Genomic DNA, 68304 nt, shown 5'->3' on the forward strand with positions numbered 1-68304 from the left:
TAACCGGAAAATGCAATGAGTGAGAATGTTTTCCAGCTATCAGTTTCCAAGGTTTATCGTACTTTTATGAAAGGTACACATTTGGGTTTGTGGGAAATTCACTTTGTTCTACACAGGAAATGCTCATGTTCCTCTGGTAACCTAGCTGTTTTTGTCACTGATAAAACCACAAATACAAATCTAAAACAGGTGATCATTATGTGTTTTCAAAAAACTACCTTATACGGAAGTGCGTACAGGCGCCGTGGCTTAGTTGGTTAAAGCGCCTGTCTAGTAAACAGGAGATCCTGGGTTCGAATCCCAGCGGTGCCTTTTGAATTTCGCAAACCGTGTTTCTTGTATAAGTTTGTACGAAATACGGAACTAGGAAAAAAGACACCAATAATGCGTTTGTTGAGAACATAAGAAATATTAGGATTTTGTGAAAAGCTGACCAGTTAAAAAATGTCTTAAGACATATGTAAAAAAAAAAAAAAAAAAAAAAAAACTGTGTCAAAGATATGGCACTGTGTGAGATCTGTGCGCTGCAACATGCGCAAGTTAAAAGAGTCGAGATAGCCTTCTAACTTTTGAAAATGTAATTGGCAGCGGTGGGATTCGAACCCACGCCTCCAGAGAGACTGGAGCCTAAATCCAGCGCCTTAGACCGCTCGGCCACGCTACCCTATGCGGCCATCTAGAAAATGGTTTACAAATAGATACAATATTCTGTTTCTGAATTTAAATCGTCTCCATAACATGACCTGATGGTGTCAGTGTCCACATATACTTTTCATTTAGGCTTAAATAGCCTACATATGAAACAAATAGAAAAAACGTATAAATAATCAAAATAATTAAGAAAACAAATCAATGTTGTTTTTATGTAAAAAAAAAAGAAGAAGAAGAAGGTGAGCATGTAGTAACTGTGTCCATATTCTTTATTCTGGCCTACACATTTGTTTTATTTAAATCTAACATTAGCTAGCCTACATATTATAAACAAGGACATGGTTTACTTTATTTTAGAAATTATACATCGCTGTGATTAAAAAAACATGAATGTAAGGGTAAATAAATGCAATTTTTTTTTAGATTTGAAAATCAAGGTGCTGGAGCTGCATGGCGGAATGGATCATATAGATCTTGATTGAAGTCATATGGGTCATAGGTTGGAACTGGAGCATTTAGGATTTCTTTGTTCCCTGTTTCCGGTTTTAACTTCTCAGCTGGGAGCGCTGGTTGCGGTGCGATTGTCTTCACTGGCCTGGGAGGACTGTCGATGAGGCAGTCAGGGTCCCAGTAGGGATCACAGTCATACTCCATTCCTTTGATAATTATTGGAGGAGGAGGAGGAGGTGGAGTGGATTTTTGTGGAGGAGGAGGAGGAGCAGACGTCACTGGCTCTGAGGCAGTTACAGGTGGAGACGGGGGCTTCTGGACAGGGCTAAGTTTACAGTTTGGGTGGTAACGTGGATCGCAAAGTACAGGTACCCCACCGGCAGGAAGGTACACAATATGTGGCTTGCATTGGGGGTCTTTTGAATTACACAGGTACATGACATCCATCTTGGAGACCGGTGGTAAGGTAGGGGGTGGAGGCTGGGTTGTGGGTGGAGGCGTCGACTTAAGTTGAAGACCGAGGGTATTCTGGTATTTGGGTGCATCAGGGCCATAAGTGAGCTCCAGATGTCGCATCTGCTGGTAAAGCATTCGAAGTTTGTCTATCTCATAGAGCTAGAAGAGAAAAATAGAAGGTTGAACCAGAGAAAATAAAGCTCTTTTGTGCATTTCAGTAGACAATACTTCTGTTTTCATTTTTGGGTGAACTGTCCCTCACCCAGCAATATACACTATAAGTAAAAACATACTTATAGTGTATATTGCTGGGTGAGGGACAGTTCACCCAAAAATGAAAATTCTGTCATCATTTAAATAACATTCAAGTCATTCCAAATCCATGAGAGTTTGGTTAACCTTTGAAAACTTAGAAGATCCAACACGGAAGATCCAAAACTTATATTAAGGTTTGGAACGATACAAGGGTGAGTAAATGATGACATAATTTTCATTTTTGGGTGAACTATCCCTTGAAGTACCGATATAACTTAAAGAATAACTCAAAACAATATTTTATCAGTTATCAGAATCATAATTTGAGGAAGAATTATTCATGTTTCATATTTTACTAAATGAATATAACATTGGACTTATTTGATTAGATTTAGACCAATTTATTTAATAGGCATCATTCATTTGATCAAGAACAGCTCTTTACAGCTAATACTACCAGTGGATTTTTTTCTAATCAATAATAAGTTATATAAAAAATTCTTACCCCCTCAGTGTGACCAATACTGCTGTAGTAACGATAGTAGGACTGAAAGTCTGGATTTTTGCGATACCAGTTGGGGTCAGTGGCTCTCCTCAGACGGGCATGTGCCAGAAAATCATGGGCTTGTTCAGAGTCAATGCTGACGGCTGGATTAGATGCTGCAAGAGAAACTAGAAATAATGCATAATTAAAATAGCTATTATGATGGAATAGCCTAGAAGACAATTTTCATATGCGAATGGTGTTGCACTGGCAAAAGTGAAGGGACTAAATGTGATTTGAGATATTTCAATCTTACCTATGTCCTTGGAGACTTTTGCTAGAGATGTGGCCTGCGACACTGCGAAAATATTTTATTTAATATATATATTTAGCTGAATATTCATTTCTTGAGGTTTTGGATATAAATAATCATACCTGGCAGAATTAACAAGCAGTGCAGAGCCCCCAAAAGGCACAGCAGATATGTCACCTGAAAACAGTTTTTTTTGTACTATTAACAATCCTTATTTTACCATACAAACATTGAAATAGATCTCCTACAACATTTCCTCAACTGATTAGTCTGATCTGTTGAAATGTACTAGTTGATGTTAATATAAAAAACATGAACTACATATGTGCACTGCTAGATTAATTGGAATACATACTAATTGCTATAACAAAATGGCATGTAAATTAAGGTTTATACATCTAAGCATTTGGTTTTGCATGTAATTGACTAACTTCTTAACTTTGAAAACTGAAAGACACACAAAATCACTCACCTTCTGTCTCATCTTTGGTCTCTGTCCAGATATGAGAATTTCAAATGGCAAAGCCTTTAAATACTGGACTCAATACCAGCAATTGCATCCTTACATTTTATTGGCTGTGGAGATCAAGAAGCTCCTCCCTCCTGTTTTACCACCCAGTTTATTTTTACACGCACTTTAAAATCATTTAAAACGTGTCACCTACTTTGTGGGCCAACAAATAAAATAAAAGCTCAACTGAAACTAAAGGTCAAAAACTTAAAAGGTAAAATGTATATTGTGTGTGTTCCCCCTTTTTATTTACAGTCTCAGTTACCAAATAGGTTTTACCAGTAAGGTTTTACAGAAACTTGTTAGAACAGATACATCTGCATTTTGTGTTGATTGATCTTATGGCATAAATCACACCATTAAGGGATCTATTATGTATATGACATGTTGTAAATCTGTTCCCTCAGGCGTGTTTTTGGTACAGGGTCGAGAAGTCATTGCTTCAGCACAACATAGTTTCAACATCTCCGCTGTCTGGTTTGAAAAATAACTCAGATGTGTGTGTTCAGGTGATGATAACATAAGCACCCCTGTCTTTAGAGACGCCACACAAAATTAAACCTTTACTCCAACAGAAACAGCTGGAGCTCTAATTTTGGACTTGAGAACAAAAAAAAAACATATCTTGAACCAAATACCTCTTGAAAATACCAAATCTTCTGAACTTTTATACTGATGATTTAAAAATTAGGTAAAAGTTTAATATGTTAATTAAGGAAAGGGGCTATAAATCACAACTATGTTTTTGCATTTCAGTTTTTTTCCCCATAATCTATTATGTTGCACATGTGGCGGCAGGAGAGAAGAAGGATCAGAACACTTGAAGGCGGAGAAAACTAGAGAGCAGTTTGCCAAACAGGTGTGATCGAAAAGAGCTGGAATCTGAGATATGCAGGAAAACAGAGGGTAGCTGATGATGATAATGATCAAATAACAGCAGGACTCAGCATCAAGCTGTTATTGCACACAGGACCTGTACGTTCAGCCTCTGGTCACTCTCATCCTCATGAGAAATAATGAAAAATGATCCCGTCAGTAAACCCTATTATTCACCCATTTTTTACATTCACCCTTCAGTGCAGTCATTCAACTATCACATGTCTGTATTTGTCAAAAGCAAGATTCAGATTTAAGTTCTGAACATTTTATCTGAAGACAAATGTAATCAACATTTACAAACACTACTGACTCAGTAGAGTAACACTATTGAGTCAGTAGTGTTTATAAATGTAGTAGGCTAGTACATTACTTGTAATAGCCTAAGTGTAATAAGTAGCCTACTACTTATTACTACTTATCAGTACTACTTATAAATGTAATAAGTACTACTTACTAAGTAGTAATGAGTAAGAACATCGAGCAAGTAAGGCACATTGCAGTGTGTTTAGTGATTTTACCTCACTGACTACTCATTCACCTATTACGCACTGTGTGCCACCTATAGACTTCAGAACCTTTCCTCTACATCAAAATACATTTATAAAAACATAAAAGAACTTAAAATCATACTTTACATTCATTTGCTGTTAATTTTGAGAGTAGCTTCAGGCGATTAGGCGTCGTTGTCGAGGAGCAGTTCATGTTCCAACTCGGTAGATGGCAATAAACGTTCCTGTCAGTCCGCGAGAGTTAACGAAGAAGAACAAACCGACTGTTTACAGTCATAAAGCTAGCAGTGATGAAACATTTGAGCAGTTAAACGGGTTAATTTGGTCCTATTTCAGAATACAAATGACGGCGGAAGAGAGAGCAGACTGATTTTTAATAATATGAAAAAGAATCGTGTGTGCTGAAGAAAATGATAAGTCAAATTTTCATCTTGTCATCAAAGGGAGATCATCTCATATATAAAGACTGTATCCTTACCACTGGCTTATTAATTTGTGAGATGTAGGCCTAATGTGTTTAACGTTACACTACAGGTCAAACGTTTGGAATAATTAAGATTTTTTAAATGTTTTCGAAAGAAGTGTTCACCAAGGCTGCATTTCAGTTGGTCTAAGCTACAGTAAAACAGTAATATTGTGAAATATTATTACAATTTAAAATATATCTATTTGAATAATATTTAAAATGTAATTTATTCCTGTGATGGAAAAGCTGAATTACTGAATTACTCCAGTCTTCAGTGTCACATGAAGAGAAACTGAGACTTCTTTCAAAAACATTAAAATAATAGAATTATTTGAATGGCAGAGTGTATCTCTCTGGCTGGTACAAAAATCACATTATATTGAAGCCCGTCCGGCCTGTAATGCTTTTAAGAGTCATATGCCAAAATCTTTAATAATTTATACATATTAGTTTTTCTTAATTCTGTGTGTCAGTTCGAGGAGAGGTCAGTAAAGACTCCATCAATGTATTCTATGAGATGGTCACAGCTCTTAGTGGGGATCAGCCTCCGGTTGTCATGGTAATGTTTGGGCATCTGATGTCTGACTAGTTGTTTTAAAAACAGAATAGCATTATTTTGACTATGTACAGTTGTTTATCTTGTTGCAGACACACAAAGATCATCATTTCATCCATGTAAGGCAGGGTGGGCTTTACTGGGTGGCGTCCACCAAGACAAACCCATCCCCCTTCACCATAATTGAGTTCCTCAACAGGTTAACAAATCTTTATTTTATCAGTTATGCCATATTATTTTTATTATTACAGCTATTTGTTACCTGTGTAGATGGCATGATGATAAGCAACTGTTTTATGTCTCTCAGATTAGCAGCTCTCACAAAGGACTACTGTGGCAGTTTGTCAGAGAAATCAGTGCGGATGAATTTTGCTCTAATTTATGAGCTGCTGGATGAGATGGTGGTAAACGTTCTCATTCTTTCTTTTTTGTTTGTACATTAAACAAATATGTCTTAAAAGCACAACAACACAATATATCCTTCCTCTATGCCTCTGATCATCAGGACTTTGGCTACATACAGACAACGTCAACTGACATACTGAAAAACTTCATCCAGACAGAAGCTGTGTCATCCAAACCCTTCAGTCTCTTTGACCTCAGTAATGTTGGTCTGGTAAGTTATTGTTGTGGTCTTTTATGGCATCTTGTTATGTTATGGCATCTTGCTATTCATTTTTTTTTTTCTCTCACATGTTTTATTTCTAAATATATTTGTGTGTTTTTTGTTTGTGTTTTTTTTTTTTTTTTTTTTTACAAATAGACTGGTCTCCATTATAATAGTTAATCTTACTTTAAAGCAGTGGTTTTCAACCTTACTTTTATTTAGGAACCAGGAGTGTCAATATATTAAATAAAATCATTAAAATCCATAGTTCAAATAACAATGTTCTTTACGATTTACACTTTTGAGTCCCAATTAATTTACATGACTTGATTCTAGGTTTTCTTTTTAATCTTTTTGTACAAATAGCCATTTCTACCCAATAAAATATTTTAGAGCTTGACAAAATGTAAAAACATTTTCGTTGATTAAAGAAAAATAAGATATACAAAAACTTAAACTCATTTTATTTCAGCTAGTTGTCAAAGCAACATTTCTCATTTTCATTTAGTTTTACTTGGAGTACTAAAATAACCTAAACTAAAATAATAATGAACAAAAACTATATAGAAATATTTTAAAAAAAACAAATACTAAATAAAATGTCATGCAACAAAATTACTAAAAGTTTAACTAAAATTAAAATGAAACTTGAAAATATGAAAATAAAACCTAATTCTAAATATGAATAAAAACTATAATAGTATCTAAATGATGCCAAAATAACACACACACAAACACACACACACACACACATATATATATATACAGTGAGGAAAATAAGTATTTGAACACCCTGCTATTTTGCAAGTTCTCCCACTTGGAAATCATGGAGGGGTCTGAAATTGTCATCGTAGGTGCATGTCCACTGTGAGAGACATAATCTAAATAAAAAGAAATCACAATATATGATTTTTTAACTATTTATTTGTATGATACAGCTGCAAATAAGTATTTGAACACCTGTCTATCAGCTAGAATTCTGATCCTCAAAGACCTGTTAGTCTGCCTTTAAAATGTCCACCTCCACTCCATTTATTATCCTAAATTAGATGCACCTGTTTGAGGTCGTTAGCTGCATAAAGACACCTGTCCACCCCATACAATCAGTAAGAATCCAACTACTAACATGGCCAAGACCAAAGAGCTGTCCAAAGACACTAGAGACAAAATTGTACACCTCCACAAGGCTGGAAAGGGCTACGGGGAAATTGCCAAGCAGCTTGGTGAAAAAAGGTCCACTGTTGGAGCAATCATTAGAAAATGGAAGAAGCTAAACATGACTGTCAATCTCCCTCGGACTGGGGCTCCATGCAAGATCTCACCTCGTGGGGTCTCAATGATCCTAAGAAAGGTGAGAAATCAGCCCAGAACTACACGGGAGGAGCTGGTCAATGACCTGAAAACAGCTGGGACCACCGTTTCCAAGGTTACTGTTGGTAATACACTAAGACGTCATGGTTTGAAATCATGCATGGCACGGAAGGTTCCCCTGCTTAAACCAGCACATGTCAAGGCCCGTCTTAAGTTTGCCAATGACCATTTGGATGATCCAGAGGAGTCATGGGAGAAAGTCATGTGGTCAGATGAGACCAACTTTTTGGTCATAATTCCACTAAACGTGTTTGGAGGAAGAAGAATGATGAGTACCATCCCAAGAACACCATCCCTACTGTGAAGCATGGGGTTGGTAGCATCATGCTTTGGGGGTGTTTTTCTGCACATGGGACAGGGCGACTGCACTGTATTAAGGAGAGGATGACCGGGGCCATGTATTGCGAGATTTTGGAGAACAACCTCCTTCCCTCAGTTAGAGCATTGAAGATGGGTCGAGGCTGGGTCTTCCAACATGACAATGACCCGAAGCACACAGCCAGGATAACCAAGGAGTGGCTCTGTAAGAAGCATATCAAGGTTCTGGCGTGGCCTAGCCAGTCTCCAGACCTAAACCCAATAGAGAATCTTTGGAGGGAGCTCAAACTCCGTGTTTCTCAGCGACAGCCCAGAAACCTGACTGATCTAGAGAAGATCTGTGTGGAGGAGTGGGCCAAAATCCCTCCTGCAGTGTGTGCAAACCTGGTGAAAAACTACAGGAAACGTTTGACCTCTGTAATTGCAAACAAAGGCTACTGTACCAAATATTAACATTGATTTTCTCAGGTGTTCAAATACTTATTTGCAGCTGTATCATACAAATAAATAGTTAAAAAATCATACATTGTGATTTCTGGATTTTTTTTTTTTTTAGATTATGTCTCTCACAGTGGACATGCACCTACGGTGACAATTTCAGACCCCTCCATGATGTCTAAGTGGGAGAACTTGCAAAATAGCAGGGTGTTCAAATACTTATTTTCCTCACTGTATATATATATAATGTTCATGACAAAAAAAAAGAAGTTATTTTTCCTTTTTGACTTTTCATTAAGAAGAAATATGATTTCAGCTTAAATCTTGATTTTTAGCTGTTTTATCATTTTAAATCTTGATTTGTCTTATTTGAATTAATGTTAAGCCACCTTGGAAGTGTGCTGAGTCCCCATAGTGGGCCCTGGCCTCTTAGTTCAGAACCACTTCTTTTTAAGGCATTGGTTATTCACCAAAATGAACCATATAACTCTTTTTAAATCTTAATAAGTAAAACATTTAAATGTTTATATTTTGTAGTTTGGGGCTGAGACGCAACAGAGTAAAGTGGCCCCTAGTGTTGCAGCGAGTCGTCCTATAATGTCCAGTCGAGGAGAGCAGGTGGGTTTTCCTTGATTCGTCAGTTTTACATGTTATCTGTGATGATCTTAGGAAATTAGTATGGAGTTTCTCTCTCTCTGGCTGCAGGGTGGAAAGAATGAGATCTTTGTGGATGTGATAGAGAGGTTGTCTGTGGTTATTGGCTCCAATGTGAGTACAACTTGAATTATGTTTTAAAATAAAACTGCTAATTACTTTCTTCACTTAAATCGCTTATCTTTTACATTTATGCTTCTTTTAAGGGAGTTCTAATGAAAGCAGATATTCAGGGAGAGATAAGAATCAAATGCTTTCTTCCAACCTGTTCAGGTGAGTTGGCTACATCTTGCGGCCCATGTTAATGCAGATTGTGAAATGATCTTCCGTTCAATGATAGTATATTTATTTTCTTCATCCTGTAGAGATGCGGATTGGACTGAATGAAGAGCTCAATATTGGAAAGTCCCAGCTGAAAGGTTGAGTATGAAACACTGATCAATACACACACCACACATATCTATCATTAATGGTGCTGGAAGTGATTTTTAAAACGCTGTTGAAAAGTGGGTCGGAATGAACACCACAACATAGTTGTAGCCAATCAGCTGTAGGGGGCGTGTCAACTCAATTCAATTCAATTTATACACTCATGATGGGTTGTAGAAAGAGAGATGGCTGAGAGACATTACAAATTAGAAAAGTCAGAGGAATATCACTGGAAAAACAAGGGTTATGATCAGGCAAGAGCTTCAGGACCCGTGTTAATATTAGAAAAGCTTTCCAGTGCTGAAGAGACCGAAGCGGGAAGGCTGGAAAACAGACACAGAGATTGCGTTGTTTCTGCTCCATACGTGAGTAAGGTTTTGCTATGTTTCTCAGAACCAAGACATGCTGTTGTTGTAATGCTAGCTATAGTAACAGGACATTTTTTAGTGTGATTGTTTGTCTAGCAACAAACTGTTGCTTGTATAGACTCTTGTACAGTACATACATTTTTGGGTCTTCCTTGTCAATCGGTATTCATCTTCGCTTTATTTTTTCCATGAAGCATTTTTTTTTGCTTCATCTCAGCTATGATAAAGAGACATCCACTTTGCATTGCATTTTGGGGGTAGTGCAATGAAGGGAAGGAAGGGTTTGTTTGGTTTGATTTCGAATATCAACAGTGTTTCGCTTACTACACCTTTAAAAGTGATTAAATCTGTTTCCTTCTATTCTTCAGGCTATAGTTCAGCTGTGCGTGTAGATGAATGCAGATTCCACCAGGCTGTTAAACTGGATGAATTTGATACTTTCAGAATATTGAAAGTTTGTCCCAGCCAAGGAGAGGTAAATTGTCGCTACACACACAGAATTGCACTTTAGTGTAATTCCTGCATGGATAGTTAGTGATGTTTTTTCCTCTTCAGCAAACAGTGATGCAGTATCAGCTGTGTGATGAGCTGCCGTGTGCACCACCATTTCAGTTATTCCCCTCTGTAGAGAAGGATTATGTCAACAGGTCTGTAAACTGATGTATATTTCATACCTAATGTATTCAATTTAAATGAATTTTAATGCAATTGCGAATTAATTTGAAGTTAATTTTAAATTAAATGACTTTAAATAAAAAATAATATAAATTTAATATTCAGTCATTTATTTTCATTGTGAGTTGGAGATTTAATTATTATTATTAAGATTTGAATTGCTCTATTTATTATAAATTAGTGACTTTGTCATATTGCATAAAAACCTCTGGAATGTGTAATTATTGCTTTAATAGATTTTCCTTTGCAGGGTGTTGATCTTTCTTAAACTTCGCTGTGATCTTCCACCTAAAAGGTTAGTCGACATGCTGCATAGTGCATATAATAAGCCATACGTTAGATGAGTGGGGAAAATGGCATAATCAATCCATCAAAATATATGAATAATAGCACACAGTTACATCACAAGTAATGTTCTTTACTTTTTTTCTGCAGTACGGCCCTTAATGTTTCCATCACCGTGCCTGTGCCTAAAGGCTCTGTAAGGTCAGATTATGCATCGCCATTATTATTAGTGTTATTCCGTTTTATGGACCATGTATAACCTCTCATGCTTCACCATCCTGTACAGCATGTCTCAGGAGCTCAGTAGTCCTGACCAGACTGCGGAACTGCAGCCGAAGAGCAAAGCCCTGCTCTGGGAGATCCCACGTTTTCCAGGAGGAGCGCAGTTGTCTGCACTGTTCAAGGTGATGTTATAATACGAATATTTGCTTGACGCAAATTGTCATCAGTCACTGATAATGCATATTCTGATCCCACAGGTGGACGTTCCTGGTCTAAGCTCTGCCTCTTTATTGGAGGTCGGCCCTGTCAGTATGTCATTCGAACTGCCCAAACAAACCTGCACGGGCCTTCAGATCCGCTTCCTCCGACTCTCTCCAACTCAGACAGGACTGTCACAACGTTGGGTTCGATATGTCACTCATTCTGACTCCTACACCATACGGATCTGACCTAACCAGATGGAACAAACATTTAATATGTACAGCACATCACTAGGCATTGAAGAAACCACTTTTTGCCTCACCCATCCACAGAAGATTATTATTATTATTATTATTTTGTTGGAAAATCAAATCATTGATAATCTATGCATAATATAAGCCCATTGGTGTATAAATATCAAATAAATGACTAAAAACTTTTAGTTTTGTTGTCATATTTTTAATTAAACTTCATGCAAAAGCAGGTATAAGAGTGTATTCATGATGATTAGAAGCTAAAAAAAAATCTAAATTATGAGATTAAATTCATAAGGCAAAATTATTAGAGTAAAAATCGGAATTAGGATGTCATATCAATGACTTTGTAAGTCAGCAATTTTGTAATTTTATTCTCATCTCATAATTATGACTTTCTCAAAATTTCTCATAACTACATAATTTCACCATTTTGTGTATTCAGTAAGACTTTTGTATCTCATAATTGACATTATATCAATTCCTATATTTTAATCTCACTTATGACTCATTATTTTGACAATTTTTTTTGTCAATTTCATATTTTTGTCATAGTTATGACCTAGTATGACTTGACTCAGAAAAGAAAACTTATTTGGCAGAAAAGGGCTTCATAGTTTCACTGTGAAAAAGTGGATGGTTTGTTTCTCTCTTCGTTTAGGCCTAAAATGCAGTCTGACATCTCATCTGTGTGCAGATCTGTCAAAATCAGTTTAAACCAGTGTGTTGTGAAACCTTTTTACTCACTTAAAAGGACTTTGTTGCACTATGCTGGAGTAAAGTTCATAAATGATCGTTCTTTCCCTTAGGATTTTGTGAAACTATGTTGGGTGGACCTCTGTCCCTCTAGGTGGGTTAGGGGGCATGCTCCCCCGCAAGAAAATGTTTTACATTTTAAGGTTTAATCCATCAATCTGGTGCACTTTGAGAGCTCAAAATTAGGACTTCAACCCATGAACTGTGCACATTGAACATAGAAAAACCATTGACTTGTACCTGGACTTTAAAGAGGGCTCAAACATCTTTTTAGTTATGAAATAGAGTCTCATGATATAGCCTTATGATATAGAGTCTACATTACATTATCACTGGTGTTTATTTATATAAGTATTCCTATGACGTAAAATACATATAGCGCCTATAAATGTACTGTTTAAATGAAAATGAAAATTTCAAAAGTATATTTTACATTATACTATAGTATAGGAAAACAATATTACAATACTTTTGTCCTAATTTCTTCACTTGCAAGAAATAAACCCTTGAGCTTTTATTTTGGAGAAAACACCAGATCACCATGCTGATCGCGTGAGCAAAGTGCGCACTAGACCTTTATGTTTAGGGAACATCATTTTTGGGAAAGGGAGAAGAGCGAGCGAGTTCGGCAAAAGGCGTCAAAAGCAACTTTAAAACACACTGTAGATATTTAGTGGTGTGCGTCTTTGTTTTTGACAAAAAGACAGGCACTAAGTGCAAATATACGCTTCGTTATCGGAAATGTAAAAAAAAAAGAAAAGGATTTTCCTTGTGTTATCAAAGCTTGGAAGTACCTCACCATTCTTACTGCTGTATATTTTAGTTTGGGAAAACATATATTGTGTGACTATACTAAATTTACCATAAGCATATAATTAATCTTTTTTTTTTTTCTCAATACAAATAAATAGATATGATTAATAAGTATAATTCAATAAGTATATTAATAGATAAATAAATAATGCATTTCTTTACTGTGATTCTGAGTCGTGTATCTACTGCTGCAACTCACGTGACCCGCCCGTAGCTCCGCCCACCGCCAGGGAGTGATTGAACACCTACAGGAGCTTCTGTTTACACTCTGTGCCATAGCTGTGTTTTCCTCTACAAATTCCCACAGCCAATTCCTCCCTCATTATGGGGGACAAGGCAGGCACCCGGTGAGTATTTTTTAAAGCCTCAGGCATAAAAAAAATATTTTGTGATCATTATTATTGTTCAAAATATGAAGCGAACAGTAGGAAAGCTAATACTAGCTGGATTGTAAATGGACGTGGTTGGATAACCTGTCTGAGCATGATGGAGAAACAGCACCTAATATGCACGTTTATTATATTAAAAATGTTCAATCTTCATAATTTTGTTAGAAATGTTTTTTAAGCATTTCCAAAGTCTTCATTAGAAGTCAGTTCATCCTTTAGCACGCATGTGGCATAGCCAGGCAGCTAACAACAGCTGCTCATGTAAGGTCTATGCAGTATTCTCAGAATTATTTCATGAAAAAACAGTATTATTAGTATTGTCAAGCATGATCGTAGTATTACTGGACTTTGCGAGCAAGCAAACAAGTTCTCCCATTATGCCATTTGTTGCTCTCCACCATTTGTTTGCTCTCTTGGTTCTTGCCATCTGCTTCACTTTAAAAGGCTACTTTCCACCTATTTGTACAAAACGATCAACTCTGATAATGTCTGTGATTATCCATGCATACATTTTTGTTTTTCTAAAGGGTATTCAAAAAGTCCAGTCCTAACTGCAAGGTAAAACCTTTCTCTATCACACTATCACAGTTTTGGTTTCCACAAGCTGTAGTTACAACCCTGTCTGTTTTCACAGCTTACAGTATACCTGGGGAAAAGAGATTTTGTGGATCATCTTGATCATGTAGACCCCGTTGGTCAGTGACTTAACATACAAAGTTGTATTTAAATGTATAAGTAAAGGTATTAAAGTTCACTGAGATAAACCATATTGTCCTTCTGCTACAGATGGTGTGATCCTGATCGAACCCGAATATCTCAAAGAAAGAAAAGGTGAGCCGGAAAGCATCTTTGGCTTTGCTGTTTGGTATGAATGTAAATTTAATTGACACTGAAATTACAATTCTGTGTAATAATAAGCCAATAATTATTTGCATGTCATGGCCGGTAACTGATAAATCGAAGATAGTAAAATTCTATATTGTTTTGTCTAAATAATAAAAACCTAAAAATTAAAATCAATAAATTTGTGCTTCAAATGAATTTTTAGCATCTCAAACATAAAGTACAGTATGACAGATGAAATTTGTTGTCTAAAGTATTCATTTAGTAGTGTTTTTAAAGATTTAAGTGAGCATTAGATGACGGCAAAGGTAATCTATATGTAAGTATAGGGAAATGAGTGTGCACAACTAAATTATATGATACTGATATATTGTGCATCCCAGCTGTTTAGTTTTCCAGTTAAGTTTGTAAAGTCAATCTCATAAAGAATGTTTTTCCATACTTATCTCGTGTTGCTTCACATCAAATGCAAATGATGTCCCACTTGTGGTTTTTCTGTAATAATCCCTAATACTTTATTCGATCCTTCTTCCAGTGTTTGTGACTTTAACCTGTGCTTTCCGGTATGGCCGCGAGGACCTTGACGTTTTAGGGCTCTCCTTCCGGAAAGACCTTTACATCTTCACTTTTCAAGCCTATCCTCCTATTCCAGAGGAATCCAAGCCCCACAGCCGTCTGCAGGAGAGACTTTTGAAGAAACTGGGCCAGAATGCTTATCCTTTCCATTTCACTGTGAGTTTCTCCCTGCCTTTAAGAACTCAGGCTATTACTGCAGTTTATATTTGTTAGAGATGTCCGAGATATATTAATAACATATTAATTTATATTATTACATGGCTTGGTTGAATTCCAATGTAGAATGTGGTCTGTTATTTCTTGATAACAGACCGCTGCGAAGTATAACACACCGTTGCCATGAAAAACAGAGCGTTGCTACGGACGCGGAACGGACTATTTTCTTTAGCGGAAGCAATACAATCGTTTTTAAATCAATAAACTCCTTTTTTAAATCAATATTTTGTGTCAAATTATTGATTTATTTTGTAGGTAACCATGTAATAAGCGTGATAATGTATCGCGAGGCGGTTGTTATAGCGAATAACAACCCCTTCAGGCTGATTCAAGACCCCTCCGCTTCGCGTCACGGTCTAGTTCAGCCTGTCGGGGTTGTTATTCGCTATAACAACCGCCTCGCTATACATTATCCCTTACTTATATTATAGATATATTATTAATTAATAATTTAATAACACTGTTAAGTGTTATACTTATTAGCAAGTATTATACATATTTTTTTACATACTGTTAAGATACATACAATCTTAGTTAATGTTAATTTTAACATCTACAAATACAATATTAGGATCAGTCGTTGTATCTGTGGTAATATTAATAATGCACTGAACTAAAATAAACATGAACATTTTTATTAACTAACATTATCAAAGGTTAATGAATGCTGTAAAAATAAATTGCTCATTGTTTGTTCATGTTAGTTAATGCATTAACTAATGTTAACAAATTAGACCTTATTGTAAAGTGTTAGTATTGGCCATTTATCAGTAATCAGCTGTAACATTAAGATAATTATGGCTTTGTTTCAGCTGGTAATTTTAATATTGGTACAGCTCTCCTAAATAGGAAGTATTTGATCAGAGGCTGTGTGAAATATATTTTTCTGTTTTCCAGATACCTCAAAACTTGCCATGTTCAGTTACCCTGCAGCCCGGGCCTGAGGACACAGGAAAGGTATTATCACTTATACACAGCTCCTTTTAACGCAACAAACTCCATCTAACACCTTCAGATTTGCCACCCAATTTTGCACACATCCTGTTTGTGTAGCTCGTTTGTGTAGGAAAAACTCTTCCTTTGTTTACCTCCGTCTTTCTCGCTCCAGGCCTGTGGGGTGGATTTTGAGATCAGGGCTTTCTGTGCCAAATCAATGGAAGACAAGAATCACAAAAGGTTTCCTTCCTTTTTTGACCCATTTTCATTTGTTTTTAATGGAAGCATTTGTTTCTCACAATTGCTCATTTGTCCCGACTTTTTTTCTTACAATTGCGAATTTACAACTCACAATAGCAAGGTATGAATTCGTACTTGCAAATTTATAACTTGTTTCCTCAGAATTAAACGTTTTTTTTATTTTTTTATTCTTAGTTTGTCTCGCAATTGTTTTTTTGTTTCATTGTGAATTCTTATCTTACATTTCAGACTTTTTGTTCACAATTGCAAGTTTATAACTCGTAATTGCAGGGTATAAATTACTTTTAATTTTTGCAATTTTTTTGGAATTCTTAGTTTACATCTCGCAATTGTTTTTTTTCTCTCTTCTGCCACGGAATAAAATAAAAAAGGTAATTGTGACTTTTTATCACAGTTGAGAGTTTATAACTCATAATTGCAAGGTATAAATTCATATTTGCGAGTTTACATCTTGAAATCCTAATTTTTTCCTCACAACTGTAAGTTTACTTCTCAGAATTTTGAGTTTACACTTCGCAATTTTGACTTTTTTCTTCAGAAGTTTGATTTTACATCTTACAGTTCTGTTTTTTCTTCTTCTGCCATTGAATAACAAAATTAAAAAGGTCAATTGCGACTTTTTATCTCACAGTTCTGACTTTTTTCCGCTTAATTGCGAGTTTATATCTTGTGGCGGAAACAAGCTTCCATAGTTTTCAGTGTAAATCATTTTAGAAAAGAAAAGTTTAGATTTTATTTGAATATTATTATTTCTTCCACAACAGGAATTCGGTGCGACTAGTGATTCGTAAAGTCCAGTACGCCCCTGAGAAACCCGGCCCACAGCCGATGGTGGAGACGACGAGGAGTTTCCTCATGTCAGACCGGTCTTTACACCTAGAGGCTTCATTAGATAAAGAGGTAACACTGTTTTACACAGATCAGTGCTAGTTAGAAATAATTAACCTGTAATTAACCTCTATCTTCTCACACAGCTGTATTATCACGGAGAACCCATCAGTGTCAACGTCCATGTTACCAATAATTCAACCAAGACTGTCAAAAGGGTTAAAATATCAGGTGAGTCACAGCCATCAGCCCATCTATGGTTTTTTTTACTTTGACATGTTTCATATCAGTCTCATCATCTATGATCTGTTTACATATTATTACTGTACTATTTGCATTTGTGTCTCTACAGTACGACAGTATGCTGATATCTGTCTCTTCAGTACAGCGCAGTACAAATGTCCAGTGGCTCATATAGAGGCAGAGTAAGCATATTTTATTTAGACTGTATAGATGTTGGTGTTTTGAAATGATTATCTGAACTTTTAGTTGTCATTTATTCAAGATTTTATGATTAAGATGTCATTGGGATAACAAATCTGCCCAAAAGTGACATGACAAAAACATGTCTGTTTGCTGACTTTCTAATGATGTGTACATGGGTAAAAATGTCTATCCGTGTTCTGCAGCGATCAAGTGGCATCCAGCTCTACATTCTGTAAAGTGTACACGCTCACACCCACTCTCAACAACAATCGAGAGAAGAGAGGGCTGGCGCTGGATGGAAAACTCAAACATGAGGACACCAACCTGGCGTCCAGTACTATGTGAGTATTACTGTACTTAACCATCTCATTTTACCCATATGCTCACTGACTGGCTACTATGAAAAAAAGGTATAAAACTTATTTATTTTTTCGTATAAAATTGTAATGTTGTAGAATTACAAACATGCAACATGTTATTAACATATACAGACATATGTGCAAACCAAATGTTCACAAAATGAAAAGTTTCCTAAATTCTAAAGTAAATGAGAGGTAAGAAATCAAGTTGGGTTATAAGTCTACTCTATACTACCATTCAAAAGATTTTAAAAATGTTATTATTATTCTCACAAGACTGTATTTATTTAATCAGAAATACAATAAAAACAGTAATATTGTGAAATATTATTACTATTTAAAATAATTTTTAATTATTTTAAAATGCATTTTGTTCCTGTGATGGCACTGAAATGTATTTTGTTCCTGAAAAATGTCACATGATCCTTCAGAAATCATTCTAATATTCTGATTTGCTGCTCAAGAAACATTTATTTTTCTCATCCGTGTAGAAAATATGCTTAATGTTTTTGTGAAAACCGTGATCCTTTTTTATTCAGGATTATTTGATTAATAGAAAGTGCTAAAGAACAGCATTTATTTGAATTTTTTGTACCATTATAAATGTCTTACTGTCACTTTTGATCAATTTAATGCATCTTTGCAGAATAAAATTTGTTCTTCAAAAAAAAAAAAAAAAATCTTTCTGACCTTAAACCTTTGAACAGTAGTGTACATGAAATCACATGACCCTATTCACTTTCTTAATGCACTTTTCTGATCTTTATACAATTCATCAGTCCGTTATTTCAAGAAAGTAGGTTTCGTGTTGACTTGAATTCTTTTTAGGATTGAGTCGACTGACTGATTCTGTTTGTGTGTTTGACTGCAGTGTGAAGGATGTGAGTAATAAGGAAGTTCTGGGTGTCCTGGTGTCCTATCGGGTCAAAGTCAAACTGGTGGTCTCTCGTGGAGGGTGAGTCATGTGTCACACCTGCTTCCTCTCTACAGTCACACACTGAGGAGCAGTTTTGATTGGTCTGTTAGTCCTCCACACAAAGACCGTCACATGTTGCTGCTGTTTTAGAAATAATAATAATAATAATCAATCAGTTTTTATCTCGCATGTAGTTGTATGATTAGTGTAGGTTGACTAGTTTATCTATAATTTTCTTGGTTTTGATATTTTCAGCGGAGGTGCTTTAATTAGCTTAAAACTCTCTTCTAGGATGCCGTGCGAGCTTTATATTCCCTCCCTGATCTCTCGCCTCTCTGTGCTGCTTCGTTCTGGTTATTGAAACATTTTGTCACTCTCCCATTGTTTTATGTATCTCTCTCTGTCTGTTTCCTTCCCCTCCATCTGTCTGTCACGTCAGGCTTTTAAGCAGCTTGCTGGAGAGGTAAATACATCCATTGTGCATTCTGATGGCTTGCTGTAGTGTCTCTAGGTTTGCCATTAAAAAGGAGATCTGCATGGTGTTCAATGTTCTGCTCAACTTGACCCTGGTGTTTCCTGTCTGATTTCGATAGTTCGAGCACTAATCTCAACACACACATGACACGCCATGAATGGATGAATCTCACTAAGAAATGTCTAGGTCATATTTTACCTTTAAATCCAAAGAACTACATGTTGTAATGTAAATAGCCTATTTTGGGCCACTGATGAACCTATATTACACTGATCCTGTGTAGAATCAATATTATTTTGTTTACTAAAATAAGCTAATTAAATTTTGTAAGGTACTTTACAAATGTTTTTAATATTTGAATCTAATATTTGTTTTATTATTATTATTTATATGATAAAACCCCTTCACATGATGATAACTGGATGAAATGTTAAGCATGGCAAATTGTGCAACTTTCCCCTTGAGGATTAGAGTATTGACATTTTCAATGGAAGTGAATGTGGCTTAATTGTCATGAAAATGTTAGAGTCCAAAAAAAACAAAATCGTTTGGGGTCGGTAAGATTTTTTAAAAATGTTTTAAAAGGTTCTTGCGCTCAAGACTGCATTTATTTGATCAAAAATACAGTAAAAGCTGTAATATTGTGACATATTAGTACCATTTAAAATGAGTGGTTTCTATTTTAATATATTTTAAAATTCAGTTTTATTCCTGTGATGGCAAAGTTGAATTTTCAGCATCATTAATCCAGTCTTCAGTGTCACATGATCCTTCAGAATATTTTTTTCATGATTTTTGAACAGCATCTAATTGAAATAGAAATATTTTGTAACACTTTATCAAATTTATGCATCCATGCTGAATAAAAGCATTTTTTTCTTTCCAAACGAGTATGTATGTATACATACATACAAGCACATTACATATTAGTTTTGATTTTGTAGTGAAATATGGCCCAGTCAGTTCTTGAGAGATTTGCTCTCTTAAGAGCTCTTCCACGCCTCAAGTATTTCAAATAATGGCTTTGTTGGTTTTGCTTTATCTCTCTTTCATTCAGGGATGTTTCCGTGGAACTGCCTTTTGTCTTAATGCATCCAAAACCTACAGACTACACCCTTTTCCAGTCAAACTCTGGTTTGTGTCAAACACAAAACACCACATTGATTGCACTGAACTAGGTTGTGTGTAACTGTCAAAGTAATAACACCTTCATTAATCATTTAATAATAATACTCTTTTTGTTTAACAGCTGCTCCAATGTTGGATCCACCGATTGACACCAACTTGATAGTGTTTGACACAAAGTAAGCAAGAATTTTTAATATCAATATCAAACTTAATGATCAGATTTCCCTCTCGTTTTAAGCTTTGTTTTTCCATGTGACTCTTTCTAGCAGCAGTTTAACCCCAGATGACGACATCGTATTTGAGGACTTTGCTCGCTTGCGGTTAAAAGGAATAATCGACAAGGAGGAGGACTGCTGAATTTTTATCATCTCATTCACCAAGAACAGAAGCGCTTCACATCAAATCTCATTTCTTGTCTCCCTAAGGGTGTAACATAGAAATAATTATTTTCATCTCATTACGATTCAAACAGTATTTGGACATTTAACTGGGGCAAAAAAGTGGAGAAAAGTAAATTACTTATTAATATACCTGTCTAAAGCTAAGGAGGGAATTCCAGGGAATTTCATACCTTTTTGAATAAGCATGTGATAATTATACTCTATTGTGCCAACTGTTATGTTATGAACAGCAAGCTAATCTGTAAAGATGGCTAAATTGCTCCATATTTATTCCTTTACAAAGACCGTCTTGATTTTCCTGTGATCTGTGTACAATAATAACCCCTGTGCATCACACCAAGATGTGCACGGGCCATGCATGTCTCTCTGTGCTGCTGTGAGGATCATATGCGATTGAGCAAATATTGTCTTTCTGCAGGTTGTAAATATATGAAAGTGCTGCTTTTAATTTGTTGGGCTGTTGCATTTGGTTAAAAAAAGAAACAGCTAATGGATGTATAGAGATTTAACATCCCTCAGGAGAAAGGAAATGTGTTGTTTTAACAGTTTTCATAATCACAGGATACACTGATTGCCATTTTCTTTTAAATCTGTTTTTTTTATTTAATTTTTTTAATAAAACAAATAAAATACAAAATGGCTGTGTTATTAAATTTGGGGTATTAAGAGTAAGCTTTATTACTAACTTTTGAATTCAGCATTTTGCTAAGAAAATGCTCTCACACTGCAAAAGATGATTTTCTTATGGTTTTCCAGCACAAAATGAAGCGAGTTTGTTTAAAGCAAGAAAAAACATCTGCCAATTGGATCAGTTTTTTTTTTTCCACTTTGAATTAAGATTATTTCTCATCCAAGACTTGATATTAAGATATTTTGCTTCTAAAGTAAATGTGTCATGATTTAAGAACGACAAAAAATGACTAAGAAATTTTTTTTTTTTTTTTGCGGTGCTTAAATGCTTACTGTAAAATTATCTCCAAGAGTGTAGGGGGGAAAAAAATCTACAGAAACATCATAAAATTCACATTCCTACTAGATGACTACGTTTGTTTCAAGAAAGAGGACGCTAAATGTTCGCCTCCGTCGGTTTGATATCTGAGCTGTTGTTAGTGTTTGCTGCTACACACGGTGGAGGAGGGCGAGACTTGCCTCGATACCGCTTCTTCAGTCGACCAGCCAAACGTTGCCACCTAGTGGACGATATAATGAATTGCAAGTCATTTATGAGTAAAAGCATTGAAGAAGCAATAACATATCACGGTATAACATTCACCTTTCTTGTGTTGCATTGTGCTTATTAATCCTCTCGGCTAACAGTTTTTTCTCCTCTAACCAGCGGTCTAGGAGGTCCTCCTCCTGGAGTTTTGTGGCAGCCATCTCCTCAGTCAGTGTGCTGTGCTCCCGTCTCAGTGCTGTCAGTTCCTTTGATTGACACTCCAGCTGATACTCGTATTCCTCCAGATCTGACTTCAGACAGGAAGCCCCCTGGGCCAACAAAACCGCTTCGGTCCTGTAACGGGCAACTCTACAGCAGGAAGACATGATAGAACCCTATTAGGACTCGTGTCTTGATGAGTTTATCATCTTTTTCAAGATGTAACTGGCTGTTTGACCTACTGTGAGTGACAGTATTGTAACTCTGCCTCCTTCAGGTATATACTGCTGGTCAGATCTGAGATTTTCTGCTTGAGCTTGAAAAAAGACAGATGTGGAAGGGTATTCCATGGTTAGTAGTGAGAGACTGATGTATACACACACATATATACAAAAGTTTGGAAACAATACTATTTTTAATGTTTTTGAAAGAAGTCTCTTATGCTAATCAAGCATGCATTTATTTGATAAAAAAAAACAATGCAGAAAAAACAGCAATATTGTGAAATATTATTACAATTTAATATAACTAGTGCAAAATGCCCGTGCAAAATCAGTTTTTAAGTGTGTTTTTAGTAATTGTTGGTTTGGTGTGTTTGAGTGCACATTGTTACAATTACACAGCAAAAGTTCAGTGAAAATTTTATTTGTGCATGGTAGAAAGCACACAGTGAACTCCGAGAAAACGCTATGCTTGAGCAAACATTTTGTGAATAGGCAACTACAAATGATGCCCGTGAAAGAGACTGTGAACGCATTGAAAAGGATATGTTTAGTTGGTGAATAGCATTTACACAGTAGCAATAACGTTAAACGCACCAGAATGAAATATAATATTCAGAAGTAAACAGCATAGCTGACTTATAGATTCAGTTTACATCCACAAATGAATAAGATTCAGGGAGCAGTGCAAAGTGCCCGTGCAAAATCAGTTTTTGTGAGCTGATCGCTGAACAAAAAAGTTCAGGAGATATTTCTTAGCGATGGCTGATTTCAACAGTTTCAATATGATAAAAAATAACTTTTATATTGATTCAATGGATTAATTGCATTTTGGAGAAAAAAAAAGTGTCATGAATTTATTGCATTTTTGGGGAAAAATTATCCGTTTTTATAATAAATCTTTGAAAATCAAAATCTGGATTTGAATTTTTTTATGTTATTATAACCTAAAGATGCTATGTGAAAGTTTGAAACAGAAAATAGTGGTTTTTATCTTGCCACTTTCTTGGTAAAGAAAACACATTTTTACTCAAATTAATCAAAATGGATTTATCACGTTCTGGAACCAAAACTATAATATTCAGAAGTAAACAGTGTAGTTGACAGAGTGTTTATGTCAGAATGTTTATTTTTAAACCACAACCTTCTTGGGGCTTCTTTGACCAATACAACCCTCTAATGTCAGAATGTTTATTTTTAAACCACAACCTTTTAAAAGTGATATATTTAACGATATCTTTAGCATTTCTCATCCAAACAACGTCAAACTTGGCACTGCACTTACTCGTGCCCGTGGCGAGACACCTGTCGAGTTTGAAATCCATCGGACTAACGGTTCGAGAGATATGCGAATAACACACACACAGACACACACACAGACAGACACACAGACAGACGTTCCTGTAATTTATAGAGAGATGGTTTTCTATTTGAATATACTTTAAAATATAATTTATTTCTGTGATCAAAGCAGGATTCTTTGATAAATAAAAAGTAAAAAAATAAAATAATAATAATAAATAAATAAATAAATAAATAAGAAAGCATTTAAAATAGAAATCTTTTCTAACAATATACACTTCCGTTCAAAAGTTTGGGGTCAGTATTCTTTTTTGGAAAAATAATAATACTTTTATTCAGCAAGGATGTGTTAAATTGATAAAAAGGTGATATTAAAGATTTACATTGTTAGAAAATATTTCTATTTTGAATAAATGCTGTTCTTTGTAACTTTTTATTTATCAATAAATCCTGAAAAAAAGTATCACAGGTTCCAAAAATATATTAAGCACAACTGTTTCCAACATTGATAATAACTGAGTATCAAATATTAGACTAGAATATTAGAATATTTAAAATATTAGAATATTAGACTTTCTGAAGGATCATGTGATACTGAAGACTGGAGTAATGATACTGAAAATTTGCATCACAACTTTGTATCACAGGAATACATTTTATACACACACACACACACACACACACACACACACACACACACACACACAACCGGTCAAAAGTTTTAGATCGGTACGATTGTTAATGTTTTTAAAAGAAGTCTCTTCTGCTCACCAAGGCTGCATTTATTTGATAAAAACAAAACAAAAAAACATTCATATTGTGAAATACTATGACAATTTAAAATGACTGTTTTCTATTTTAATATATTTTAAAGTGTAATTTATTCCTCTGATGAAAGCTGAATTTTCAGCATCATTACTCCAGTCTTCAGCGTCACATGATCCTTCAGAAATCATTCTAACATGCTGATTTTATCCTCAAAAAACATTCATTATTATTTTCAATGTTGAAAACAGTTGTGTACAATTTTTTCCCCAGAATTATTTGATGAATAGAAAGTTCAAAAGAACAGCATTTATTTAAAATAGAATATTTTTTAACATTATAAATGTCTTTACTGTAACTTTTGATCAGTTTAACTCACCCTTGATGAATAAAAGTATTGATTTATTTTATTTATTTCCCCCCAAAAATAAAATAAAAATTCTTACTGACCCCAAACTTTTGAACGGTAGTGTTTAATGTTAGAAAAGCTTTCTATTTCAGATAAATTCTGCTCTTTTGAACTTTCTATTCATCAAAGAATCCTGAAATAAAAATTTAAAAAACTGTTTTCAACACTGATAATAATCAGAAATATTTGGTGTGCATCAAATCATAATATTAGAATGATTTCTGAAGGATCATGTGACACTGAAGACTGGAGTAATGATGCTGAAAATTCAGCTTTGATCACAGGAATAAATTACACTTTACTGTATATTACATAGAAAATAACTGTTTTAAATTGTAATAATATTTCACAATATTATTATTATTTTTTGTATTTTTAAATAAATGCAGCCTTGATGAGCAAAAGAGACTTTTAAAAAAACATTAAAAATCTTATATATATATATATATATATATATATATATATATATATATATATATATATATATATATATATAATATATATAAAAATATATATATACATACACACACACACACACACACACACACACATATATATATACACACACACACACATATATATAAGTCCTAGATTAAAAAAAAATCATAAAGATTAAGCATAACAGAAACCTTAAAGGGGTGGTATAATGCCCTTTTCACAAGATGTAAAATAAGTCTTTGATGTCCCCAGAGTGTGTATGTGAAGTTTTAGCTCAAAATTCCCTACAGATATTCTTATATAGCATGTTAAAATTGTCACTTTTTGAGGGTGAGCAAAAACGCACCGTTTTTGTGTGTGTCCCTTTAAATGCAAATGAGCTGGTGCTCTCAGCACAGGGGGCGGAGCTTCAAGAGCTCGTGTCCTTTTACCTCACACAGACATGCACTGAAAATGTCAATGTTTATGTTCAAACTGGAGTCAGACAATGATAGAGAGACTCAAGAAGAAGTGACAACATGTAGAATGCAACAGGACGTTTCTGAATGGTTAGTTGATGAATTTATGTAGCTTATGTGTAGTTATCTTCTAGTCATTGATTAGCATATTCTGTCATGATAATCTATAAATCGTGTTCCGGGGGTGGGGTTTATGTAAATTATAGGGTTAGTGATGTCACTAACCCGGGAGGAAGCTCGTGTAGTCCCTACCAGCCGTTTGCTGTAGTCCTTAAAAAGTGATTTCTTTAAAAGCAAATATCTTCCTTTGCTTTGAACTTTCAGCGTTGTAACTTTGCAGATGTTGTTTATGCTCGAACAGCAACATTACACACTAACTAAAGTTAGAAAAGTGAAATCATAATCAACCACCCCTTTAATAAAACTTACAAATTACAACGTTATGCATTAAATCTCTAGATCTGGTGGGGAGTAAAATATGAGTTTTAACAATAAGGCAGTTTATCAGTGATGTTTATTGATATTTCTCTTACCTGTTGATTAAGAAATTCCACCTCATTCACTCTCAAATAAAGTGTGCCGCCTTCATTTGGGCATTCTGTTTCTGTAGAGTTTCTGTTTTCTTTGGAACTGAATCAAATATAACAGCACACAAAACATAATAAATTGCGATGTGTGTCAAGTACATACACCAGATATGCATAATGTAATTCATGCCAATAAGTCAAGAAATCAAATCAGTACAATAATAGATGTCACGCGTTGTGTTACCTGTCTTGCCAGAGTTTGATATGAAAGTCCAGCATCTCCTCCAGCCTGGACACTGTCAGAGCATCCAGTCATTACTGAAGCACAGCAGTACTTATAGCTTGTTTATGTATATTTGACAGCATCTGTATTAAACTCACCCTTATCAAAGAGGCCAGAGAAAGGGTCTCTCTGCCTACGGTCTCTGTGAAACAACTCCGCGCGCACGTGACTCTTCCAAGACTCCATGACTGCTCGAGCCTCGAGCTCAGATGGACAATTCACCTATTTCTCACTTTCGAGTCTCGTCTAATGTATCATTACAGCGTTTTTTTTAAATTGAATATAACTTGCAGCCCTATATAACCAATTTCTGTGGCAGATTTTCTCCAGATGTTACGCAAATTCCTTTAATTAGTAGTTAAATATTTCCCATGTTTAGTTTTCTCTACGCTAGTCGGCAGATTTCGCGTTTCTATTATTTTTGTTCTTCTGCGGCTTCCGTATTTCCCAATCATACTAAACGAGTGCTTTGTGTACTACAGTCAGTGGTTAAATATCTTGTCAAATTAACTTTCGTTGCTTAAATATACATGTAAGTAGACTTAAATTATTTTACAAACATACATTTCTAAAGTGTGTTTTTAATTTTTCAATAACTCATTATTTTTAGCTAACGCGTGTGTGGTGTTGTTTTCTGCTGCAGTTAATAATTCTGCATGTTCAGGTAACGTTAGGAGTTGAGCGCTTGTCTTTTATATGTTTGTGCTTTATGTTTTCTCTGTATTCTGTAGGTTGTGTGCTCGCAATGGCTAACGACAGGCTGAGAGCGTTAGAAGATGTGGAGAAGGAGATTGCTTTAGTGCTGCAGAGCGCAGGTTTGTGTAAGACTTAAACCATCTTAAAATAGTTTTCTAGTCTTCGCTGATTTAGGCTTGTTTCCTAGTCTGGCCAATCTGATTTTAGCTGGTTTAGCAAGAAAAACTCCGTTAAACCCAGTAAACTGACCCACTGGGCTAGACCTGGTGAGTGACTAGCAAACTAGCTTTGGCCGATTGAGTTTTTTATTTTATTTTTTTAATTAGGGGTTTTGTAACTGTCATTATAAATATACCTGCTTAAACCTCAACATTACATCTTTACAGTGTTAGGATTTATTATTTTGTATTTGTTTAATCGAGTATACAATCTGTCCATCAGGAACTATTGTGCTGGAGCTTTCTAAAGAGAAGGCCAATGCCAGTTTATTAGACCGACAGCTGAATCAGTTCCAGACCTCCATCAACAGAGTTGAGAATGAACTGAGTGCACAGATCCGATATCTGACACAGGTGAATATGTGTTACATCTATCTATCTATCTATCTATCTCCATCCATCTATTGCTCTATCCATCCATCCATCCTGATCTATCATTCTATCTTCATCCATCATTCCATGCATCGTGCCATCCATTCTTCCATGTCTATCTATCTATCAAAACATATAGCATTGGAGAAAAACTTTGACTGCCTCTGTGATGCACTAACTTTTTTATTTCTTGTTTTCGGAGTAAAGGTGGCAACAGGTCAGCCTCATGAGGGATCGACATACTCAGCCAGAAAGGACTGTCAGATGGCCTTAAACCGTGCAGAATATGCCCGTGTCAAACTGGGAGAGCTGGGACGTACCTGTGAGATAATGCTTGATCCACAGACGTAAAGACACATTAAATGGACTGTTACTTTGTAATATTTGCCAGCCGACTTTATAAGTGTCTATACGTTTCATGACCTGTCTGTGTACCATCTACAAACACTTTTTTTCTCCATAATCTTAGGAAATCTTGTATGACAAACCCAATGATTTGCTTTGAATATCTTCCCTGTGTTGTAATAGCACCAAAGCTTTTGTCTTGTTGAGGAATGTTATAGGTGTGACAAAAAACAACAATAAAATATATTTTTTCACTAGTATTTTATTGAAGGGAACATAAGACTCTCCATTCACTTATATTGTATTGTTCATCACTGTTGTGATAATATCAAGTACACAGCACAAGGGTTGCAGGGTGTACACATCAATAAAATAATAGACATTTATATTACCACACACACACAAATTGGAATTCAAAAAATGTCCACCATACACACACATTCAACATGAACACAAGCTACTAACATTGACTTATTGTGTTTAGTGTTTTAGAGCTCATTAATCAGAAAACAACCATTAAAGTGAAGACCTTCAGCTTGTTTTGTTTATTTATTTAATAGGGAATGTGGAGTCACAGTTCCTTCCCTTAATTTTCTTAATATTTCTGGAATTTAACAACACATAACATGCGTACATATGCACATAGCATGTATTTGTGCCTGTTTACTGTATGTCTTAGACACTTTGTCTTCATTAGAATATCAATATATCTAGAATTTAAAGATGATCTTCCAAATATATCAATTTCAGACAACATAACAAAGCAAAATCTCTTCCTAGGTTGTTGAGGTCTTTTAAAAATAAATAATTAGGAATAATTGGAGTTGAATTTGAAATGGTCTGGGTTTATGTGACCATGTACTCCTGGCGCTTGTTAAGGCGAACCTGACACAGAGACACTGCGCCAACACCTACGTAGATGGCAGCGGCAATGAAGCAGTTGATTCCAACTTGGTTGTAGAGTCCGTAAATTGTCTGTGGTGGATTCTTACTGTTGAAGAGAAGACGCATTCATGAGGAAACATTTGCATGTAGAAACGTCATATCAGCTCAGGATCTGCCAGTTCTCATTCTACACAAGCAGCCTATTCAAAATGTGAGCCCTTATCATACTTATTATTATTTGATCAAAAATATAGTAAAAACATTAATATTGTGAAATATTCTTTTTTTTATATATATATATATATATATATATATATATATATACAGTGAGGAAAATAAGTATTTGAACACCCTGCTATTTTGCAAGTTCTCCCACTTGGAAATCATGGAGGGGTCTGAAATTGTCATCGTAGGTGCATGTCCACTGTGAGAGACATAATCTAAAAAAAAAATCCAGAAATCACAATGTATGATTTTTTAACTATTTGTTTGTAAGATACAGCTGCAAATACGTATTTGAACACCTGTCTATCAGCTAGAATTCTGACCCTCAAAGACCTGTTAGTCTGCCTTTAAAATGTCCACCTCCAGTCCATTTATTATCCTAAATTAGATGCACCTGTTTGAGGTCGTTAGCTGCATAAAGACACCTGTCCACCCCATACAATCAGTAAGAATCCAACTACTAACATGGCCAAGACCAAAGAGCTGTCCAAAGACACTAGAGATAAAATTGTACACCTCCACAAGGCTGGAAAGGGCTACGGGGAAATTGCCAAGCAGCTTGGTGAAAAAAGGTCCACTGTTGGAGCAATCATTAGAAAATGGAAGAAGCTAAACATGACTGTCAATCTCCCTCGGACTGGGGCTCCATGCAAGATCTCACCTCGTGGGGTCTCAATGATCCTAAGAAAGGTGAGAAATCAGCCCAGAACTACACGGGAGGAGCTGGTCAATGACCTGAAAAGAGCTGGGACCACCGTTTCCAAGGTTACTGTTGGTAATACACTAAGACGTCATGGTTTGAAATCATGCATGGCACGGAAGGTTCCCCTGCTTAATCCAGCACATGTCAAGGCCCGTCTTAAGTTTGCCAATGACCATTTGGATGATCCAGAGGAGTCATGGGAGAAAGTCATGTGGTCAGATGAGACCAAAATAGAACTTTTTGGTCATAATTCCACTAAACGTGTTTGGAGGAAGAAGAATGATGAGTACCATCCCAAGAACACCATCCCTACTGTGAAGCATAGGGGTGGTAGCATCATGCTTTGGGGGTGTTTTTCTGCACATGGGACAGGGCGACTGCACTGTATTAAGGAGAGGATGACCGGGGCCATGTATTGCGAGATTTTGGGGAACAACCTCCTTCCCTCAGTTAGAGCATTGAAGATGGGTCGAGGCTGGGTCTTCCAACATGACAATGACCCGAAGCACACAGCCAGGATAACCAAGGAGTGGCTCTGTAAGAAGCATATCAAGGTTCTGGCGTGGCCTAGCCAGTCTCCAGACCTAAACCCAATAGAGAATCTTTGGAGGGAGCTCAAACTCCGTGTTTCTCAGCGACAGCCCAGAAACCTGACTGATCTAGAGAAGATCTGTGTGGAGGAGTGGGCCAAAATCCCTCCTGCAGTGTGTGCAAACCTGGTGAAAAACTACAGGAAACGTTTGACCTCTGTAATTGCAAACAAAGGCTACTGTACCAAATATTAACATTGATTTTCTCAGGTGTTCAAATACTTATTTGCAGCTGTATCATACAAATAAATAGTTAAAAAATCATACATTGTGATTTCTGGATTTTTTTTTTTAGATTATGTCTCTCACAGTGGACATGCACCTACGGTGACAATTTCAGACCCCTCCATGATTTCTAAGTGGGAGAACTTGCAAAATAGCAGGGTGTTCAAATACTTATTTTCCTCACTGTATATATATATATTTAAATCTAATGTATTCCTGTAATAGAAAAGCTGAATATTCTGCTGTCATTACTCCAGTCTTCAGTGTCACATGATCCTTCAGAAATCATTCTAATATGATGATATTGCTGCTCAATAAATATTTCTCATTATCAATGATGAAAACAGTTGTGCAGCTTAATATTTTTGTGGAAACAGCTATTTTCATTTTTATACATTTATATCTATATCTATCTGGAACATTATATTTAAAGATAGGGGAGAGTAACTCACTCATCACGGATGTCTTCCTCAGTAAAGGGAACATCTTCGATCAGCACAGCAGATTTTGCACTGAAGAAGATTCCCAACATTGACTGAAAAAAGAGTGCATAATTATTAAAAACAGGATTTGTTAAAAATATTTAATATAAAGACATTAGGTGGAATTAATTGTGGAAGAGCATCCAATATGATATATATCTATACACAAAGACAAAAAAACAAGGACAGAAAAAATAGTCAAGTGAAGGAGGTAAAGAATAGCTATCAAGGCCTTTACATCCTATGATCCCAACATCTGCTGTTTTCTGATATATTCTGCTGATAAATAGGTGACTGAACAGATATCTTTATGCAAATGTATTACTATTTTACGCATTTATCTTATCAGGGAAGATCCAAATACACCAATATTTACTAATATTACCTATATAGGCACAATATTCCTGTCGTTGAGGGTGAATCCCATTAGCTACAACTAGCAAGCGATGTCACGAAGACTATAATCCTTACCAGCATAACGACACCCCAGATGCTTAACACGATCCCACAGGCGGCCAATTTGGGCCCACAGAATAAAAGCGACGGCATTTTATCTGAGATCCCCCACGGATTCTTCCTCTCAAAACTGGAAAAAGGATGCTACATCCAGTCGTCATCCAGGATGACAGCCTACCTCTAGTCTTCTCTCGACCCAATCGACCGGATGTATATCGGCGGCACTCGGGTTTGTTCGACTATTTCCGTAAGCTTTTTCGGCAACACTCGGCTATTTTCGTACGGATGTTGCGCAGATCGTTTGAAATCATTTGATTGGCCATGGGCTGACCAATCACACGACTCGTTTTCGAAGCGCATTGTATTCTGGGAATTTTTAGTTCGAACTATTATGTTGCATTCATGCTATTATAGAGACTTTTTGTTAGATATATAATAAAGTTAGCATTGTTTTTTCGTACACAAGGTCGCTGAATGACTGCAGCGGTCATTTAAAACCGGTAGTTTCAGCTTTTCAGCGCCGCTGATTGAGACTCGACTAGATTGTTTTTGGATTTGTGTCAGTTCTTTTTATTTCAGCTCATCACTCCAGCATGACTTCGGCCTCCACAAAGGTAAAACACTTGCGTCGCTCTGCATAAATATTGTTAAGTAATTTATAAATTATAATAAAAACATATAAATGTCTATCAGGTGGGTGAGATCTTCTCGGCTGCAGGCGCGGCATTCTCTAAACTAGGCGAACTGACCATGCAGCTGCATCCAGTGGCTGACTCTTCTCCTGCAGGGTGAGATGCTGAAACTCTGCACTTCTCTCCTGTTAAATAGTGGAATTAGTTTTGTTCTATTGTTTAAGTATAGTCAATGTTTTATAAATTACTAATTTTCCTCCTCTCAGAGCCAAATGGACCGACACGGAGATTGAGATGCTGCGATCTGCAGTTCGCCGCTTCGGTGAAGATTTGAACAGCATCAGCTCAGTCATAAAGGAGCGCACAGTGTAAGTGTGTATTAAGTTATAGCTGTGATGGAGTTATATCTGTATAATTGTCTTTTTAAATTATTATTATTATTAAAAAAAAAAAATTAAAAAGTTCTAATTTTAATAATAAATTGAATATGCATTTGCAGACCATGCAAAATCTGCATTTTTGTGCTGGTATCTATTAAAACATTGTTAGGGCAAATAATAAATACACTGGGTGTCAAACTTTTGGAATAATTAAGATTTATAATGTTTTTTAAGTCTCTTATGCTCACCAGGGCTGCATTTATTTGATCAATATATATTGTGAAATATTACATTTGAAAGTAACTGTTTTCTATTTGAATATGTAATTTATTTCTGTGATGCAAAGCTGAATTTTCAGCATCATTCTTTCAGTCTTCACTTCTCTGTCACATGATTCTTCAAAAATCATTCTAATATGATGATTTAGTGCCCAATTATTGATTGATTGAAGTTTTATTTGCTATAACTCAATGTTAAATAAAAAAATTCTGCTTAATATTTTTGTGGAAACTGATTGAACATTTTTTTTTCAGGATTCTTTGATAAATAGAATATTCAAAACAGTATTTATTTGAAATATAAATCTTAACAGTAACATTATAAATGTATTTACTGTCATTTGAATCAATTAAATGTGTCTTTGTTGAATAAAAATATAAAATGTATACAATAAAATTATAGTGTATCTTAATTTCAACAAAAATATGAAGCACCCCACCTATTTTGAACATTGATAATAATAATAAATGTTTCTTGAGCAGCAAATCATCATATTAGAATGATTTCTGAAGGATCATGTGACACTGAAGACTGGAGTAATGATGCTGAAAATTCAGCTTTGCATCACAGGAGTAAATTACCTTTTAAAATATATTCAAATAGAAAATGCTTGTTAAAAATTGAACATTTGTATTTCACAATATTACTGTTTTTACTGTATTTTTGATTGAATAAATGCATAATTGCACCACAAATCTAGTCAAGTCACCTTTATTTATATAGCGCTTTTTACAATACAGATTGTTTACAGAGATAACAGGAAAATAATGCAACAAAGTTTGTTTCCAGAAGAAAATAGCGTCACAGTCCAGCTTAAGTAAGCTCAGTGATGTTTCATTTTTGTTGTAAAAAGATTATTAATTTAGTTCATTTACATATATATAGGAGAAAACGTGATGTCATCGTCCAGCTCAGTTCATTTCTCGTATAATGGTGCTAATAAAGGCAGATCAATAATATTGTTGAATATTAAATGAAATGTCCCCAACCACTCACTCTTTTTCCTTGTCTTCTTGTAGTGCCCAGATTAAGACCACAGTAAAGAGGAAGCTGTATGAGGACAGCAGGGTTCCTCTCACTGCAGAATCACCTAAGAAAACTATGAAGAAAACCACAGTGACGCTGGCGCCGCCTCCTGCATCAGTGGCCCCCACCGTGATCACTGTTCCGTCCACGCAGGTTGTCGTCACGACTGGATTGCAGAGTTCTGCATCTTTACAGCCAGCAATAAAAAACCCTAAACCAGCAGGTGACTCACTTTCGGAATACAAGGGATGAAAAATGAAAGCATTAGCAATATCAGTTTGCAAATTCGGTTATATGTCTGTTAATGCACTGGCTCTCTATTATCAGATGTGACTCTGAGTGCCCTCAATGACTCCGATGTGAACAGTGATTTGGTGGATATCGAGGGGCTTGGAGAGGGATCCACTAAAAAACCGAACTTCGACCAAGGTGAGTCCCATTTTAAATGCATTGAAAGGGATGAATGACCCTCATTTCACTCCAAACCCCCTTTATTATGCTTTTGCCTCAGTTTTGAAGCTTGAAAACTTCAGTTCCATTCAATGTAATTCTCAAAGAAGAAAGTCATACAGCTTTGGAAAGAAAGGAGGGTTGGATAAATGATGACAATTTAAATTTTGGGGGGAAATGATTCCTTTAAAGGTGAAGTATGTAGTTTTACGCTATGAAAACAATCCGGTCAGATGCGTTTGACTACCTCTGGAAGTGGTGGAAAGTGGACAAGCTCAAAACGGTTTAGACCCCATTTACAACTGTATTTTGTGTCGTCCACTTGTGATCCGATCGACCAAAACACATCTTAATACCAGGTGGAAGCAGAGCCATTGGACAATGAACTGGGTTAAGATAATGTATCGTAACATTAAAAATGTTTACAAGTGGAAAAGTGTGTTGACTTGTGTTTTGCTGTTGACAAACCTTTCTTTTCCTTTTTTTTTCTGGCAGAGAGCTTGAATTTGGACTCCAGTCTAATAATGAACTCCAGTGATTTGCCCCTGCTGTCCCGCTGATTTTCATTGGTTCATATTCAGGGCAACAGGGACAAAGATTATTAAGGACAACACATGTAAAGATTCTGCAGTTTGATCGTGAGATATACAGAATGGTGAAAGCAGCAGTTGGCACCTTATACCTTTTCCACTGTGGGTCCAAATTTGCCAGACCAAATCTCTTCTACATCACCAACCATTCTCTACCCATTTCAGTGAAGAAGTATTATGAGTATAAAAGTAGCTTTTTTTTTTTATCTAATGGAAGATGGAAAATGTTTTTTATGGTTCATGGTGTGTGATCTGCTTTGCCCGCAGTTGAAAAGGGGTTCACAGGACAGTGGTGTCTAACTACTTGTAAAAATACTTTTTATTTTTTATTTTTTTGTATTTGAATAGGCCCTTTTTAAATATTTGTGAAGTGACATAAGATGACTGTAATGTAAAAGTTGCAGCATGCAATCAAAAATAGAATTGTACCTTTTTTTTTCACCGTCACTGTATGCTAGGTGCGGGTTCTATTGTATGTATATATTATTTTAACATTACATAATTAAATGGGTCATTTCAACAGCACACACAAGACATACCTGTTTAAATTGTATATGAACAAATCAGCTTGATATACAATGTCTTAGCTCAGCATCAAAGACAACATGCAAATCAATAAAATGAGTTTTTATTATGATCTTGTTCATAATTAGAATATATGGTATCATATACATTTCATTTAATGATAAATGATATTTCTTCTCTGATAATTGGACATTCATCTTGGGTGATGGGGAATAAATGTACTTTTGCTACCAATACATCAAAAAATATCCATCTTTCACTTAAATTTTTTTCTGGCTTTTAGAATATATTTACAACTTGAACAACAGATTCTGACTATCGGCTTTGGCATTTCGTGTGCTCACAATCCATTTAGTAACAGCACTCAATCATTTGAGGAAAACAAAAGACAAATCATGACCATCTCTGACGAAGATACAACAGATCTTATGGCAAATCTGAAAAAATAAAAGACATTGTACATATTGAAGGTATTAGAGGGAAATGAATAAAAAAAATGATTCAGAACAAACATATCTCAAGTCTTCCCTTCAGGTTCTTGATAAATACATGAAACTGATTATCCCGGTGAATGTGACAAATACTAATTCCAGCGACATTAATGCATATTGCACATTTGTAATCACTTTTAAAGACCCATATACATTGGCATCGATCTTTGAAATTTCAAGGACCTCGACTGGAAATTGCAAAATTACAAACAGTGCAAGTAACTTTGGAATTAAAACTTCAAGACTCAAAACCTGTAAGGCATTGTAATCACTGTGAATTAAAATCTAAATGAGTAAAAATACAAAGCAATGACTTTATAGCGAAGAATGGGCCATATTCCTCCTGATATGTGAATATGGAAACAGAGGAACAGCTTCAAATGTCTGACGTGCAGCTTTACAGACCAACAAGCTGCCGGTGTCGAGAAAATAAAGACTTTGGGAATCAAGAATGGTGACATATATCTTTACATTGATCTATACTGCAACCAGAGCCTTTACACATCCATAAATAACAATATTACAGACGCCACAAGCAACATAATTTGCATAACGTTGTGAAGTATCATGGGAAACTTGCTTTAGGAGGGCTTCCAGTTCAATTAACTGCAGCTTGTGACTTCTTTTGGATAATATAAACATATTCAACGAGCCTAATAAAATCCATCCAGCTCAAACACCAGAATTAAAGACACAATCCAGAGCTACTGCATCTGATACTTGCAGATACACACAAGTAGATCAACAAGATCAAGCTAGAGGAGAGTAAGAAACGAGTTAAATCCATCTCGTGAAGAGCGCATTACGACGAAGCTCTCAGGACAGACTGTTCTCGGCTCACTCCAAATGAACGTTTCCCAAGTGAAAGGATTCAAACAAATAAACCTTATGCTTTACAATAAAAGTAAATATGATCCCACTCATGTAACAGCAACTTTGATATCTAAAACTGTGCAAATAGTACAAGAGGAAGAGTATGATATCCGCTGAAACTGTGATTGTATCAATGTAGAAATGGTTAATCGTGTTTTGTAATGCAACAACCCACTTGCATCTCAAATCCTCAATTTCTGTACATAATTCACAACTTAAGGGTCTGGAAAAACAGTTTGACTAATGATTTTCACACTGAATAAAGCATCTTGCCTCAGACGGGATACATTCTCAGGCTCTAGGTCAGTTTTCGATGTGGACTTCTCAATGAAAGTGCTTTGCCTATACGCCAACACTGGATTCTAGTTGCGATGTGAGACGTCTAGTCTTTACAGTACTTGTTTTAAGTAAGCGAATAAAAATGTGGGAGGTATCATTTCAAATGATTTAAAGAATATTTTTCAAACTTAAAAAGTTCAGTCTGAGCTAAAAGCTATGTGGAAAAATAAACATATTTACAGATATCAGACCCCTCGGATACAAAAAAAAAGAAAAAAAAAGAAACATAGGATTAATACCTACCAAAATAATATTCGATTATTCACATATTTATACACATTTATACAAAAAGTTGACCTCTACGGCCAACTGATTTTAATACTCTCTATCCTTAGTCATTTTTTCAATGGATTCTGGAAATTTTACCAGACTGTTGGACCCCATTAATGGAAGCTGAAGATGTACCAAAATACAAAAGTGTTTTGCCACAACATAAGGAAAGCAAAGAAGAGCAAAACTGGTCTGTACACTGAGGAATGGGTCTTTGTGTCCAGATTCGCCACTTTGATTGCAGCATGTTATTGCAGATACTATTTCAGATACACAACACACTATTCCGTAGGCACCGAAGATCCATAATTATTCACAAATCACATCATAGCCTGCAGCGTCCATGTCGTCATGTCAGAAACATCCTTGTCTTCTAATATTGCATCTTGATTTCCTCTAAAAATCAAAGTCACAACTAGGACGAATTTCCTTCAGAAGTGATTCAGCTGAAAGACTCTTCAAAGCACCAAAATAAAAAGCAGGAAAACAGGAAGAGAACTGAGTTAAGGTTGACGTTTGGTCTTCATTTAACCACACCTTGAGTCCAAAGCTCTACAAGTTGGTGATCTGGACTCTGGTGTGATGAATACTGAGGTTTAGATGCTGGGGTGGTGTGAGGTGAAGGGGGGCGGGGGGGAGAGGGACAGGGGGCTGGCCGGGGCGTTTGAACCGACAGGAGCGGTCCCAGAGGAAGAGTCCACTGACTGGGAAACACTGTATGTGTGAAGAGAGTCATTAAGCGCTGAAGTTGCTACTCATGAGGCATGAGATTCTGTTCAGTTTATTATTGAAGCATCTTTACAAGACTCACCTGACTGTGTAACTGGTTATGTGAGCGGGGTCTGTGACTCCAGCAACAAAGAGCTTTTTAGGCGGACCGTCCGATTCCACTCCACCTGAGAGGAGAAGATGAAAAGAATAAATAGACTTAAAATGTAATGACAACAAAATGTATTAATAATAATAAAAATAAATGTTTCTCGAGCCCCAAATCAGCATATCAGAATGATTTCTGAAGTAATGATGCTGAAAATTCAGCTTTGCATCACAGGAATAAATGACATATTTAAGCAGGTAATATTGTAATAATATTTCATAATATAAATGTTTAGTAAATGCAGCCTTAAGTGAGCATAAGAGACTTCTTTAAAAACATTAAAAATCTTACCGATCCCAAACTTTTAAATGATGGTTTAGTTACTTAGCTAATAAAACATTCAAAAGTGCTAATAAATTGGAATTCTTTCGTTATATTATATATGTTCTTTTGCAAATGCCTTTTAGAAAAACAACAGGTTATAATTCAGAATATTACTACCTTTCCTTTTCAAAGGTGCGACCGATGGCCATCTCACTCCAGAGCTCACAGATCCTCTGTTCAATCAAAAACACATCAAAAACTTTGTTCAGAAAGGATATTTCTATATCTTACATTTTGAAACAAATAATTATGAGACTTCTGAAGGATATACATTCTAATACTGTGGTTTTATTCACGAACTTACCCTCGAAACCTTCGAGTTGGACTGGGTGAGGAATTAGGAGTGACACCGCTGTCCTGGGAATGGAATCCCTGCGTGGGACATACAGAGAGAGATGACTGAAAAGAATGACAGCGGATAGACACTGATGAACCTGAAGAGAGTGAAATACTCACTGGAGACAGATGGCCGTGCCAATGACTCGCAGGAGGGAGGGGAACAGCAGATGAGGCACTAAGATGAGCGGGCACAAAATCAGTTAAAAAGATATTTTGATAATAAACTGTTCATTAATGTATATCTAGCTACCTTCGTCTCTGTAAACTCCCTCTCAAAGTGAGCTCCATGTTCTCAATCTGGAAGAAAAGCATTGTACAGTAAAACCTGAATATTTCTCATGCTGTAAAAAAACTTCCAATGCTTATGTTTAAATGCTTGGAATTAGTTTTGTAGACAAATATAAATTGTCTACTGACGAATCTCTTTACAAAACTAAAATATAGGCTATATAAAAGATCTTTAATGTTCAGTTGGATTTTGACCCAGTCTCACTGGTGTTGGGTATCCCTAATGGACGCAGTTTCATCTGCTAATAAGAAATTGTCTAATATTCTATCCTTTGCTGCCACAATTTTATTTTTACTTAATTGGATCAGTGATAAATCTCCATCTCTTGAGTTGATTCCCCTGGAGCGTCTTACCTATGTATTACATTACATCAAAAAACATGCCAGTTTTATAAAGTCTGGACCCCATATCTGGACTATTTGGAAACTCATCTTCGCCCTATTAGATTACAAGGTATATTGTAATTGTATAACTCTTAGGACATTGAATCGTTGTCCTCTTCTGCATCTTTTTGAAATATGTTATTGTTTTGTTTTTATTCTCTAATCTGTTTTATTACGGTGTAGTTCTATATGCAAATCTGAGCTATTTTATTGTATTGTTTTTTTGTATATTTGTATTATAATGAAAATTCAATAAACATAATAAATACATATAGGCTATATAATTTTTTCATTCTTAAAGTAAAATCAGCCAACAAGTGCTCAACAACATACATGTGAACTTTGCTACAGATTAAAAGCGTTGCAGTGTCGATTCTTTAGTTCTCACCTGTCTCTTGTGTTCGGATCTCTCACATGACAGGGAGAATGGGGACAGAGGGAGGGTCTGCAACACAAATGTAATGGATTGTTTACTTCTTCGAGGTTTTTAAAAAATAAATGTCCAAAACTGATATTCACAGACCATCTGAACACTCACCCGGGAGGGAAAGCTCGGATTTACAGACACACTGCTCCGACGATACCGAGCCGAACTATTAGAGCTAAACACTGTCGTCCCATCACTGTAGTACCAGCAATGAAAAGTTGGACATTTCAAAGAATACATTTGTTTTAGGATCAAATTATTTTGCAGTGTATATTATTTTTTTTAAACATCATGGCCCGGTTTCACAGACAGGGTTTAGACTAAGCCAGGATTAGGCCTTAGGTCAATTAGGGCATTTAAGTAGCTTTTATAAACGTGCCCTAGAAAAAAAGCATTACTGTTGTGCATCTGGAGAAAAAAAACAAGTTGCTTTAAGTTAAAACAGCTCAAACATGCATTTTAGTCTGGGACTCGGCTTAAACCTTGTCAGTGTGAAACCGGGTGTATATATTCTGCTCCATTCACTCAGCGATGAGTGCAGTTCCCTCACCTGACGTTCGTGATCATGGGGGCGCTGTTCGACCTTCGGAGGGCTCCTCCTGCGCCTGCGCACTGGTCCACCTCCATCCTCTCCATAGCTCGTCCTCTGGCACCGAGGCTGTGCGTCACTCACGGCCGGGCTGAACGCCCCCTGAAGCGGCCAGAGCACCAACTCTCCCCCGGCAAAAGCCCGACCAGCAGGCCTCACGCCAAAATACCCGATCCAATTTAACTGGTTGACTGCTTTCCCGTGTCTATCGCATTTTGTTGAAGTTTAAAATGAAACACTGTCAGCTTTGTACAGTAATGTGATGAACAGCTGTGAGCTCGCGCTACAGCTGGTTTATCGGTTCGCGCACAAACTTGGTATAAACTCCTCAGGTTGATTTCGTCGGCGTAAACATGAAGCTTATACAGTTATTTCTGTGCATTAAGGAGATTTTTCCTATTCAGACCATTAGTTTAGTACATTCAGCGCTATTTTCAATGCACAGCCAATAACTCGACAAGGTCCTTTGGCTTTTTAATCCAATCCAACTTATCCAAACAGAGTAAATAAAACATCGAGAAGCGCAAACAGCACATAAGCGAATTAACACAGATCAAAGTAGTCCAAAAATAAGCTTTCGGGTCTTTTCGGTCAAATGTCGTGATAAAGGTGAAGCTTTATGCCACGGCTTATTTATCAAGTTTACCTGCTAGATTTTTAAGCAGTCGGAAAAATGACATAACACAATCCCGATCAAACATGTGATCGCCGGCTCTGTCGGTGAAAGCATCCTCATCTGAAAGTGTCTGCTGATACAGTCCGAAACACGGGATACATTAAAAGTTTTCCGGTCATTTCTTAATTTAGAAAATAAAACATATTTCCCGCAACCAAATAGAGATTGTGCGTCCCCTTGTACAACAGCGCCTTGCTCTGGTAGACAAGAGAATTGCACATAGAGATAAAGCACTGCTCAGAAGTGAGTATGTGGCTTACTGCATATTCTTTTGCCAATTATTCTGGCCTTGTTGCAAGATATGTAGAGTTTGCTTTTCAGATTAATCTTTTTTTAATTTAAATTAATACGATTAATGAAAGGAAAATTGCAAAGATTTAAGGTTATTTTCATTGAGGATTAATCCAAAAGAGTCACCTTGGGTGATGGTCATAGTAAGCTAATACATCAGTAATGCTCTACAAAACTGTATTTAAACTGTATTACAGTTAAATTAAGCTTTTGATGTATGTAAATAGTACTATTTTGAAATACGGTTTCATTTGTTAACATTAGTAATTGCATCAGGTAGCCTATTGTGAACTTTAAATATTTTCACACTATTTATTAATTTTGGTTAATGCTGATTTATAAATGTGCTATTGTTCATTCATGCTTTTTTTTATAATACATGAACTAATTAAAACGTTAAACATGTATTATGAATGCTATAAAAGTATTTTTCATTGTGGTTCATGATACCTAATGCATTAACTCATTTTAATGAATGACATTTATATACAACAAATATCTGGTTTTCATTTTTAATGGTGAATTCTTATGAATTTTACACGCTTACATATTCAATATTAACCATTTATAGTGAATGTGTGTATTTTCTTTCAGAACTGTATTTAAGGCAAACATATTTAACAAAATAGAATTATTCATGAAGTTAATTTATTGTATCATTCCTAAAGCAAATGTCTGGTGTTGCTTATGAATTGGCGAATGCTGAGGAATTACAAATTCAAGCATAAAAAAAGCATAATAAATTACAAAGTGCTGAAAGTGTGTGTGCTTTTAAGGTTTCATTTAGACAAAGTGTGTGATTTTATCTTTGAGATGCATTAAAATTACTTTTTATTCACTCCAGGCCTTAAATTTAAAAATACTAAAAATACTTTTGGGATCTCTACAACACACAGGGCATGCCTTGCTATTAGTGTGAGCGAATCAGTTTTATTGTCACAAGATGTAAATTAGTAACTTTTTACTTCCTGTTTCTTTTGTTTATTATTTTGGCCTGTTAACAGTAGGCCTACTTCACTTCTGGTCACTCAGCAATTAATAACTTATTTTGTGCTTGAGAAATGCCAATTTCATACTTTGATGAATTATTACTTTATTAATATTTACTGATTTTACATTTTTACTCACTAAATATCCATCACAAACAAACAAACACAAAAAATAATGTTTAAAAGAGGTGGCTGGTTATAACTGCTCGGTCGCACACTAGCATTAAACATGCTGTAATACTCAAGATTGTGTGAAATTACTCAGTAATATTAATGAATAATAAATAATATGAAATCTGGAGCATTTAAAGTAGGTCTGTCCCTTTGTGCATTCCCAACCTCATCTATGTTATTCCTGACGATTTCGAGTCACTTTCCTGAGCTTCGTCTGCTTTATGTGAATGGCCTTGCTCTTGATCCTCAGCCTCTTTCTGTCCTCCAAGAATCTGTAAAGGCCAGAGAAGGTGGGTGTTATGACCGGCGTCGGACCGTCCACAGCAGGCTAAGCTTTTGTCTCCTGTTAAGAAATAAAGGAGCGCATTGAGCCACGAATTGCAGGAAGCCAGCGGCCGAGTGATCTTGTAGCAAATGGAAACCATCCGCATGGTTTGGCACTCGACGGCCTTCGTTTCCTTGAGGACGAGGAAGAGCGTGCGCGTAATGTGGAAGGGCAGAAAACACAGTGCGAACAGGATGGTGATGGCGATGATGGTTTTGATGGACTTGCGTCGCCTGTTGAGGTACGGCGCGTGTTGAGACCCCGAGATGGACACGGACGTCCTGTCCTTGACCCCTTCCACCCCACCACACATTCCCCCTTCCTCCTGCACCTGTGGCTGGGAATGTAGCGTCAGGAAAATGGTCCGCACCACCTGCGAATAGCACCACGCAATGACGATAAAAGGGAAAAAGAAGCCCAGAAGGTGCAGAACGATTCCGTAAGGCACGTATTCGGAAAACTCTGTGTCTATTGCGTCATCCCAGCAGTTCCTGTAAACCTCCACCTCGACTCTTCCAGCATCACTGCTACCTTCCGACCAAGAATCGACTCCTTCATTCACTCCACCTCCTAGTTTCCTCAAAACATCCCCTGTTTTGGCGAACCGGACGATGGGGCACGTAAGTATGAACACCACGACCCAAACGGCAGCGCAAATGCCTCTAACCACCCGCTTGCTCTCCAGGGTGATGGTTCTGATCGGATGGCAGATGCCCATGTAGCGATGGACGGATATACAGGTGAGGAAGAAGATGCTGCAGTACAGGTTGAAGTAAAACAAGAAACGCACCAGCCTGCACATGAAGTCTCCGAAAACCCAGTGGTCACGCATCACGTAGCTAGCCACGAGGAACGGCAGTGAGAAGCTGTACATCAGATCCGTGGAGGCCAGATTGACCATGTAGATCAGCGAAGTGTTCCACTGACGGCCACTCTTGCACCGGTAGGACCGCAGGAGGACGGTGGAGTTCAGGACGAGGCTGAGCAAGAAGGTCAAGGAGTAGCAGAGAGGCAAGATGACATACTTGTAGGACTCGTCGATGCTACAGCTGTGCAGCACGCTGTGGTTTCGAACATCTGCCTGCACTGATGCGTTGGAGACTGAAGTCGTGGTCTTCATGATCAACTGTCCTTGATCTCGTAACCACAAAGCCACATCACTGTCTTCTCTGGAGCTCTTCAACTCAATCTAGAAACCTTCAGGATATCCTGTGAGGACATCGCTCCGAGCTAGAGAAAACAGATGAACGTTACATATTTTTACTGTGATTGCACTGTAAATCTGAACTTTCGTGTTTGCAGTCCGTCCTATAGTTTATTTCCAAGCAAACTGCAGGTTGACCAATGACTCAGCCCTTCAACTTTCTCTGTCTATAATGCTGATTCGGCCTCTTCTGGTCTATTGCCCCATCAATCAGTAACAAACCGTTCCGTAAACCCTTCATTCATCTTTCCATCCCCCATTTTTTTGTGTCCCATGTATTAGACGAGTTCTTTTGCTTTGCGGTTTGTCTTCGCACAAATTAAGAGGTATCAACACGCGTCACTTCCTGACCTAACTGACCTCGTTTGCAATGAAAACTGTGTTAAGATGCCTAATTTATGTCAAGACATGGCTGATGCATTCATCTATATGCATAGTACCTACATAACATGAAGCACTAATGACAATGTCCATGTTTGGTTCATGAATTACTTGAGTTTGTTTCTTAATAAATATTCCTGTGTACTACAGAGGCAGCTTTGGTATTACAGTATCATGTGTTCTTGCAGGTATGTTCCAGTAAATAATTAATACTCATTCATTCAGACAAGAATCGCTGAGCGGAAACCCAATCCAGCGTACAGTTCGACACAAAAGTGTGCATATCAATTATAAACACCATGATTTGAGTATTAAAAGTTTGAAAATGTAAACTAGAGAAATTTGAAAGTATTATTGAGATATATATGAGACTATATAGGTCATCCCCCCCCCCCCCCCCCTCCCTCCCTAAGTATTAAAGCAATGTTTGTTTTGTTTTGATAGATCTATATGAAATATCTTACCTGTTTAAAGGTCAAGGAAAAAAGGTAACTCCAATGTGCAGCCAAAATGCATTAATTTCTTCACGCATCTGATAAAAGGTCAGGATGAAAAGTTCAGTGCTGTGTATGTTTTGCTGCACTGCATCTACAGTCTCTGATTACAATTTACTATCCAGATCTGCAAAATTTTACTAGTCATGTCTCAATCAGTAATTCTGTGTGCTTCCTTCTTTTCTTTTCTGTCTCGCCTCTTTGCCCTCTCTCTCTCTCGCCATCCACTGTGCTTGAATGGTCAGTCAGCAGAGCTGCATGCAGTTGAGTACATTTATGTTCAACACACAGGTTCGTTATGTAAAACTTACCAGGGCTAAAAAAATCCGTACAAATAATTTTAACAATATATAACTTCTTTTGTTTTATGTACCCCCTCAAACCATTCTTTTTTTCCCAATGTGGCCTTTTTAATCTTTAATCAAACTTACCCACCCTCTTGCAGCCACATCTATTCTCTGATGACTTATTTATTGCGTGAGGGCGGGACAACCTGTCACTCACATGAGATCGACCAATAGCAGACCACAACCATCCAATCAATTCCCGATGGACAAAATCAAGCCCCGCCCTACATTTTTTCTTGTTCGAGAAGCAGTTTCACCTGTATATAAGTCACAATAGAGAAGAAAAGACTATCGCAACCTCCGTTTCATACCGACTTTAAGTATGAATAGCATAATTGTCACGATTCCACTACTTGCATTTCCAATTCCACAAAAAAGGCTGACAACTCTGTATAAAATACAAAATAAATGATTTATTAAATTATTGTGAATATTTAGCACTGAGATATTCATTCTCATGTATAACTTCGATACACAGGAAAGTTGTAAGGCACATTCATAATTCACACCATATGACGATTACTAATACTGTATTTCAATGGAATGCTTATTGTAACGGATGATTAATACATCACAGTTATTGATCACATATGGCTTTGACAGCAGCTTGTTATATTCTCTATTTACAGAAGCAAAACTAAACCATAAGTGATGAGACATGAATCAGAGCCATTAGGGTTTGTTATTAAGGCACTTTTTCCACAATAAAACTTGTGACTATAATCAATGTGACTCACATTTTAGCAAAAGTTTCTTTGAGGGCTACATTTCTTCAAGAACAACAGGATATTCTGGCCTTGTTAGTCCACAGGATGAGTAAGAGTAAATTACTGCTTTCAGAAAAGTGCCAACGTTGAACTGCAGTTATGAAAATCATTCACAATGTCGTCATATCCTGTACATCCAGGAGCAAAGCATCTTGCTTATTCCGAAGGTGGTCTCGTACTACAAGATGTTTCACCAGTTCTGAGCTCAAATCTAAAAGCACAAATCAAATTAGTGTATGAGTGGATAAGTGTTTAAAGAAGCATGGAAATTATAACACATTTGTGAGTGGCATTTTTTATTTAAAATGTTGCTCTTGCAAACTGTACCCTTGAGGAAAACGATACCTTGAATGTCTTCATTCAGTGAGGCCCTGAGCGCATTCAGCTGCAGTAAAGAGCATGTCTGCAGATCGCTAAGGCTAAGAATCTTTCTCCTTATGTTCACGTTACTGTGGGTGACTTCTTGCTGAAATTAAAACAAAAATATGAAAAAAAGAAATACGAGAAAAATGAATGACCACAAAGACAGTCGCACAAAAAAAACTCTACTGGATTAAGTTCAAATAACACATAAATCTTACACTCCTCTGCCTTAAAGGCACAAGTACCACAGCAACACTGCAGAAGTAAAACTCTTTTTTAACATTTTAAGTTCATTTAACATTTTAAGCTTATGCTTTCTAAAAGCTTAAACTTTTCTTTGTGTGTAAACTGACACATTTAACTGCTTATGGATTTGTTTTATATAAATCTGGTACATTTCACAATTTGCCAACCTCTTTTATTTAAACCTGGGAACATCTCAGTGTTTACCTAGCCTGGGTTTCCCCATGCTTCCTTGTGCGCAGCGCGATTTTATTCACGCTGCTAGGCAGCCTGGATACCATGGACCAGATTTTCGCCTCAGCGAGGGAACCAATCACAGAACGGGGAGGGAGCAGCAAGACGATGATGACGTCTATGCGACACACCGAAGCAGTTTGTTTATATCTATGGATCCAACATGGCATCAGACGCGAAGTTACCTTTCGATGCAGCCTTAGATAGTGTGCTAAGTAGTTTAGAACGCAAGTTTATTTCGTCGTCTTCCTCGTCGAGTTTCTGTCGCTCTACATACGTCATCTGGTATAATTGAAACGATTGGCTATGAGCTACGTACAGGCACATTTGATAGACATCTGTAGTGCCCAATAAACGGCTCTGGGCATTCGTAAACCACGCCTCAAATACGAGAAAATGAACATGTGGTTCCCAGACCACGTCTCAATGAGACAAGGTCTGACGTTAGCCAGGCTAGTGTTCACCAGCTTCCTTAAAATAAATCTGGGAAGAGTGTTGTCAAAGGTACCGACTTGGGTGTTTTCAAATTTTTAAAACGTGACAATGCTAGCATTTCTCCTTAGCATTTTGAGAGGATTCTTAAACACCTCTTGGTCACTGTGTTCACGCGCTTAACATATATGTCTGTGATTGGCTACAATGATCAACGCTTCAGAAACATGTTGTAAATAGACATCTTTGACAGATACACACGGGAGCGTTTGAAAGCAGGCTTCTATAAGGATATATTAGGGATCCGCTGATAGACGACTGCTTTCAAACGCTCCTGTGCATACCTGTGTAAGTGCTCGGTTATTAATTAAAATATTGATATTTGGCGCCAGCGTACCGATTATCGTACCGCACGAAGAAGGACAACGATATATCACCCTATCGATATTTTGACCCACCCCTAGCAATAAATACCATTTTTAAAATAGATTAAAATAGAAAACAGTTATTCGACATTGTAATAATATTTCACAATAATACTGTTTTTGTTGTAATTTTGATTAAATAAATGCAGCCTTGTTGAGCATAAGAGATCAAATATTGATATATTATATAATTCAAATGAAATGTGACTCATCCCAGAGCTGGTTGGTTTGGTTCATGACAGGAACTCTTTATTGAAGTTTTTTTTTTTTTAAGAACATGAAAGAGAAAATTACTTCTGGAAACAAGGCCACTTTTCCGTCATCATCTACTTATGTGATCCTGACTAACTTTATACTGTGGAACACAAAAGTAGATGCCTTGAATGATACTTTTATGGTGCTTTTGAATCAATTTTGAAACTTGAAAGCTTCAGTCCCCATTACAAGCTCCACTTTTAAAAAATATCCTTTTGTGTTCCATGGATGACAGACAGACCATACTCTTAGGTGAACTATGCCTTTGAAACCCCTCACCTCTTTCTCTTTCTCTTCGGCCAATAGCTTGTCTCTGAGAGCCCTGAGAGCTGTTTTCACTTCCTGTTTTAGCCCCAGAGAGCAACTCCCACGTACCTCCGCCTCACATGAGCTCTGAGGATGACAAAAACCTAATGCTTTTTTGCAGCGTCATAAATCATGACCTGAGGTACAACTTTAAAAAACTCAGCGAAGCTACTATCACGACTATCTGCTCCCACCTCTTTGCTAGATGCTCCTTCGTCATCCTCCCCCTCGCTCTCGCTGTTGTTGATGAAACAGAGCTGAAGATTTTTAGGACTATTAAATCTGTTTGATGGAAACACACAGAGCACATTTGAATAGAAACATCAGAACAACGCGTCTCAACATTATGAACCTGCTCATGCGTAATACCGTGAGGTTATGACAGGAACGCGGCAGGGACTGTAGTCGTTCTCATCTGCCCATGGCTCCCGGTGGAGTGAATGGTGTTTTGACCCTGTCCAGCATCCAAGTATTCTATCTCGCTCTGATAAACCTAGACTCTAAAACACAAGGTCAACATTGATAATAATAAGAAATATTTGACTGTATTTTAGGTCAAATAAATGCAGCAAACATTAAAAAAAAATCATAATTATTCCAAACTTTGTGTTGTAGTGTATATATATAAAGTCCAGATAAAATGTTACCTCTGCCTTTGTCCTTCTTTCCTCTTCCTGCCTTTCTAGCTCTGCAATCCGTAAACTTAAATCCTCCCATTGCATGATGGGTAGGTCGTGATCACCCAGGGGGGTCTCCTCACTATTCTGTTTGGTCCTCTGGCCAGAGGGTGAGGGGTCATCTGTGGTCCTCTCATAATGCCTGTCGCTGTCTGGATTCTCCTCCATCCGTTGGAGAGTTATGCTAGTCCAGCATAGACAGGCTAAAAGCACATCCATTTCCACATGCATTTAATGCCACAAAATGAAAAACATAATTGAATAAAAATAATTAAGATAATTTCCAAAACTTTCATAAAGCTAAATTATTTTGAAATATATTATATAGACATACAGTACAGTAAATAAAAAATAAAAAATGTTTTTGAAAGAAGTCTCTTATGCTTATCAAGCCAGCATTTATTTGATTTGAAAATACAGAAAGAAACAGTAATATTGTGAAATATTATTACAATTTAAAATAATGCTTTTCTATTTTCATATATTTAAAAATATAATTTATTTATTATTAATTTATTTACTCCAGTCTTCAGTGTCACATGTTCCTTCAGAAATCATTCTAATATGATGATTTATTATCAATGTTGGAAACTGGATAAATGGTAGGCTACTGTACATTTATCTGTTATCCCTCCACAAAATGGGAATATTTACATCCTATCAGAAAATCTTTAAGTGATAAAGTTAGTTGTGGCAATTCAAGATTTAAAATGTAATATACGCTATATTGTTCAAAAGTTTGGGTCGGTAAGATTATTTTTGTTATTGGGTTGTTTTTGAAAGTATTTTATGGTCACCTAGGCCACATTTATTTGATCAAAAATACAGTATACAGTAATATTGTGAAATATTATTACAACTAAATTCTTCTATTTTTATATATTTTCTTATATAATTTTCAGCAGCAAGATCCTTCTGAAATCATTCTAATATGCTGATTTGCTGCTCAAGAAACATTTTTTATGATCAATGTTGAAAACAGTTGTGCTGGTGCTTAATATTTGTGAAAACTATGATACATTTTATTTACGTATAAAAGTTAGGCCTTTAAATGTATGCCTAAAGCAACAGGGTTGACAGTTTTATAGCAAATTTGAAATTTAGCAATCAAACTGGGGCAGATTTCCTAACACGGGAGAATTTGGAAACATGGCTGGGGCCATGCCAAAAGACTCCTCGAGGAGACAGAAGGGGACAAATACATTTACCACATTTTTGTAAAGTTACATACATAGGCTACAAGTGAAAATGCCTGTATTAACACATAAAAGTTGGTATCTGCCTTTCATTGTTCGTGTCATTGTTTACACATCATGAGGGACAAAATTAAGGCACTTAATTTTATTCCACAGACCTTTAAAGGAAATTCTTATTTTCAAAGAAAACAAGTCAGCCCAGTCACATTAAAGTGAAGCAGCTTTTCTGTTTGCTTCGTGACGCATGACTAATACGTGCATCTTTAAAAACAAATCTTCGGGAAGTGTTTTTTTTATATATATATATATATCAATCATACACTTTATACTTAATTTTACAAGTGACAAAGTTAGATCGCTGCTGAGCCCCTCCAGTTCCTGTTTTCTTTTCTGAAAGATGTTGATGACATTAATTCACTCACCTTTTATCGGAAAACTGATGTCGACATCGCGACTGTCACCTAAGTTAAACGTCAATGTATTTACACTTTTCGCTCAGTTTAGTGAATTATTTCTCCCTACTTCAATGTTTCCTCTGCTGGAGAGGAAACACCCCTTTGGATTTGGCTTTCCACCCGCCCTCCGTCCGTGTTTCTTCTCCTGTTTTCTTAAAACGCAAGCTAACGGCGACTTTTTATCGATGTCGATCTTCTGAACTTGTGGAGTCAGTTGCTTCTGTTAAAGTTTGAATTGCGCTAATGTTTTGTATAGCCTACTGTTGTAATGACAGCTGGAAGTGCAGATAAGAAGTTTGGGAAGGGTTGAGAAAGTAGGTGTCCGATTTCACATGTTGTGAGATGAAGACCGCGAGCAGATGGGAAAGTCTGCGGGACTGTGTCGTGTTCACACTGCTGATGAAAGCTGTGATGCAATGCTTCAATTATGTAGAAAATCACATCCTCTTAAACCCTAACATAAACTTCACATCGCATCTCTGTAAATATTTGCACATTTCTGGAGGAGCTCGAGGTTGTTGATTTGCCATGAGTTAAGATGCAGTGAAAGTAGTAAACTAAAACATTCAAAAAAACACCAGAAATCATTTTATTTTGCAGGATCAAACAGTAAAAAAAAAAAAAAAAAAAGGAATATTAAGAAAACCTTTAAAAGGTTTAGTGACTAAAATGTAAAGTTGTGTTACTATCAAGTAAACAGTAAATATTTTACACTATTGACAAAATGGTTTTACTGACTTAAAAAAATATATAAAAAAGAGAGATTATGAAAAAATATTTATGCCAACATTTTTTTTTTTCTAGCAATATCAGCCTTTTGAGACCCATTTCTTTTTTTTTACAATCTCTGGACAGTTACATGGACATAAAAAAAGAAGTGTTATGCCATTGACCAATTTATGTAGGCCTACATGTAGCCTATATGTATACGGGTTAGTGAAGGCAATGATCGACCTTAATGATTTTTTTTTTTTTTTTTTTACGTCAGGAACTATCAAGTGTGTCTACTGTATTACTTGCGTAGTTACTTGCTGTCTTTAAAACAAAAGAAAAACATAAGTAGAAAATACTAAGAAATTTTTACAATCAAATGTTTCAATTAAACTTCAGTCAGTGCTAATATTTTATTTCTATTTGTTATGCTAATAATAAAAGAAAACAAAATGGATATAGATTTAGACATTGTAAATTATATACAAACACTCAGTCATGGCCACTTCATTAGGTACACCTTGTTAGTACTGGGTTGGGCCCCCTTTTGCCTTCAAAACTGCCGTAATTCTTGGATTTTGGTCCATATTGACATGATAGCATCACGCAGTTGCTGCAGATTTGTCGACTGCACATCCATGAATCTCTCGTTCCACCACGTCCCAAAGGTGCTGTATTGGATTGAGATCTGTTGACTGTGGAGGCCATTTGAGTATAGTGAACTCACCGTCATGTTCAAGAAATCAGTTTCAGATGATTTGAGCTTTGTGACATGGTGCGTTATCTTGCTGGAAGTAGCCATCAGAAGATGATACACTGTGGTCATAAAAGGATGGACATGGTCAGCAACAATACTCAGGTAGGCCGATACTCATTTGGTACTAAGAGGCCCAAAGTGTGGCAAGAAAATATCCTCCACACCACCCCTAGCCCCTTGTGATACAAGGCAGGATGGATCCATGTTTTCATGCTGTTTACACCAAATTCTGCCCCTACCATCTGAATGTCGCAGCAGAAACTGAGACTCATCATTTTGAGTTACTTTCTATCAGCTCGAATCAGTCTGGCCATTCTCCTCTGAGTCTGGCGTCAACAAGGCATTTTCGCCCACAGAACTGCCACTCACTGGATATTTTCTCTTTTTCAGGCCGTTCTCTGTAAACCCTAGAGATTGTGCGTGAAAATCCCAGTAGATCAGCAGTTTCTGAAGTACTTAAACCAGCACGTCTGACACCAACAACCATGCCACATTCAGAATCACTTAAATCACCTTTCTTCCCCATTCTGATGCTCATCTTCAGCAGATCATCTTGACCTACATGCCTAAATGCATTGAGTTGCTGCCATGTGATTGGCCGGATTAGTTAATTAGATCAAATTAACTTTGATCTCTAATTTGTTTGTATAATTATTAAGAATCATTAAGAGAATTTTCTTCCTTCAGTATTTCCACAGACTTTATTTTCCTACAAAAAGAAAGCATCTCAGGTATGACAGGAAAACTGTGTAATTCAATTAATTTTCCTCAAACTCTAGCTAAACTCAATCAGTCTTTTCTGGCGAAGCTTCCAAAAGCTCCCACTGTGTGGCATCAATGAGCCTATAGTTGATCTGTCTGTATTTCTGTGGGTTTTTCTTCCTCTGTCTGCCCACCTCTTCATATAGACTCTGAAACACTGGCTGAGGGGGTGTGAACCGGGCCATCCTGGCCAGATCCAGATAATAATCCCACTGATCCTTGTCCAAATGGAGCAAGTGCTTCACCTGCACACCTGCGTCTAGTTTTTTTTGCATCTCTCTCTGCAGCTCCTTCTCCATCTCTGCCTGGGTGGGCAGCTTTACCGAGCCATCCAGAACAGCAAGAGCAAACTGAACCTATGGATAAAAATGATAATGTTACAGTGAGAATGAATCACATTCACTATTCAATCCAGTTTTTTCTCTCTGCTCACCTGACAGTCAAAATGTATGAAAGGGCAAATAATTTTGCAAATGCCAATAAAAAACATCGACGGGAAGCCAGGGGGCAGCAAGTACTTGTAGAGCGGAGTCACAAAAAGTGCCTGTATGTCCAGGCCTAGCTCTGATGGACAAAGGAAAGGGAAGTTAAAGTTGTATCCTGTACAGAACAGAAGAATATCAGCCCGGGTCACTGATCCATCCTGGAACTGTAAAGATCCGTTCTCCAAGACCCCAACAACAGAGGTAGCCTGCTGGATACCCAGAGGTAAGGACATAGTTGGTGTGCTATGACTTAGAATCACCTAAAATGAGAAAGAGAGAAAACTTTAGCAGAGGCCAGCTTCTCTTTTCAGTCCTTACAGATACTAAGACCAGTTCCAAGTGTTTAAGATTATACATTTGAACTACTGATATGGATAGGATTGACAAATCCATAACAAAATTTGATTTAAAGGGATATGGCAATCGTAAAATCGTTTTTATTAAAATGTATTTACCCTCAAGTTGATCCAAACCCATAAGTCTTTCTTTCTTTTGTGAAACTCAAAGGAGAAAAAGTCATGCTGATCTTTTTGATGTAATAAAAATGCACAGCGGGAAGGTTTAAAGTAGCAATGAAAAAGATGTTGTGACAGACCTTTTCTTTATTGTGACATACATCCTAGTGTAACAGATTATCAGGAAAAAAAATCTTTCTTCTGCTGAACACAAAAGAGTTAATGAGCCCCATTGACTTCCATAGCATATTTGTCAGTGGGGCCCATACATTTTTTTTATATATTTTGTGTTCAGCAGAGGTTTGGAACAACTTGAGGGTGAGTAAATGATGACAGAATTTTCATTTTTGGGTGAACTAACCCTTTAAATACTGCTCTGTATACTTTTATGACTTCAAAAGACTTTGAATCAGAGTTATTATTAACTAAAACTAAAACCATAAAAAAAAAATTGTTGCTTGAAATCTAATAAATGTTAACTAAAATAAAATATAATATAAAAAATTTCAGCTAGTTGCCAAGGCAACATTTTTCATTTTCATTTATTTAAACTTTATGTACTAAAATAATTAAGATTTAAATAAAAATGACAAAAAATGATATAGACATATAAAAAAAAAAAAAAAAAACTAATAAAAATAACAAAACAAACCTAAAACTTTAACTAAAATTAAATTGAAAACAGGAAATATAAAAAAATAAAAAAATTAATTAAAAAATCTATATATAATAGCATATAAATTATACTAAATAACACTGCTTTAATGGACTTGAATGGACTTGCTTTTGGTCATTTTTTTGGAGCACAGCATTTGTCATCATTCAGAGCTGCACAAACTGACATCTTTTGTGTTTCACGGATGAAAAAATAATACTTTGGCAGGATAATGACAGATTTTCATTTTTGGGAGAACAACCCTCTAATTCACAACCAAAAAAAGCCACTTAAAAAAAAAAAAAAAGAAGTTAAGCCACAAACCCGAGCATTAACTTGGGCTAACTCAATGGAAATGTCCACACCAGATGCTCTGGCCCCCAAGACCACAACGGACTTGTTGGCGAAGGGCTCTGGATAGCGGTACGAGTGACTGTGTAAGACTTTCCCTGCAAAACAGCAGCGGAAGAAGGCAAAGATATATGTAAGAAGATGAGAGACAGAGAGAAAAAAGTGGAGATGCAGGGGTGTAATGAGACTAATAGTTGGGGCTTTTAGGGTTATGCATTTGTAGTGATCAGTGATCATTTGTTGTACCTTCAAAATGCTCTATTCCAGGAATGTAGGGCAGGTGGGGGTCGGAGTAATGCCTGCAGAAAGAGGAAGGAAATATGAGTCAGCGCTGAGATGCTAAGGGCTCCTGTGGTCTTCTGAATTCCCTCGCACAAATGCCACATGAATGCATAACATAATACCCATTCACATCACCTCTGAGAGAATTCAGCGAGATAAAAGCCTCTGGGAATATTATAGGGTAAATGAACATGCCACTATTTGAATAATGCTATGCATTTAGAACATCGCTGTGAAGCTGCAATTGGAGATTAGATGCAATTGTGTCCATTTGAGCATGTCTGGGAGATAAAAGGACTCTTTAAGATGGCATTCCTCACCCGTTGCAGACGAACACTGAGTCGAACGTCTGCGTGTTCCGGTCTCCACATGTGCGGTGCGAAATTACCTCCCACGTCACTGCTCCCCCCGTCTCCGTCTCCATGGAGACGGGCTTCACCTTTTCCACCGCGGTGTTGAACTGTGAGGGACAAAGCAGTCTGTCATAAGCAATATTCTTGCTTCTGTTGGTAAGAAAAATACTAATACTGAGAACGTTTCTGCTGTGGCTTCTAAACACACTTGACGGGTCTTTCGATTTTTGTGGTGATGCTGATGTCTTTGTCTGACAAGCAGAGGTCAGCGGCCCCTACTACAACCCTGATCAATAGGCAATCAGTATGATCTCAACTTTCTGGCCACTAGTTGATGAACAATTTTACCCTAATAGCTGTTGATACTCAACTAATATAGAGTTTTATGTAGGAGGACTATGATCATGTTCCAGCAACTATGAAAAGAGATGTAATACCAGACATTTTTAATGGCATTGCTTTCTCAGACTTAGAATACATGGACACATGCCTTTGTCACCTGATTATTTATCCATATTGTCTGTTAAATGCCACACTGTGTGAAGAAACATCACTATTAAAGGGTTAGTTCACCCAGAAATGAAACTTCTGTCAGTAATCACTCACCCTCATGTTGTTCCAACCCCATAAGACTTTCGTTCATCTTCGGAACACAAATTAAGATATTTTTGATGAAATCTGAGAGTTGGATCAAAATCCAAAAAGTATTCTTGTCGCTTAAAATAAACTTATGGTTGAGCCACTGTAGTCACTTGGACTATTTTAACGATGTCTTTACTAACTTTTCTGGGCTGGCAAGTTTCGATCCCATAGAAGCCTATGGTGGAGTGATCCAGCTCTCAGATTTCATCAAAAACATCTTAATTTGTGTTCCGAAGATGAACGAAAGTCTTATGGGGTTGGAACAACATGAGGGTGAGTAAATACTGACAGAATTTTCATTTTTGGGTGAACTAACTCTTTAATTTTGTATACTATACTACCCATACCATCAGTTCTCATACACTCAAATATTCAATAATCAAATATCTAGAGACATTATTCATAGGAATGGTGATGGACTGGTTTATAACAAAACTCTGGATGGTTTGTCTCCTGGTTTAGGCTTTAATAAATCTAAAAATTTATTGTCAACCCACATTTCTTGCATTAAAAGAAAAAACCAGCAGGAGACTGATTAAGTTTCATTACAGACATAGAATTTATATTAAAGACAATCACATACCTTGATATGACGGGCGATGTCATGTCTCTCACAGTATTTTTCCAAATACCGCTGAACCGACGTATGGTGCAAAAAAGAAGGCAGGTGGTCATCAAAGGGAAATTCAGGGAACATCATAACCTCCTTAGGCAAATTGGTTCTTTAAAACAGATATGGGATTTTATAGTACTAAATTTATACAAAAATTGGACACAAATGAAAAACAAATAAACAAATAAATTCCCTGCTCAAAATAAAAAGACACATCTTAAACCTAGACTGGTTTGCTGTTGTCTGTTCTGCCAGCTTGGTCAGGTCTGTCTATTGCTGACTTTGTTTTGTTGGTGTGCGCTTATTAATAGAGGAGAACATTATTTTGGTAGGATATTTGCTTAAAGTCACCATGAAATCAAAATGGACAATTCTTGTTTTTTTATGAAATATTTATTATAAATGATTCATCCATGCACATCCTTATTTATATATTTTTAAATCACGTGATCTCATAATCTTTAATAAAAAAAACAATAAAAAAAAAAAAAACAGCAAGAGTAAACAACTGCAATCCAACGATCCAATCAATTACTGATGGGCAAAATCAAGTCCCGCCCTACATTTTTTCTTGTTTGAGAAATTGTTTCACTTGGAATACATCACAACAGGGAAGAAAAGGCTGCTCAATACAGATAAAATGGGTGGAGCTTGACAGTCCAGCCACACCTTAACTCTACCCATAACCCTATCCCTAAACCTAATTTAAGTCAAGCTCCACCCATTACATCCAAAGAGGGGGAGTTGGAAAACTATTGCAACTTCCATTTCATGGCAACTTTAATAGAATTCAGCTTGTCAGTCTGGGAGATCAGACAATCTAGACTAGTCTAAACCAGCCCAAAAGTGATGAAAACCACAAGGTTTAAAATGCCTTTATTCTCAGCAGGATTATGCACAATTTATTGGTCTCTACCTGAGGTCCCTATACATACTGCTGTGGATGGGATACACATTGTCATGTGGGCCAACTTGTTCCTCATAGAACCAGGTCCCACCAAAATGATCAGTCATTTCATAAACCACGGGTGGATCAAAGGTCTCGGGCCTAGACAGGATGTGTCGAGCGGCGCAAAGCCCTGCCGGCCCTGCCCCTATCACCGCTACACGAGCTCTACTCCTCCGCTCCATTCTCCAGAGCTACACGAAAACCGACACAAAAATAAACAGACAAAAATAAATAAAGTTTCGGAGTGAAAAATCCAAAAGTATTTTACCCTCCAATGTTATATAATTTTTCGTAATTTATATAAATAAACAATGATTTTTATATTGACAAATGTGCGCATGCGCAGTACATTTATCAGCAAACCTGCAGGTCTCATATGAGTCAGAAGCAATTACCTGGTCTGGATCGGAAAACTCACCGCCGGTAATCACTCACACACACTACACACACAAAGCTGTTTACTGCGGAGGTTTAGCGAGCATAATCCCCCATTTTGAAGGCATTTCGAAAATAAATGCTTGGTCACCACAACAGTTGAATAATGTGTCACTAATGTGAACTTCGGTCATGTCTTTGAGTCAGCTGCCTCCAATCATTGTGGATTTCTCCTCTGTTGTTTGCTGTGGGAGGGCTGCACTGGCTGAAAGGAAAATCTTCCGGCATGCTCACTTTATAACTGTCCGTTCTTATCAGTAACGAGACACACACTCACACTGTATACGCCACTGCCAATTCTTTAACAGTTTCACGATACCAACAACGTTCCCAACACATTTCCCTCGTTTCTTTCAGTAGCCTAATGATCTGACTGACTGTAAAAGCGGATATAAAGCGCGTGCAATGAATTCAAAATAAAGGCACACTTTCACTTTCCCTCTGTCACTTTTAAAACAACTAACTTACTATATCTAAAAATTCGATGAAACAGTAGATAACATATCTGAAACTAAGAGCGGCTACCTGAAGTACTCGTAGGTTGACATCAAGTTAAGTTTGTTTGTTTAACTTACATCAAGTTAAAGTGTTTTAAGTTAGGCTAGGCTATACTGGTGCTCTGATGGTATCAGATATGATATTTACATGGTATTTAAAAAGTTAGTGCCATTGTACTTTTTTTGTTAGTGAATAGCCTATTTGTACAATAAGACACTCTTTGTGAATTTACTGTATACAAACATAGTAAAATGGGTAGCACTTCATTTTACAGTCCTGTTCTCCATGTACATAGTATACTATATATGTAGGCCTACCTATAGTGGTTACAATAACGGGGTAATAATTAGGTACTAACCCTGAACCTACTCCTAAACCTAAACTTAACTATGTAGTTATTACCCAGTATCTTCTTGGGTAAGTACCCTATGGTAAGTACACTGTAAGTAGGCCTACACGTAAGTACACGTACTGTAAAATAAAGTGCAACCGCAAAATGTTGCATCAGGAGTGTCACTTGGCCCTGTGAAATACTGTGACCCTGTAAAATATTAGTACTGATAAATCCTTGTCTGACGGTGGACAGATTACCATACTGACCATTCAATACTGACAGAATCATTTCCCCTGATAATAGGCCTATTTTGTGAATGAAACACTCTTTTGAGGTAACGGTTAAATGGGTTTGGGAAAATGTACTAGGGATTCAGACTGTTCACTCACGCACCGAATCATTTGATTTCTCACTTTGAAATGGCAACGGGATACTTTAGGACAGAAAACAAAAAAGAATGCTGGATGAGGTTATTTACCAAATATCCAATGTAGGTAATATCCAAAATATCCAAAACTTGTCTTCTATCGTTTCAACAATGAAGCAGTTCTTTATTGCATACAAAGTTTGTCATGGATGCTGTACTGGAGGTGAAAACTATTTATATCCATATCCATAACATTATCAAAAAAATATCAAAATATAGGAACAATTCTGAAAGACTCCTGGTTGACAGGACAGTGTAACTGATCAGATTGGCTTTTGATGTGGTGGCTGTTGTTGGGCCCTGTTACGAGTGGGACTTATATCGGATCAGTAACTGTAAACGTTTTATCAGTGTACTTTAGCATTCATAATACTCAGTTCTTCACTTTATATAAAAACTCCATAATTGATGACTACTATTACTGAATTGGATATTAGCACTGAGTGGAGCAATGGATGATTACATTGCAAATCACCATAAAGATTATGTTCAAGTTAATTATATTTAATTAATTTTAAATTGCATGATTATGATTATGCAGAATTTACCGCAGGCGTTTATTTTATTTTTTGTTGTTGTGTTGGAGTATAATAGGCCTGGCCTATATTATACAAGACCTTTATGAAAACGATTCAGTTCTAAACATCTAGCAAAAAACCCTATAAACATCTCTACATTTACTACTTGCTAATATTGATGTTAATAATCTAAAACTGTACTGGCTATAATTTATTGGAAAGCAAAAGTTGTAGATACAACATCAATCACTAGTATACGTATACTTTGAGGGTTATCTTTTATCTGTTTTCTGCCTCTAAATATCATCCTGTTCTTTTATCCAAAGTTATGTCTTTGACTCGAGTAAACTTGGAGTTTACTGACATTTATCAGGCTCACTGATCCGATGGTGGCATTTTATCAGAGCTTCTCTGGTCTGAATGTCTACAGAGCAAGATGGACACAGGCCTCGCCTCACAGATAAAGATGATAAGCTTCATTTCTGCTGATCATTGACATGTTTATACTAAGGGACATTTAACTATTTGCCCCACAATTATGGTTCATGAATGATTAATCTCAAATAGCTGGTTCAAAATAGTCAAATGAGATTGGAAACGTATAATACCAGTCTATGCTAATGCAGTAGAGGCTCCAAGGCCGTTTATTTTTAGATATTAGCTTTAAAACCTGTGTAGAAAACTATATATGAATATGTGAATAAAAAGGAAGTAAACACTGTAACAGGGCACTCAGTAATCTGGTAATTCTGTGCACACTGGTAATCCAATTTTTTAAAAATAAAGACAAGGTAGCCTAACGCTAATTTTACAAACAGCACACGGTGAAAACAATATGAATATGACACAGTGGGCAACTGGATATAGCACAGCATATTTTAAAATTAATATTTTATATTTTATAATTCGCACGGACCGACCGTCACTCAAAGTAACACGTTAATGCAGGCTACAAATGCACACTTCACAAGATATCACGATTCGATTAAATCTGCAAGCTTTGTGAAATTAGATGTTTATTAGATATTCAGAGATTTGTTTAAATGATTTAGATGTGCATTTGCTGAATGTTGACGGTAAATGAGAAAGGGTTTTAGCCTCATTGTTTGCCTTTTCTGTTACAAATAATATAAAAGCAAACGCTTTACTTTTTCGCACACTTTTTGTTCATCAGTTCTGTCTAACAAAGTATTTCCTCAATCTTCCATGTAGTGAAACGACAGACTTATCTCTGGTGACAAATTTCTGAACTTCTCCAAACATTTAGTACAATTAAACACAGCCCCACTCACAATCCACTAAAATATCACATTCAGATCTGCCCCCATCTAATCAACAACTGTCCCCTTTTTTTTCTTTTGCAATATTCAATTCACTCTGATGTACGGCTAGCCTGGGTTTCCCCATGCTGCCTTGTGCGCAGCGCGATTTTATTCACGCTGCTAGGCAGTCTGGACACCATGGACCAGATTTACCAATCACAGAACGGGGAGGGAGCAGCAAGACGATGACGACACCGAAGCAGTTTGTTTATATCTATGGATCCAACATGGCATCAGACTCGACGTTACCTTCTACCCTCATGTTTATCTTGCACAAACGGTAATATTCGCTAAACGCCATCGTGTACAAATAAATCTTTGACCCATCGTCTTTTTCCTCGTCGAATTTCTGTCACTCTACATACGTCATCTGGTATAATTGAAGCAATTGGCTATGAGCTACGTACAGGCGCATTTGATAGACATTCATAGCGCCCAATAAACGGCTCTGGGCATTCGTAAACCACGCCTCAAATACGAGAAAATGAACACGTGGTTCCCAGACCAAGTCTCAAATTATACCGTATAATTTTTATACCGTAGCCCAGGGGTTCTCAACTCTGACCCTTGAGGCCCACTTTTTGGCAGAGTTTGCACGACACCGTTTTCAACTAAAAACCGAAAACATTTGATGTGTTTTGGTTGTTCATTTACACATCAATGGCATTTTGGGGGCCTGAAAATGCAAACTTTTGAAAACAGGTTTTAAAGTGCAAGTTTTTGAAAAACGATACCGTTATTGTCTCCATTTAAACGTAAAATATGCGAATTTGTGAAAACAGTGACGTCATGCGCATGCGTGTTACATGTTCAGTCTATTGGAGTGTAGTGTTTCTTTACAAAGTGCCATCGCCAACTACTGACCTGACAGCATTATACAGCGTTTTTAATAGTTTTCGCGGATCCATGTGAACGGCGATCGTTTTGACAGTGTTGTCACCTGTACGCGAAAAACGTAAAGGATAAACTTTTCTGTTTTTAATACATCGTTGTTGAGTAAACATACCCTTGAGGGCCAAAGTTGAGTAGCCTCAGGCAATGCATTGGCTCAGTGCTGCTCAAACCTGTCCTAGGAACCCCCTACCACTGTACATTTTGTATGTCTCCCTCAACTAGCACACCTGTTTCAACTCACTAGCTCACTTGTACAGACTGCAAGACTTGAATTGGCTGTGTTCGATAAGGGAGAAAATATGCAGTGGTGGAGGGTCCTCAGGACGGGTTTGAGAAGCACTGCACTAGCTGACCGTCCACTCATCTGATGCTATTGCTCACAAAACTGGTTAGCACTTTCTCAATATAGCAAGCTCTAATCTGATTGCCTGACTTCACCAAACTTCCAGGAATATTTCTTTTCTATATGTTTTCTATATGCGGTTTGGCACACTATTATCAACTCATTCCCGACCAATGCTAAATATTTAAGTTGCTAGTCAGAGCCAGCATTTTTGATCATTTTCACAAAACTTTTATGTCCCTCAGAATATTTTGTTGTATGAATATTTAAACAGTCAATATATCAAAACAGAGCCTCTGCTTTAAAAATCAAAAAACTCAAAACAACCAACAACATTTCAAACAAAAAGCTTAGAAAATCACGTTTTTGTCAAAGACGTCATCCGGATCGAATTCAGAACAATAATCAAAACGTCAACACCCCTAAAGCTTGCACAGTCCTATACCTCTTCCTGGGTTCGACATTTCTCTAACTTTAGGCAATTTTAATTTATATTTGCTTTTGAATGTTTGGTGGTCACGTTAGCTTAATCTTTCATAAACAACTTATATCCGCTCCTTCTGGTTTATGCAGATCTTCTTCTTTGGTTGTTTTTGGATTTGTTTTTGGAATAACATTAATTTTTGTAGTATAATCTATTTGCGATAAACTTGTCCCTTACTGTCATGTAAAAGCAAACTGTGATTGGCTGCTATACATGTTGATTAGGCATCTATTCTTGTCTAAGTGTGCGGTTTTTGCCCAGAGTAAGCTGTTTTGTGGGCCTTATGGCTTTTGTCAAGGATCGGCTGTGTGTTATTAGTACTGTAACTTATTAACATTGTGCCAATGTTAATGCTCAAGTCTTGTCATCGCTACAGAATGATCCTGCCACCCTTGTGTAAGCATGCAGTCCACATCCTGAACCATTCAGCCACCACAATCACATGTCCACATATATATGTATATATATATAGCATTAAAAAAAAAAAAAATCAGGTCGTTCTTTAGGATTTAAAGGAGAACTCCGGTCCATTTTAACATTGAGCTCATTTTTTTGTACATTTGGAGTGCTGTCAGTACAGAGAACAACAACAAAAATCGTATCCTCTTTTTAAAATTTGCACCCTGTTGACTTCAATGGGGCAAGTTTTAAACCTGCTTTTAGCCTCTTAACATCCTTGATGTGTCATTACAAGTGCACAGGTCATGTGAGTGATTCCTTCGGAGTGAACGCGGGTGAATCTGACTGCAGTAGATATATTCAATATTCAATATTGAATTCGGTCAAAGTCCACAGTAGTCGATTGTCGAGTTCACGCGCGTGATCATAGGTACTAAACCTAAAGCAGGTTTAAAACTTGCCCCATTGAAGTCAACAGGGTGCAAATTTTAAAAAGAGGATAACACGGTGAAGGCAACACCGATTTTTGTCGTTGTTCTCTGTACTGACAGCACTCCAAATGTACAAAAAAATTAGCTCAATGTTAAAATTGACCGGAGTTCTCCTTTAAGTGAATGAGAAAGATGCATAGAGAAAGAGAGATAGAAACATGTGCATTTGCAATTGCATTACAGTTGCATTATAGTAGGCTACACATATTAATTTCTAACATGTATGTTTATTTTAGAAGACGCCATGAAATTTTAATTAGTCTCAGAGGTTTTGTTCAAGGGCTTGTTGATCAGTCATATCCGATGAAGTATAAAAAAAATCCCCAAGAGGATGAGGAGTCCTTTCCCACAGGCACGTGAGCCAGGAACATAGTCATTTTTAATCCAGATAACATATTCTTGTCACATCTCTGGTTTGCATTTTTGTTTCTGAAGCATTAATCTTTCCACCTTTCAGATATGTATCAAGATAATGTCCTCAGATTAGGCAGGATTAGCGTCAAGCACATATGCCAACATTGTACTTAACCTGATTAACCCCACTGGGAAAGATAAACCTCCTGCGTCCACCTCCTCAGTCAATTATGTACTTGACATCCATAATCATTAATGTTGTTTACAGACAGCCTACAGACTGCTGGAGAGTGTGTTTACTTGAAACCTTGTGAGACCAGGTTATTGTCAACATTTTACTTTTCTATTGAGAAAGCGAGCAACAGCTCTGGGATGCCTGAAACCGGTAAGTGCAGTCTCTATTGTTATAAACAAAAAATATTATACATGCTAAAGGTAATTGCGTAAGAAAGTGAAGTCATCGTGTATTTTATAAAAGTTAGTTTAATATAGCCCACCTTATCTAAATGAACTATAGGTGAATCAGATAGGAAATAGATTATAAATTTTAATTAATCCAGATGCTGTTTTGAACATTCTAATGATTTTCTAGGGATATGGAAAACGCAGCACTATTATGCCTCCCTCATTTCCATGTTGTACACAGAAGAGTACAAATAAATGTAAGAATAAATATAAAAATAAATGAAAAATGTTGAAATAAATACATGAGAATAAAAGCATAAATAGATATAAAAAAATAATAGAAAGTAAAATAAATAAATAAATACAGAAAATAATAAAGGTAAAAAAAAGCTTTCATTCCTTTATTTTCCTATTTATTTATTTATTTAATTATGTGTATTTTTTTTTATATATCTGCAGAATTGGGCCTCCATACACTTCAGGTCCATTGTGAAACATTATGAGCAACAGGTTAGTTTCCCCAGGAGGCCACTTGATGGCAGCAGTAAGTCACCCTCTCTGGTTTGGTGTCCTAAAGCGTGATGACGGGCATTGTGTGTGGTGTTTGCAGCGATAGGCTGTGGGTTGTTGGAGTGGGAGATGTAAAAAAAAAAAAACCAAATATGACGATTCCTTTCTCCCTCCGTTACGTGCCAATCAGAGATAAGATGCTAGTCTCTGAAGAACGCGAATAAACTCTTGCGGGGGTTCGAATGTCGTTCAGAGGGGGAGGAGCGGAGAAAGAAAAGGTGTTTGCGAGAGACAAGACAGCCGGTGGTTCATTCAGCCCACCAGCATACAGTGGCGTGGCCCCCGTGATACACATGGCGAGGGGGCGCAAGCGAAGAAAATCGCTGTATGACAGGACATGTAGGTGCTTCATTATGGCACAGTGTCCCAAACGAAGTAGGAGACAGCGCAAATCCTTAAAAAGCAGAGAAATGGATCTGTGCTAGTGCAATAAAAACAAAATTGAGAAGAAGGGCAAGAACGGCGAGAGGAGGAGGGGGTGTGGGAGACTGAAAAAGGGAGAGGCAGAGAAATCGAAAGAATTGAGTGAATCAACCCTATTTTCCCCCAGTCTTTGTGTTTTACATTCAGCGCAGGTCGCTTCCTGGCACTTCATGGTTTCGACCCAGCCGTATGACGCACCGCTCCCAGATGAAGGGGACCTGCTGCTGCTTGGGCTGATAATGATAATAGTTATGATGATAACAGTAATAACCAACTTCCCATGTCGCTCTCGTCCTGCCAGCTGCTTACGTGTTAGGATTATCAGCCGTTCTGACACACTGCAGTGGAGATGCTGCGGTACACTGGGGCGTGAGCGCGTGTGCGTTTCTGTGCGTTCGTGCATAAGTGCGTGCATGTGTAGGTGTTTACGTGGTGATGCCCTCAAATCTGTCCCCCTTGCCTGTATTTTCTGCTGATTACACTCTTGCCTGAGGTTGGTGGCCCATTCATCTGTAAGTCCTGTTCTGATGATGCTCAGGAGTGGGCAGTTACCCACTCGCCCTCTCCACCTTTAGAGCCCCTCACTGTTGGACATGTGCATCTAAAGGACAGATAGGACAGGTGGTTTGGTTGATACCCTGTTCTCAATGGCTCTTTGATCTTTTATATTGCTAAATTGCATTTATGATAAGAAAGCAAATGTTTTACCTAAAGAAACATGAAACACTCTTGAACATAAAGGTTCTTTATTGGCATTGGTTGTTACATGAAGATCCATTGACCCTTTTCATTCCACGAAAGTTCTTCATATGGAAAAAATTCTTCTGATTGTTAAAATGGTCTTTGCACTAAGAAAAAAACGGTTCTTTTAAGAACGGTTGAAGGTCCGTCTTTTTACAAGAAAATACAATTTCAGTCTTTCAAATTTCATCATTTGTTACATGCAGTTTCTTTGTGAAATTTACTAGCAATTTATAAGTGAAATTATTACAAAGTAAATCCTATACACCAGTTTTTTCTGGTGTAACTATGTAACTGTAACTGAATTTAAACTCACTACATGTTTTTTCTTCAGAGCTGCTTTGGTAAAACAATTGCAACCTTATTGCAAATGTAATTTAAATGGGACCTATTATGCAAAGTTTGAACATAAATGTGTGTGTGCAACCACCCTATAATATATAACCACCCTCATAAATCATAAGCAGTGTCTCAGAATAAGCTGTTTGCAGATTCTAGCTTTTGTGATGTCACGAACACACACGGGGAACAGGAGGATCCAATAGCAGTAGTTTATTAAATGTAATCCAATCTCGTAGTCATCCAAGCAGGGGGTCAAAATCCATATATTCCAATCCAAACATGAGAAATAATACAAGAACAGGCAAGGAAAACAGACTTCAAAAGTGCAGTGACATACAACAAGGACTCCGTAACACATACTAAACAGACAGGGTATAAATACACAGGTGAATGACAATGCTAATGGGGAATTGGCTGAGTGTAATAATGAGTGACAAGGGACAGCTGAGTGCAATGAAGAGACAAGGATCGTTGGGAATGTAGTTCAATTGTGACAGACACCGTGAGGAAGGAGGACATCTAGTGGTGACCCAGGGAACAAACCCAGACACTGTGACATAACCCCCCCTCTACGGAGCGGCTACCAGACGCTCCAAGACGTGACAGACAAAACAAAAGTTCAGGCGGGAGGTGGACTGGTGGAGGATCAGGGGGAGGGATGGGGGGCCAGGTCCATGGAGGGAAACGGGGACAGGGAGTGACAGTCCATCTGGCAGCCAGGTCGGAGACGACAGTTCATCGGGCGGCCAGGGCGGAGACTCTCCCTTGGGCGACCAGGGCGGAGACTCTCCCTCGGGCGACCAGGGCGGAGACTTTCCCTCAGGCGGCCAGGGCGGAGCGGCCAGTTCATCGGGCGGCCAGGGCGGAGACGACCCCTCGGGCGGCCAGGGCGGAGACGACCCCTCGGGCGGCCAAGGCACAGGAACAGATACCGGCTCAGGAACTGGAACAGACACCACCGGCTCAGGGACTGGAACAGACACCACCGGCTCAGGGACTGGAACAGACACCACCGGCTCAGGGACTGGGACAGACACCACCGGCTCAGGGACTGGGACAGACACCACTGGCTCAGGGACTGGAACAGACACCACCGGCTCAGGGACTGGAACAGACACCACCGGTTCAGGAACAAACCCCACCGGCTCAGGTTCAGGAACAGACCCCACCGGCTCAGGTTCAGGAACAGACCCCATCGGCTCAGGAACTGGAACAGACCCCACCGGCTCAGGTTCAGGAACAAACCCCACCGGCTCAGGTTCAGGAACAGACCCCACCGGCTCAGGTTCAGGAACAGACACCACCGGCTCAGGAACTGGAACAGACCCCACCGGCTCAGGAA

The 68304-nt window shown here is 37.1% G+C and overlaps 11 protein-coding genes across 14 annotated transcripts; 4 read left to right on the forward strand and 7 right to left on the reverse strand.

The window, feature by feature from the left end:
* Positions 1–904: 904 nt before the first annotated feature.
* On the reverse strand, positions 905–2869 carry and3 (actinodin3). The gene is made up of 4 exons (XM_084103730.1): positions 2732–2869; positions 2613–2654; positions 2318–2484; positions 905–1716 (listed from the first exon to the last, which is right to left on the reverse strand). The coding sequence occupies exon 4, from the start codon at positions 1690–1692 to the stop codon at positions 1084–1086; it is 609 nt and encodes a 202-aa protein (XP_083959856.1). The 5' UTR covers positions 1693–1716; positions 2318–2484; positions 2613–2654; positions 2732–2869; the 3' UTR covers positions 905–1083.
* A 1868-nt stretch (positions 2870–4737) lies between these two features.
* ap4m1 (adaptor related protein complex 4 subunit mu 1) lies at positions 4738–11540 on the forward strand. The gene is made up of 15 exons (XM_084103684.1): positions 4738–4976; positions 5448–5533; positions 5623–5729; positions 5838–5934; positions 6036–6146; positions 8802–8882; positions 8970–9032; positions 9125–9191; positions 9284–9337; positions 10084–10190; positions 10271–10362; positions 10641–10685; positions 10826–10876; positions 10962–11079; positions 11155–11540. Exons 1-15 carry the CDS (start codon positions 4919–4921, stop codon positions 11344–11346), a joined length of 1329 nt encoding a protein of 442 aa, XP_083959810.1. The 5' UTR covers positions 4738–4918; the 3' UTR covers positions 11347–11540.
* Positions 11541–12641: 1101 nt separating this feature from the next.
* Positions 12642–21459, forward strand: arrb2a (arrestin, beta 2a). 4 transcript variants are annotated; one of them, XM_084105153.1, is made up of 16 exons: positions 12642–13268; positions 13838–13868; positions 13945–14005; positions 14097–14141; positions 14689–14885; positions 15843–15902; positions 16054–16121; positions 16907–17042; positions 17117–17201; positions 17323–17395; positions 17600–17737; positions 18627–18710; positions 19111–19134; positions 20204–20280; positions 20396–20450; positions 20541–21459. In XM_084105153.1, the coding sequence occupies exons 1-16, from the start codon at positions 13246–13248 to the stop codon at positions 20629–20631; spliced, it is 1248 nt and encodes a 415-aa protein (XP_083961279.1). In that variant the 5' UTR covers positions 12642–13245; the 3' UTR covers positions 20632–21459. The 4 variants fall into 4 exon arrangements, with proteins under 4 accessions (XP_083961279.1, XP_083961280.1, XP_083961282.1 ...); XM_084105154.1 differs by having other exon boundaries at positions 13120–13268; positions 20544–21289; XM_084105156.1 differs by lacking the exon at positions 19111–19134 and having other exon boundaries at positions 13120–13268; positions 20544–21289.
* A 150-nt stretch (positions 21460–21609) lies between these two features.
* Positions 21610–26685, reverse strand: LOC311076744 (autophagy-related protein 16-1). Its single transcript, XM_084105158.1, has 6 exons — positions 26552–26685; positions 26415–26466; positions 26177–26273; positions 22293–22366; positions 21949–22200; positions 21610–21865 (listed from the first exon to the last, which is right to left on the reverse strand). Exons 1-6 carry the CDS (start codon positions 26637–26639, stop codon positions 21742–21744), a joined length of 687 nt encoding a protein of 228 aa, XP_083961284.1. The 5' UTR covers positions 26640–26685; the 3' UTR covers positions 21610–21741.
* Positions 26686–26848: 163 nt separating this feature from the next.
* Positions 26849–28344, forward strand: med11 (mediator complex subunit 11). The gene is made up of 4 exons (XM_084105159.1): positions 26849–26985; positions 27185–27268; positions 27591–27721; positions 27947–28344. The coding sequence occupies exons 2-4, from the start codon at positions 27199–27201 to the stop codon at positions 28088–28090; spliced, it is 345 nt and encodes a 114-aa protein (XP_083961285.1). The 5' UTR covers positions 26849–26985; positions 27185–27198; the 3' UTR covers positions 28091–28344.
* rnasekb (ribonuclease, RNase K b) lies at positions 28329–31874 on the reverse strand. The gene is made up of 3 exons (XM_084105160.1): positions 31666–31874; positions 31165–31247; positions 28329–29075 (listed from the first exon to the last, which is right to left on the reverse strand). The coding sequence occupies exons 1-3, from the start codon at positions 31741–31743 to the stop codon at positions 28931–28933; spliced, it is 306 nt and encodes a 101-aa protein (XP_083961286.1). The 5' UTR covers positions 31744–31874; the 3' UTR covers positions 28329–28930.
* Positions 31875–31986: 112 nt separating this feature from the next.
* bacc1 (BPTF associated chromatin complex component 1) lies at positions 31987–35532 on the forward strand. The gene is made up of 6 exons (XM_084105303.1): positions 31987–32264; positions 32344–32438; positions 32549–32650; positions 33961–34190; positions 34295–34396; positions 34913–35532. Exons 1-6 carry the CDS (start codon positions 32244–32246, stop codon positions 34975–34977), a joined length of 615 nt encoding a protein of 204 aa, XP_083961429.1. The 5' UTR covers positions 31987–32243; the 3' UTR covers positions 34978–35532.
* An 87-nt stretch (positions 35533–35619) lies between these two features.
* On the reverse strand, positions 35620–41608 carry LOC311076825 (P2R1A-PPP2R2A-interacting phosphatase regulator 1). The gene is made up of 9 exons (XM_084105302.1): positions 40695–41608; positions 40256–40340; positions 40106–40162; positions 39296–39342; positions 39163–39220; positions 39011–39078; positions 38824–38879; positions 38317–38401; positions 35620–38219 (listed from the first exon to the last, which is right to left on the reverse strand). Exons 1-9 carry the CDS (start codon positions 40778–40780, stop codon positions 38102–38104), a joined length of 660 nt encoding a protein of 219 aa, XP_083961428.1. The 5' UTR covers positions 40781–41608; the 3' UTR covers positions 35620–38101.
* Positions 41609–43033: 1425 nt separating this feature from the next.
* Positions 43034–44357, reverse strand: LOC311076620 (P2Y purinoceptor 3; the record flags this gene model as incomplete). Its single annotated transcript, XM_084104956.1, has 1 exon — positions 43034–44357. Exon 1 carries the CDS (start codon positions 44306–44308, stop codon positions 43034–43036), a length of 1275 nt encoding a protein of 424 aa, XP_083961082.1. The 5' UTR covers positions 44309–44357.
* Positions 44358–46007: 1650 nt separating this feature from the next.
* On the reverse strand, positions 46008–51331 carry LOC311076108 (schwannomin-interacting protein 1). Its single transcript, XM_084104006.1, has 7 exons — positions 50935–51331; positions 49287–49519; positions 49009–49139; positions 48834–48921; positions 48613–48726; positions 46727–46847; positions 46008–46592 (listed from the first exon to the last, which is right to left on the reverse strand). Exons 2-7 carry the CDS (start codon positions 49482–49484, stop codon positions 46492–46494), a joined length of 753 nt encoding a protein of 250 aa, XP_083960132.1. The 5' UTR covers positions 49485–49519; positions 50935–51331; the 3' UTR covers positions 46008–46491.
* Positions 51332–52086: 755 nt separating this feature from the next.
* LOC311076142 (uncharacterized protein) lies at positions 52087–58824 on the reverse strand. The gene is made up of 8 exons (XM_084104069.1): positions 58378–58824; positions 57950–58173; positions 57004–57142; positions 55746–55885; positions 55390–55442; positions 55117–55241; positions 53631–53942; positions 52087–53553 (listed from the first exon to the last, which is right to left on the reverse strand). Exons 2-8 carry the CDS (start codon positions 58162–58164, stop codon positions 53221–53223), a joined length of 1317 nt encoding a protein of 438 aa, XP_083960195.1. The 5' UTR covers positions 58165–58173; positions 58378–58824; the 3' UTR covers positions 52087–53220.
* Between the last annotated feature and the right edge of the window lie 9480 nt (positions 58825–68304).

This window comes from Abramis brama (genome assembly GCF_963993115.1).
Source record: "Abramis brama genome assembly, chromosome: 25".
Taxonomy (NCBI): domain Eukaryota; kingdom Metazoa; phylum Chordata; class Actinopteri; order Cypriniformes; family Leuciscidae; genus Abramis; species Abramis brama.

Bases quoted from the DNA above. Each gene is read 5' to 3' on its own strand.
- and3 (XM_084103730.1), bottom strand. From the start codon at position 1,692: ATGCTTTACCAGCAGATGCGACATCTGGAGCTCACTTATGGCCCTGAT.
- ap4m1 (XM_084103684.1), top strand. From the start codon at position 4,919: ATGATAAGTCAAATTTTCATCTTGTCATCAAAGGGAGATCATCTCATA. The intron at 5,935-6,035 runs GTAAACGTTCTC...TCTGATCATCAG, and splicing joins AGCTGCTGGATGAGATGGTG to GACTTTGGCTACATACAGAC. The intron at 10,363-10,640 runs GTCTGTAAACTG...TTTCCTTTGCAG, and splicing joins GAGAAGGATTATGTCAACAG to GGTGTTGATCTTTCTTAAAC.
- arrb2a (XM_084105153.1), top strand. From the start codon at position 13,246: ATGGGGGACAAGGCAGGCACCCG. The intron at 14,886-15,842 runs GTGAGTTTCTCC...TCTGTTTTCCAG, and splicing joins CTTATCCTTTCCATTTCACT to ATACCTCAAAACTTGCCATG. The intron at 20,451-20,540 runs GTAAGCAAGAAT...GACTCTTTCTAG, and splicing joins TTGATAGTGTTTGACACAAA to CAGCAGTTTAACCCCAGATG.
- LOC311076744 (XM_084105158.1), bottom strand. From the start codon at position 26,639: ATGGAGTCTTGGAAGAGTCACGTGCGCGCGGAGTTGTTTCACAGAGAC. The intron at 26,274-26,414 runs GTAACACAACGC...TATTTGATTCAG, and splicing joins ATCAAACTCTGGCAAGACAG to TTCCAAAGAAAACAGAAACT. The intron at 22,201-22,292 runs GTAGGTCAAACA...TTCCTGCTGTAG, and splicing joins TTACAATACTGTCACTCACA to AGTTGCCCGTTACAGGACCG.
- med11 (XM_084105159.1), top strand. From the start codon at position 27,199: ATGGCTAACGACAGGCTGAGAGCGTTAGAAGATGTGGAGAAGGAGATT. The intron at 27,269-27,590 runs GTTTGTGTAAGA...TCTGTCCATCAG, and splicing joins TTTAGTGCTGCAGAGCGCAG to GAACTATTGTGCTGGAGCTT. The intron at 27,722-27,946 runs GTGAATATGTGT...TTCGGAGTAAAG, and splicing joins AGATCCGATATCTGACACAG to GTGGCAACAGGTCAGCCTCA.
- rnasekb (XM_084105160.1), bottom strand. From the start codon at position 31,743: ATGCCGTCGCTTTTATTCTGTGGGCCCAAATTGGCCGCCTGTGGGATC. The intron at 31,248-31,665 runs GTAAGGATTATA...CTCTTTTTTCAG, and splicing joins TCTGGGGTGTCGTTATGCTG to TCAATGTTGGGAATCTTCTT. The intron at 29,076-31,164 runs GTGAGTTACTCT...TCTCTTCAACAG, and splicing joins GAGGAAGACATCCGTGATGA to TAAGAATCCACCACAGACAA.
- bacc1 (XM_084105303.1), top strand. From the start codon at position 32,244: ATGACTTCGGCCTCCACAAAG. The intron at 32,265-32,343 runs GTAAAACACTTG...AATGTCTATCAG, and splicing joins TGACTTCGGCCTCCACAAAG to GTGGGTGAGATCTTCTCGGC. The intron at 32,651-33,960 runs GTAAGTGTGTAT...GTCTTCTTGTAG, and splicing joins GTCATAAAGGAGCGCACAGT to TGCCCAGATTAAGACCACAG.
- LOC311076825 (XM_084105302.1), bottom strand. From the start codon at position 40,780: ATGGAGAGGATGGAGGTGGACCAGTGCGCAGGCGCAGGAGGAGCCCTC. The intron at 38,880-39,010 runs GTAAGTTCGTGA...TTGATTGAACAG, and splicing joins CCAACTCGAAGGTTTCGAGG to AGGATCTGTGAGCTCTGGAG. The intron at 38,220-38,316 runs GTGAGTCTTGTA...TCACACATACAG, and splicing joins ATAACCAGTTACACAGTCAG to TGTTTCCCAGTCAGTGGACT.
- LOC311076108 (XM_084104006.1), bottom strand. From the start codon at position 49,484: ATGGAGGAGAATCCAGACAGCGACAGGCATTATGAGAGGACCACAGAT. The intron at 48,922-49,008 runs GTATTACGCATG...TCCATCAAACAG, and splicing joins GTTCCTGTCATAACCTCACG to ATTTAATAGTCCTAAAAATC. The intron at 48,727-48,833 runs GTGGGAGCAGAT...TGTCATCCTCAG, and splicing joins AAGGAGCATCTAGCAAAGAG to AGCTCATGTGAGGCGGAGGT.
- LOC311076142 (XM_084104069.1), bottom strand. From the start codon at position 58,164: ATGGAGCGGAGGAGTAGAGCTCGTGTAGCGGTGATAGGGGCAGGGCCG. The intron at 55,886-57,003 runs GTATGTGATTGT...TGTCCCTCACAG, and splicing joins ACATCGCCCGTCATATCAAG to TTCAACACCGCGGTGGAAAA. The intron at 53,943-55,116 runs GTTTGTGGCTTA...TTCTCATTTTAG, and splicing joins TAGCCCAAGTTAATGCTCGG to GTGATTCTAAGTCATAGCAC.